The sequence below is a fragment of the Homalodisca vitripennis genome, chromosome 5 (assembly GCF_021130785.1).
Source record: "Homalodisca vitripennis isolate AUS2020 chromosome 5, UT_GWSS_2.1, whole genome shotgun sequence".
Classification (NCBI taxonomy): Eukaryota; Metazoa; Arthropoda; class Insecta; order Hemiptera; family Cicadellidae; genus Homalodisca; species Homalodisca vitripennis.
This window is the reverse complement of record NC_060211.1, coordinates 22,257,964-22,330,052: the sequence shown is the minus strand read 5'-3', so window position 1 is coordinate 22,330,052 and position 72,089 is coordinate 22,257,964. Positions and strand designations below refer to the sequence as shown.

Below are 72,089 nucleotides of genomic sequence, written 5' to 3'. Positions count from 1 at the left end.
AAAGAAGTTGATGATGGTGTAAAAAAATTATTTACCAATTTAATGGTCTCATATCGAAAAAGCTGATAAAATTACTGAAGCGATCAAAGTTGAAAAGAATTATGTTTAGTTTGGCTAATAAAAAAATAATTGTCGGTGTTCGACCTGGTATTGACAAACATGATGTTGTTGTTAAAGAACAAATTTTAAAACCTCTAAAATTATCAGAAAACATCGATATTGTTGATTTACATGATCCGAATGTTAAAAATGCCTTAGATTTTAAAGGAAAAAGGAATTAGCGGTGTTAGTAAAGGAATTAATCCATTTGATGTTGTTGTAATGATTCAATTAGAAGATCCTATTAAAATGTTTAATGGACTAAAACAAAATTATGAGAATCATAAACAGCATGTTAAAGATTTTACAACAGAAGTCTATGAAAAACTTGATGAAAGAAGTAAAAGATCAGTAGACGATGTTGGTGAATTACTTGATAAAGTAAATAAACTAGAAGAGAACTTTAATACATATAAAAATGATGTTAATGTATTAGTTGGTGAAGTAATTAACAAAATTCTGGAAGATTTTGATACACATTTCAATGAGAAAGTAAAACTTTTTTTGAAAATTTTGGTACACGTTTCAATGAGAAAGTAACACATAATAATGAATTACTTAAAAGAATAGATGATCGATACTCTTTATATCTCGATAAAGTAAATAAACTAGAAGAAAACTTTAATAAATTTAAAGAAGATGTTAATAAAAACTTTTGAAAATATTGATAACAGATTTAATGGATTAGGCGGCTATGATGACTAATTTTCCTTATATAAATGGCGCTCATATATTGTGTGAGATGTAAAGAAAAAACTGCAACAAATGATATAAAATACTATGCAAACATCAATGGAGTTAAGAGAATTTCTGGAAAATGTGCTGAATGTAACGCTAAAAAGAGCCAATTTATAAAAAACTTGATTGAAATTTTTTCCTAATAAATAGAGATGGCGGGACATTACAGTGCTTTCGATCTTTTTATCATGCAACACGAAAGAGATTTGAAAAAAGAACATTGGGATGACATTTCTCAAAAATATGAATTATCCGAAGATATGATGAGATTATACGTAAACAAATTGAATTGGTATAACATTGCTAAATATCAAACTTTATCATCAGAGTTCATTCAAGAAAATATACATTATCAATTAAAAGATCATATGTCTGTTCTTTGTCTCTATCAACACTTGAGTATAAGGTTTTTGGATGAAAATAAAGATACAGTTGATTGGAACAATATTATAGATAGCGGTTACTATCCTGTGCAGATTTTATTGAAATATGTGACCGAGATCGCAAAATTTAAGGAAGAGAATCCTGAATATGACGAAGTAGATCATTAAAAATGACTCTAATCTTTTTAATTATTTTACTAAAATTTATATCTTTTCTTATAAAAACGTACATTAGATCGATGAAAAAATGATACACGATGTTTAAAATTTCTAAATTTTCTCTTATTAAATGGCGGACTACAGAAAATATGCTAGTGATATTGAAAGGGCGGAGTTTAAAAATTTCTATCCAATTAGTGAACAACATTTGAATGAACCGAATAAAAGAACTGAGTTTAATATTGATTTTGGAGATAACTTTTGCTCGTCTAACTTCCAGTTTTATATTTCTGGAACTTTAACAAAACAAGATGGTCAAGCATATCTTGGAACTGATAATGTTAGATTAATCGATAATTTTATACCGTTTTTATTTTCTAAGATTGAAGTAAGAAAACACAATAAATTGATAGAAGAAGTCGAAAACTGTGGCCAATTAAGCACAATTAAAGGAACTATTTCGTATTCAAAAAGTGATGTTATTTCTCAAACTTCTAATGGCTTTGAATCAGATTTTAAATTTGGTGTTTTTTGAAGCAGCTGGAAATTTATCTCATTTTGGATTAGGATTTTTTGAAAATGTTACTATTCCGATCTATAAAGGAGGATTTTATCTAAGTTTTATAAGAGCAGAAGACGATGATGTGATTCTGAAGACTGCAACTGGAAATGTTATGCCTGTTGATGGAAAAATAACAATTACAGATTTTTTTATTAGAGTTCCAATGATTGATTATAAAACCACGAGTAAAATTAGGTTTGATTGATGAAATTACAAAAAGTCAAAACATTATGTTTAATTTTCTAGATTGGCAATGTATTGAACAAAAAGGTATTTCCGGAACAACTTATTCGTTCGATATTACAAACATTTATAGAAATATCTTCAATCCCAAGTTCGTTATTATAGGTTTTCAAACAGATAGACAGAATAATCAAGAAAAAAATCCTTCAAAGTTTGATAGTTTGGATGTAAAAAATATCAGAGTAAAATTGAACGGTTCTTATTATCCAGATGAATTACAAAAATTTAAACATTTCAGGAGGTCTTTTCAGAATCATGTATCAGATGTATCAAGATTTTAAGAAAGTTTACTGTAATAATAAGGAAATGTATTACAATCCTAAAGAATTTTTAGCGAATAGACCTATTTATGTCATTGATACAACAAAGAGTATGACAAATATTTCTGGTTCAAAGAACGATATAATTATCAATATGGATTTTCAAAAAGCTGTTACAAACGCGATTTGTTATGTGGTTGTGGTTTTCTGAGAAATTTTTAGCCTATGATGTGATTAAGAACGATATTAGAGAAATTCAGTAAAAATCATCGTATTTTCTATATTATTCATCGGCACTAACTATGACGTAGGCGTTACCACTAGGAACGCGGTGACCTCGACTGTTTGTTTCACTAACTATGACGTAGGCGTTACCACTAGGAACGCGGTGACCTCGACTGTTTGTTTCACTAACTATGACGTAGGCGTTACCACTAGGAACGCGGTGACCTCGACTAACTTCATAATAATTTCATGACGTATGCGTTACCACTAGGAACGCTGAGACCTCGTGTCAATTTCCTAAATTTTTACTTCTCGATTGGATGACTGAGAAATGGTTTTGCACTTTTTTGACTTTGAAAAGCCAGCTTCAATAATTGATTAAATTCATGTTATTCTCTTTCATTCCTTCTAATACTTCAAAAATATACTCTTTCGCCACTGAAAAATCTCGATTTCTTCCGTAATAATCTTTGTAATCATAGACAAAATATCCTAAATAGTTGTACAATAGAATGAAATTATTTCTATTTATCTCTGTTGTAGAAATGTAAACATAAACATTTGTGCTGAAAAATTTATATCTTGGTAGACTTAGTTCCATAATCTCCATTTATAAAAAAATCTTTTTTGTTTAAATGGAAGAGTACAATGCCAACTGTTACAAGTGTTATAATAGAGGAGAAATTATTCATAAAAGATATTTAGTTTGTAGAGATTGTAATTTAATTTTGTATGAAAGACCTAAACCAAAGAAATTTCGAAATAAACTAACACATTTGAATAATCTGCTTACAAAATTGCAATATGGAGGTAAAAAAACAAACAAAATTTGTTACAGAGTTTAGGAAAATAGAATAAAAATTTTTACTTATCTCTTAGAACCGTTGAAAAAATTATTTTCCTTTTCAAAGAATACATTAGGTTTGTAGGTATCGATACACACGTTTATTATGAAAAGATATTACCTGTATTTTTTAATTATCTGGATGTTGAATTTGTCTACGATTTTAAGCCAGAAATCCTCGATGATTTTATAGTACATTTGGAGAAAGTAAATGAAGAACCTCGTCAAACAATGAAGATGTTGGCAATTCCCTCGACTTCTCGAGTGATTGTTAGCAAATTTCATTTTTTCCGTCTTTAAATTTTTTTCTATTTAAATGGAGTTCTTGAAAGAGTTAAATGATATTGGAGAATGTAAGTTCAAAGAGTATAAGAAGTTAAATGAATTGGAAGAAAATAAGAAATACAAAATTTTGAATTTGGAGAAAATGAAGGATAAATTCGGGTTTACAATAATTGCCGAGTTGGAAGATTATAAAGTACACTTACCGAACAGACTTTTTGACTGTTTTGGATGAAAAAAAGATTAAAGAATTGAATAAACATGATAAATTACACTTGGTTGTTACTGGAAAGAAGACTATTAAAGATAAAGAAATTATAACAATTAACTTTGTAGAATAAAGTCTTAACTCTAAAACTTGCAGTCCCTCCCCACGTCATAGTACTGTTTTGATAACCATAGTTGGTGTCTTTCTTCATAGGAATCACATGGAATATTATCTACAGTAATACCTTTTGTTTCACACAAAAATGTGGCTATATTCTATAAGAAAAATTCTATAATGCTCTTTAATGGAATTGTGTTGATAAATCTTGATACTTACAAAAATTCCTAAGAAATTCATCAATTAAGTCTTGATTATCTTGAAAGGACGTATAATATGGGAAAAATTTCATAAAAAAACGATGAAAACTCTCTGTTTGTTTATTTTTTTACTTTCTTTTCAATATCTTTCGTAATTATATTAAATATATAATCCCTTATTTTTTTCGTTTTTTGTGTGTACACGTGTGCAGTTTTCGTTCTTTCTGCAAAAGACTCTACAAGTTCTTTTAATTCTGTTTCATTTAAGGAAAGTATCGAAGACGGTTATCAACTGTTGTTGAAAATAAACCGGCAATTCACTGAATTCATCTTTGTTGCACTGTTTTAATGCTAGAAATTGTAGAGACTTTGGTGAGTTCATGTTGTTTGGTGACTATTTAGTAGAAAAGTTTTTTATTTAAGAAATATCTGTTCATTAAAATTTGTAGAATATAAAGCACTGAACTTGTCACTACGGATTAATTTCACTAAGTCTTGTTCCAAATAGAGCTGAAGATGAAGAGAATGCGATATTAAACCAGTAAACAGTGAACTTTTTAACATTCCTGGATCAAAAGTATAGAGTAAAATTTAAATATGACTGACTAGTGTGAGGTCTGGACGGGAAAGGCTGTTCTCCTGTGTGCCGCGCAGTGCTACCAACATTTCTCGCTCAACGGTAATGCCAACATATTCTAAATTCAACATTCGAGTATTATAAATTCCACAATTTATGTTGTCATACTGTCATGAAAAATTGCTTGAATACAGTTTACCATAGTTTATTTAAGTAAATTGTATTGTGAATTGTTTTTACATATTTATGGTGTATTGAAACAGTATTTGTATTGATTTTTGGGCTGTCCCAAAAGTGGTCCAGAAACCGCCATATTATTATCTTGTTTTTACATATTTATGGTGTATTGAACAGTATTTGTATTGATTTTTGGGCTGTCCCAAAAGTGGTCCAGAACCGCCATATTATTATCTTGTTTTTACAGATTCGTTTATTGTGTATTGAACAGTATTTGTATTGATTTTTGGGCTGTCCCAAAAGTGGTCCAGAACCGCCTTGCTGTTTGATTTTGCAGATTCGTTTATTGTCCTTTGAAACGGTATTTTTCCCTTGATTTTCTGTCTGTCCCAAAAGTGAGCTAGAACCCCTTACTGTTTGATTTTACAGATTCGTTTATTGTCCTTTAAACAGTATTTTCCCTTGATTTTCTGTCTGTCCCAAAAGTGGTCTAGAATCGGCATATTCATATCTACTTATATATATATATATATATATATATATATATATATATATATATATATTATATATATATATATATAGATTTATTTATTATTATTAATATAATAAAGTTATGAGACAAAATCTTTTCAGTAATTACTAAATCTTAGTTCTATCCTCAAAACACTAAATATTCATTAAACAAACAATACTTATTCATTTTTTAGAGCAGGTTGGTCTCGAATTGCTGTAACAACGCCATAAAAAGAACAGGGTTGTTGTTTTTATAATGATTTTTTCAGCAATTTAATAATTTTTGAGTACAACTTTACACGTTAGTTCAAACAAAAGTTCATTTTTCATTTATGCTCTAAGAGACAACAGTTCTAAATAAATAGAAAATTGTGATGAAGCGAAAGCCATTACATATATGTTTTCCAAACCCCAACTCCAATAAAGGACTTTCATAAAAGTTTCTAACAACTTTACTCTGGGAACTCTAGATGATACTGTAAACGGCAAACTTTGAAGTCACGTTTTCATAACTTGAGTTTGTAGCACTGTAAAGATAAACGATTCCTCAAGTGTCAATCTTGATTACACCACACTTCAAAGTACATAATGGCGTCATTATTGTAATAGTTTAAATGTAATAATATGAAAAAGGTTTTAAATTTAAATATAATTCGGCGGTTTCGCCTACCGTAAACCATTAATTTCTCGTACCCTTGGCGAAAACAATAAAACAACCCACTTAGGTTGAGAATCCAAATTAAAAACCAACGCATTTACTTAGATTTACGAGTTTTAACATGGAATTAGTTTCTCATTACTTCAGGTTGTAACAACCTCAAATTTCGTAATTATTTCAAGCTGCTTTGTAACATGAAAACCAGAACATTTACCAATTACTTGGAATAACTTGGGGCATTCACCCAATTTAAATGAATAATGTTTAACATTTTAATATATGTTATTATTTTCTTATTCCTGGGAACTAAGTTAACCAATATTACGCCGTACCGTTAAGAGCAGAATCATTTGAATCCAAATATATGAACAAATCTATATTAAAGTTAATTCTTAATCAGACTTTTGTCACCATAAAATTTCGTAATTCATTTCTTAGACATGTTAGTAATCTATTGTTTAGTGAAAAGTAAATAATATGATTTAATTTTTAATCTATGACAGGAGAAATTATTGGCAACGGCGGATTGTAAATAAGAACACGATTTTTTAAATTATTATATACAATATTATTCCAACTTTAGAACAACAAAGAGCAATTTATACACTTTACACCAATTCGGATTCAAGCAACTAATTTACATTGCATATACGTATATATGATATAAAAAGTAAACACATTGATACGTTAACCTATATGTATGTATATGGAGGGAGCGCACTTTTTGTAAATTTACAGATTTCAATGCCTTCACGTCTAAGAATCCCCAAGTACGGAATAAGGCAAAGGATATTTTGCATCGTCTATTTATAATATTTTTTTATAAGTTAAAATATATTAGTTTCCGTTATTAATTTATTGTGTTAATTGGATTAGCGTTAGCGAAGCATATCACTCGAGGGGTTGGAAAACTTGCATTTATGCTGTCTGCCCGGATGTCTAACCGTCTGACAGTCGTTTTGACAGGTATTTGGTCTTCCGAAACATATGTCAGTTTAGTTATTTAAACGCATATGTTACAGATACGGCCAAATACAAAATAATTGGAATTGTTAAAAAGTAAGGGATCTGTCGTGTAATATATTTATATATATGTAATATGTGATATGTAATATATATAAAGGCATCACTGAGTTAGATTCAGCTCTTGAGCTTTGTCTCCAATAAAACCTTAATAGGTGTCTTGTCATTGTTCCAATACCTCCATTTTTCTAATAATGTTTGATATTCGTATTTATAAAAAAGTCTAGGATACTACGGATGGTAGGTAATTAGAAGTATCCAGTGAATATGTAGACAATTTATTGCTTTTTTAATAAGTTTTTGGAAATTTTTATGGCTAAGCGGTTCTAAATGTTAGAATTTCGGATGAAACATATTGAAAGTTGAAAACCTGTTTGAAAACGAATAATATATTTTTCATTTAAAGTCGAATATTCAATTAATCGACTGTCCTTCTTCGTTTGTTTGATAAGATTCTCGCACAGGCAGCAGCTCAAAAGAATGGACAGGATAAGGCTTAACTTAAAAGGATATTAACCTACCCTTCAAATCATATACAACCTAGACAACTGTGAATAATAATTTTTCTATATTTCCGTTATCACGAAGCGTATTCATCTAGAAATTTCTCTATGGTAACAATTCGATTGATGTCTCTTCCTTCCCTAACCACGAAAATAACAACCATAAAATGAACAGGAAGATACTTCCATGTCGTCGCCGTGGTAGACTAATTAAATGTTAAAATTTTTCCAATCGGAATTGGTTTTAATATAATGTGTAAATTTGGGTGTTTTCATCATTAATTTTACAAGATTTTCGGAGACTCTTATTTTTCCCCGAATACAGTTAATAAACCTGATTATTTAATGCTCTTTGGTAAGACTTGGTATCAAATTTATTCTATCTATTCATGTAGACATTTCTCCATCATGTCAATGCGAGGTGTGTTTTTTTACCCTCCCTATCCTAGACAATAACTTAGCTCCAAAATGAAAATGAAGATGCTTAATATAGACTTCTGTGGTAGTGATATTAGTTAAAGTTATCAGTACATGAAGACAATTCTGTAAAAGTAGGTATACACTTATATAATTTTCTTTTTATTTCGTTTCAGCAAAAAAGAAAACAAAAGTAAACGTCACAATGTTTTTCATTATTTATTTTATTATCTAGGAATCGTTGAATCGCTCTAAAATCTAACAATCTCAATCCAATGGATACTTAGAACCTAAAAGGAAGTCAACCGCCCTGGGGACATGTCTTGCCTGACAATGACGTGTCAGAAACTACGCTTCGACTGCTGAACATCCTTTAAAGATCCTGTATAAGGTACGTTCGTGTTGACAAATGTATTGTTGCAAAGATATACGCGGTAAAAACACTTTCAGAAACATGTAAGACTCTCGCTGTCTGATTGATGTAATATTTATGACACCTGTTCGTACATTTAAGAATCATTTATAACCTTGGCCTATACTGTTCAGGCTGCCTACGTTACTGCAATAAATATATTTTGGCGTACTCATGGGATTCAATATCTACAAAATTAAATGCATAGTAATTAATGGTTTTTATTGAGTTTGTGAATTACCAGTGAACAAATACCAGTGGAGTTTGTTTAAATTATTGTGCAAAAACATAAAAAATTAGTATTTTACTATGCAGTAGTATTTTTCATATCGGAAACATACATTTCTAAATGTAAAAATGCAGTCTTTAAACATGAATAAATTGACTGTTTTTGAGGACACACTAGGCACTCTTTTGTTATATTTACAGTATATTAGGTTAAATTTTTTAAATTATCTATCAGTTATTTGAGTCAAAATCATATATTTCAATAATGCAAGATGCAAAAAATACACATGTCAGTAAAATAATACGAATTTAATATGTAAGAACTATGAAAAATAACTACTGGGTTTTAATCTGACAGACATCACATTTTACTATTCAATTTTACATGATCCAACTCTTTTAAAGTTATTTTAATGTTTTCGTAATGTTTTTATTAATTTGTAATTAAATTGTTTACACATTTTAATTAACACATTTGGCTGCTCATAGTACATATTTCCCGACTTCTGTTATTTTAGTATCATTTAAGTATATTTAAAAATGGAAAAAAAAATGCTCTATTTATACTACATGTATTATTACATAAAACAGTTTATAACTGAAATGTTCCCAAAATGTGAACGAATACTTAAACGTTAAGGCATTGTATGAATTGACTGATTCTTTTAATACTGGTGCTAATTTCTGACCTACGAGAAAATAATGATAGCAATAAATTTATTATGAACTCCATTATAATAATATTATTAGGATTTTCACCTAAATTGTCAATGAATACTAGATGTTTATAAAAACTGTATAAAATAATAATCTAATGTATAGTTTTTTAAAATAATTCAGACAAGCCGTTGATGTATAAGGTTTTGTAGTAAATAGTCCATGAATATTTACAAAGTTGTAAATAATATATAAGAAATAGTCCACTAAACTACTTCAATTGGGATCATGAATGTTCTTCGTGCTAATCACATGATCAGTTATGTAAAGTTAATTATCTACACAGTATAAGGGTACTCAGTGAATGAAATACCTCTCTGCGTTATTAATATTCAGATAAAAAAACGTTGGTTTGGTGTAAATTTAAGCCACTTATTGATGACAGTGACTATGTTAAATACTCCTACAAGAGACTTTGCGATATTAAGCCAGAGAGCGTCAATCCCTTACGTGTAAAACTTGTAGTTTTTTAGGCCAAGTACCGATCATGGCTACTATGTTAATTACTCCCGTATGAGGTTTTGGCATGAATATTTTTTGCTTAATGTAATGTAAATATTGACCAATTTTATTTAATGGTATTATTTTTATATACAATAAATAAATGTTTTCATAATCATAGTTTTATAAATATATATATATATATAACTTACAAATTCTAAAAAAATAGTCAATAAAGTAATTTTTTGTATATTTATATATAAAAGGCTCCACACTAAAAAGGATATCACACATATATATGAGATATCGTATATCTCATTCTTATAAATGTATGTATGGTACATATATATTGATAATGGTAATGGTAGCACATTCACCCGGCTAGAGAGATCCGGGTTCGAGTCCAGGCGGAGCACAAGTACTTTTTGTGATTCAATGTTTATTGAAATTATATATATGTGGATGTGTGGTGTGTGTGTGAGTGTGCGCGTGTGTGTGTGTGTGTGTGTTTGTGTGGTGTGTGTGTGTGTGTGTGTGTGTGTGTGTGTGTGTGTGTGTGTGTGTGTGTGTGTGTGTGTGTGTGTGTGTGTGTGTGTGTGTGTGTGTGTGTGTGTGTGTGTGTGTGTGTGTGTGGTGTGTGTGTGTGTGTGTGTGTGTGTGTGTGTGTGTGTGTGTTATATTCTATATACTTTATTATTAGAGTGTAAAACAAATATGTGCAAAAGTTAATCTGAAGTCGCAATCACTTTATTTTCATTATGAACCATGTATCAGTTGTTCATAGAAATGTTAGAAATAAAACTTCTGTATAAATCTTTCATAGCTAGGTTGATGGTGTAGAAGGTGTATAACATCAAACTTAAGTGATATTGTTACATGTAGACTATTTTATCAAAATTCAAAGGGCTTAAAATGAGTAAAGTGTATATACAACCTACTTTATAGACCAATTGTGGCCCTTCTATGATTTATTAATATTGACCCGATATTCAAAATATGTACATCGCAATCTGTAAGTACTTACCTGTAGTTTGAGTAAACAGATGTTGAACTCTCTTACTGAAACTGGGAAAGCCTCCCGTTATTGTTACAGATCTGTATCATAATTAGGGGAACATTGATGTTTTTATTTCAAGGAGTACAAAGCAAAATGTGGCTCACAATGTTCCGCTTTTTTGTACTTTAACTTTTTGTATTATTGTCTATAAGTTTGAACTCCTGTTGTAAAAATTAAATTTATAACCTAGTTATGATTATACAGATATCAGCGACAAAAGACCATTCGCAATATGCAGTTATGTAAAATTTATATTAAAAATACACTCGTATAATATAATTAAGTTTGACAATAATGGAATTAGTAACTTCCAGTAATGTTTTCAATTTCTTAATACTATATTTAATTGGTGGCAGAAACCTACATCAAAAATAGTATTAAATCCTGAGTACTTAAAGTGGCTGATACACCATTATCCATTACTGCTTTATAACCTCGTAACTATTTATAGTCTCAAATTATGGCTCTTTCAAGCCCTATGGACTTTTTTGGTATTAAAAAATGCCCTGTTATAAAGTATATCTGATTCTTTAGTAATCACGGAACTGCAAAGAGAGCAAACAATGTAAAGAAAAAATACGACTCCGCCGGAGGTAAGTAATTAGTTTTAACTAACGAAAAATATAATAGAAAGTTGCAGTTGCTTAAAAACAATGTTGCTTGTACACTGTAGTTTTCCCCTTTTTATACTAGTGTAATACTCATGGCGAGCAGTAGTCAAATCCATGACATATTTATTCATAACTTTTAATGTTTTCTAAAGCCAAGAAATTTTATATATTAGGGTATGGAGGGATAGAAATTTATTAAACATAAAATGAGTTTATAACATGACACCTCAATAGCATATAAACTTAAAATCTCGAAAAGGCATAATGGGTTTAAATATACAGCTATTATGTGTCTTTAACTGTAGCGAACTATGATAAAAACATCATCAGAAATCATAGAATAAACAAATTTGTAAACAGCTTCAGTACATTATATTGAAATCTTAACATTTCATATTGGTGGGATGGATGGTTTAGACTTTCGTTATATTCTAAGGAGTTTTTTGGTAGTCCACATTATAAGTTTATTTGTAGGTACACAGGGTTGTTTCTGCCTGATTGTCTGTCCACAGAACATCTCAAAAAAATGAAATATCAATTTTTGCATCCAAACTCTGCTGGACTTGTTGCGTGATACGAGTTATAGTGTAGTCCTCTCTTATAAATATAATTAGGTTTTACGTACCGGGTGGTTTAATATATGAAGAGAAAGTGTAATGAAACTAAGCAGAATTAATAATAATCAATTTTTCGAATTTGCATGTGCAGAGATGAAGCTTGAAGCAAAATTTCAAGTTTATAGGTTAGTTCATTTTTGAATTATCGTACGAACAGATCAACAGAAGACGGAAGTATTTATTTAGGTTTTCAAGTGCGCTTAGCCAATGAAGGTGCTATTATGAAATAATTATTTGTGTAAATTTCCTCTGCTGTTGTGTAAGATAAATGTCACTATTCTTTGCAATTGGGTCTATTGTACCATATCTTCTTTTTGAAAACTTTCCAAACCTATAATAATGAGCAATATGTACTTCTCTTTTAGTCCGCTTCTAAGAAAAACTACTATGCACTGCAAAATATTTTATTACAATGTTAGTATGCCTGTGGTGAAGAAAACATAAACGAGAATAGAAGACATAGATAACCATTTAATTTGAGGTTAAAGGCAACATATAAATTATAAAATAACTAAACAATATAGTCTAATGCTACTCAGTAAGGTTTATACAAATCTACTTCACAATACTATACAGAGTCTATATAGCTATCTTCTTTTTAAATGTTCTGAATAATAATTCCAAGAGTAGATGATAATTGGAAGATAATTTTCATGTCTAAGGTTACGATACTTCCCTAAAATTAGGCCTCTACATGATTTGCCGGGCCATCTCAACATTTATACACGGTTATATCCTCGGCTTTAGCGTTTGAAAACTTGCAATGTTCCCTCTGTAAACTACAACTCCAATGCACGATGTAAATGTTGAGTTCAGCTCCAGTTCACCTTTCGTCTGAAATCTGACGTTGTCACAGACACTGAATCAACTCTTCCCACCGTCGCTACGTTATGTCTGAAAACTCAAATGCGCCACCATGTTTTGTGGTCGTATGTAAATCACCTTAGTACACTATAAATTGTTGCATCTTATGATGCAGTAATAATCCTATAGCCATTATTTAAACAGTGGAAGAGTCTCTTAAAACGAATTATTTTTGAAAAAAAAAGACAAAATTGAACATAGTTTTAATATATTGAAACTGTTAATTGATTAATAAATTTGAATATTAAAAATATAACTACAGAAATACTTATAGTTCATATCAGTATAGAAGTTTCCTCTTTAAACAAAACTAGATGTATTTACCCTTATCTATGAAAAACTTTGAATAGTCTGTTTTATATGTTTAATGATTTATGTAGATTTAATTGACTGAGCGTTTAGCGAAAAGCTATATAGCTGTAAGTGAGAACCATGAGGGCCACGATAAAATACTGCATAAATAAATGTGTAAGCATAGTGAGTACAATTATATGACATTTTAACATGAATCAAATTTAGACAATACGCAGTCTAAACATATTACTGAACTATAGACTTGAAATTTTTCAAACAAAACTCATCGAAGCCTGTTACAAGAAATATTGTAATGTGGTTGTACTACTGTCTTATAATCTTAAAGCGGAAAATTAATTTGGCCTAGGGTTATACAGGGCGATTTGTTGGCGTACGATTATTTTTTAACTCTCAGTATTAATAAAGATGTCTATGTACTGGAATAGGAGGTGTTTAAAAAATGTTTACTCTTTAGAAGTATTTATATATTAATAGAAAAATGGCATTGTTCTTTTATTGATTTAACGAAAGAATTTTTTGGATTTTGTTACATTAATGAGACTTGGAACAGTATGACTTTATTAATACGATTGCTTATATAATTTTTAGCAGATATGGAAACAGTCTACTTGTACTTCAATAAGGTGCGGTATTTGTACTATTTGAATAAACGATGTTTAGGACCTCCTGCTAAATTAGTCTAATTTACTAATTGTATTTTAAATTACTGTGCTCGGAATTAAATACAACGATTATAGAATTTTAGAACAAACAAATCTTTTTAAAAATAATATGAATTAAGGTGAACAGTATCGGATTGTAATGAAACTCGCAATATCTTAACTGATGATGAATTTTCTTAACTTAAGAAACATATATTTATGGCCTGGCCTTCAAATCTTTTTTGGTTTTAAGCCTGTTAAGGCAGAAAAATATTATTTTTGGCATCATCATTATACAATATTTTTGTACAGTTCTTTTTCGACCTTTTTCGACCTCCACGAAAACCAATTCTACTAATGATGATTTTATGTTTTACGGAAAAACTTCCTCTATCGATTTGAATAAACCAGGTAGTGTGCTTAAAATTACGCAAATTTCCTATTGGTGACTCTGAGATTAATAAACTACAAGCAGTTATATTGTACAGCATTCTAACACGATTACCTGTGGTGACTACTTGTGGTGTAGAATGAAATTGAAAGTGTAAGATAATCACTCAGTCTACTAACAGTGAAGATCTTAAAGGTGTGGTTTTTGTGTTGAGCAATTACCGCTCTGTTTTAAAGATAGCAGTGAGCACAACTTGAGTTGCTTCCTAATGTACATAATTTTCATTAGTAATTAATGTGAAAATGGTCAATTTGAGTTGAAGGTGAACTGAAGCTAAACTCAAAATTCAATTGATCAACCCTTCGACCATAGCTACGAGTACGTTGGTTCCTAGTGCTTAGAGATCGTGTCTATCACAGTGTAGAGCACTCAGTTGTGCACCTGATGAGACAACGAGACTGCCAATTTAACTATTTATAGGTGTCTCTGATGTCGAAATGATGTAAATTGTAATTTTGATGTAATTTTTAAACTTCTTCGTCATCGACTTTCTTTGGATAATTAAAAAAATGTATTTAAAATGTATTTCTTTGACCACTGTTTTCTTTGTACAATTCGAAGTATTTCACCTAGATATAACTTTAAAATATTGTTTTTTTATGAAGCAGGTATAAAGGTTATGTTTCAAAGAAAGTACTTCTAGAAAGTGATATCTCTAAGCGACGAAGACTCATTAAGCTGTGAAATGTGATCACGTTTTCATTGGAAAGGATTTTGAATTTCTCTCAGAGTAAATAATGTTGAAATCCGTACTTCTAAAATACAACTGCAACCATTGGAGCTTTTTCAATTATAATTTATTTTCTTGGCAAATTTTATTATAGGCTATTGGAATTATTTTTGGCTAAGCGTTACCAAAGCAGGTGCTTGAAAGATTTAATTTATGAATGTAGGTCCAAACGATATCTCGAGAACAAACTATAGGGTATATATTTGAAATTTGAATAAAGCTTCATTTCTATAAAGGCATCACCTAATATGTTACTGTGCTCAACACTTTATGAGAATGGGCTGAGCGTTAGCAAACATTTTAACATAGCTGTTATGGTTAACCCCGATGACAACGAAAAAGTTGCAGAACAAATGAATATGGAAATAAACTGATTACAACCATATAATATGTTACTTAAGACATATTACCACATGTGGCTTAATCAAATCTTTATATAGCATTAAATACTTTGAATTTTACAAATGAAACGACGATCAAATAAATAAATTTAAAATACCAAAATTCTTTAACAGAGATAAAAGATGATCTAAAAATATCAATCGTTTACAATTATATATTTTTACAATTCATATGGAATTTTTGTTCTAAATACTCTGCCTTGATATGTATTTCAAATAGTATTGTATAAATGATTCCGATTTATTATTCTAATTGGCGAACCAACTAACAGAAAAATTACAACATCCTTCACGTTTTATAGGTAGCAGCTTATAAGAAACATTTGACATTACAAAATTCTAAATTAAAGTAAGAATTAATAAACAAGCTATTAATTATGCATGGTAAATCTGGCTTTTGTACGAAATTATGATATTATTTGCTTTTTGAACCTACGATGTTATCACATATTTCGTAATGTTGAAAAAAGTTGTTGCAAATTGGAATTTTTTCAAAAATACATTACATTAATTATTTGTCGAAACATTAATTATTAGAAAATACAGTTATTCCAATACAAAGTTTGTAGTGTATTCCAATAAGAAGAGGTCCTCCTTCAATGAAATAAATGTATGTTTGATAGACGAGATCAAACGACTTCTCCTACGAAACAGCTGTTTTATGTGCAAACTGTAAGTTACTTATGTTTATAAGGATAGTTTCGTTTCTAAAATGTTTTAAAATTTTAAATAAGATCTATCCAATATTTTAAAAGGAAATCAGGTACGGTTAACACATTTCAGGAATTTAATTTTGAAAGAACGTATCCTACAAACTATACCATTGCCAAATATTAGATTACTTACTTTGGCAAAGATTACATGGTCTGGCAGAAACTAACTAGTCAAGCCTAGTCGGCTGTTCATTATTATAGATTGTTGGTTGTTAATCATAGTATCTTTGAGTGATAGAACAGTCAAATAGAAGTTACTAACACGAGTTACATTGAGATAGTAGAATACAACATTTTGATTGGAATTTTCACTAAATTTACATGCAGACTGGACAGGTTATAATTATTCTATTTAATTAGGATGATTTTGGTCTGATAATAAGTCTTGGTTAAAGCATCATATTATTTGCCTCACCCTCTTAATTCTTTTTAGGTTATAAGAGTAACGAAAAAACTCGTATTGCAGTAAATTGTATTAATATTGTTTTATTTTTAACAATACTAAAAGCTATAGCAGAGTGTCTCGTAACTCTCTGGACAAAAGTATACCACGTTATTTCTGAGGTCAAGACTAACATATTTCACCTTATGGTCTCTGTTGCTTAGTTATCCATCTGTCTGTATGTGTTTTTTTTTTTGTAAAACAATTATATCTTAAAAAATAATAAGTTTAATTATACCAATTTTGGTTGTCATGTTTATGATAACAAGGCTAGCTAATAAAAAGAATATCATTAAATTATATTTAGTATTTTCAAAATTGCGGCCATAAGGATTATTCAACTTTGAATATATTAAAACCAACAGCTTTTATTTTTGAGGATATTATCACAAACCTAATGACCCGAAAACTATTTAAAATAGAATAATAAATAATTTATTTGGAGCAGATTTACAAGTCACATGACATATACCGCATATTGAGAGCTGCCATTTATGAAGATTTTCTATTGTTGCTTATCGCTGAGAACCTCAATAACCTCGTGTATTTTGATACCTTCGTGATTAATACAATCCCAGAATAAACATGTGTCATTTAATGTTGAACGATCCCAACGATTCATCGATAATAATCAAGAGGGAATAATTTTTACAGACTGAAAAGTATTAGTAATTGAAATAGGTTGAAACATTTCTTAGCTAAATATATAAACGTCTTTTGACGTTGACTCTCACGACACACTTGCTACTCAACAATATGAAATAAATTAGCGCTCATGATTATCATATTCCATAATCGGTTTTATATTATATTCATATAAACATGGATCTCATTTAGAGTAGTAAATTAATGAGAAAAGAATGATATAGGCCATACTAATTGTTCAAATACATTGTTGAATAATAATTATCAATTTAAAGAATTTAGTCACCTTTTAATAATTAAATTAAATCAACTCAATACCTCTAGAGGGATGTTAAAGTAAGTAATATTAATCTTTACTTTATATTGGTCTCAACGTTGACGTTATTGCGGCCAAGGAAGTGAACGGAGGCCGGGAGCGTTAAGGGCGTGACGTCATCGACGCTCTCTGTAATTTAGGTTCTCTCCACAATATCGTCTGATTGAGTCCACCTCATACTTACCTTTCTAATATTTCAACCTCTTAAATTTCATAAAATAATCACAGTCTTCTTTTGTTTGATTGTGATAAAAAGTCATAAAAAATGTCACAAAAATATAACTGCCCATGTGTGTATGAGGTGTAAAGACATGTAGGTTTCTTGAACATCGTAAATTTCTATTTTCTTAATTAATTTTTATAATATGAGATTTACTCTCCATTAACTTTAAGTCTCAAAAACTTATTGACACATTACACGTGTATTAATTACTTTTAAACTAGTTAGAAATTGAGGATAGAAAACAGGCAGTAGAGCGAAAATGTACTTGCCTCGAAAATATATTTGTTTTTACAATTTTCTAAATAATAACATAATCTTATTATCGTTACTAGTAATACGTGCACTATTAATAAAAATCTACAAACCTAATCAAATTACAAAATAATTGATATAATATTGATATATTTATTATCCATCCTAAAAAATCATACAATTTTCACCAGTTTTCAAATTATGGGAAAAATTACAAAGCCTTCCTTAGCCACTTATTGAAGGCTAGCACATACAGAACAAAAATGTTTACATATGATGTTATCGGTTGGCTTATTTAAATGAATGTTGGAAAGGGCAATCATATGTTCGAAAGAGTTAATCGGGAAGGGGGGGGGGATGGTTTCAATGTTATATGTATACCTAAACGTAGGAGGTTCTTTGCATTTTAGATGCAACAAACGTTCGCGGTACACCAATGTTCAAACGGCCTTATTCTAAAAGTGAACCAACCGCTCAACTTCTGGTCGCTTTGTAATGTGACTATCGGATTACCTTCCATTTAGTAATCGAGCTACTTTTTTTACTCTTGAAGTGTAAAATTAATTACATTAGCTGCCTATTTTGTTTAAGGTTTATTCATTCATTGTTTTACTTTACCTTCCACTTGAAAAGTATTATGACTCGAAATCTGTGGTTAAATTTGTAGTGCAGACTACAATTCAAAAACTATTTGGTGTAGCACATTTCGCACGATTTTGTAATCACTACATTGTCATGAATGTGGAATTTTTGTGTAATATAATTTAATATAATACTAAAATTTGATTTTAACATACCGTACATCGACAATACTTGTTAATTCTGTAGGGAAATTTAATAGTTTTTCCTTATCATTTATAAGTTGACTAAGATAAGTATTATACACGTGTATATGCAATACTGTTTTGTACCTCAAAAAATTATGAGATGGATATCCACAATGGAAAACGTTAATATAAAATTGAAAATTAAGAAAGGCAAAGAAAGATAAAAATCTTAGTATTTCTGTTTTGTTGAGACTTGTTATACTCTGTTAAAATAAATATTACATGTCGCACATATAACCATGAAAGGAAAAGTATTTTAGTTTATACTCTGTCTTAGATATTTCCGCAATTTTCAATTCTCAGAATAAGTGTCTTGAAAAGATATAAAAATATTGTTAAACAAGAAAATGACTTTTATAGTTTATATTTTTATTTGATTACGTTTTATTTTAAAAGAGATTGCAGACGAGTTTGGTCTTTTATTATATGTGTACTATATTTTTTATCCCTAACTCAGAAAAATCCGAAATTTTAGGAGCACTGTTCAACTAAGTAGTGTTTTTCATATGTATATATAATATATACTATATATATATATAATATTATTATATACTTATATATATTATTAGATCGGAACCCAGATCTCTCACCTTGCGGGGGTGAATATTGCATACCATTACACACACTCAGAGCGCTTCTACTTTTACTTATGGCGCAGTATTCTGTCTACATATGCCGGTTTGTAGAAATAAGCAACACTAACATATGATCGGAAGACCTAAAATAATCCTGTCAATACGACTTTTATTTAGATTAAATTGTATAAATGGCAATAGCCTTATTTAAATTTTGGGGGGTGGGGGGGGGGGGGGGTGGGGGGGGGGGGGGGTGGGGGGGGGGGGGGGTGGGGGGGGGGGGGGGTGGGGGGGGGGGGGGGTGGGGGGGGGGGGAAGGCCATACTCTGGATCAGGTGATTGGATTGCGTCGGTATGAGTGTGATCGTCTTCCCTCCAGAGTTGACAACACGTCAGGTGAGAAACTGCTCGCGGATGTTCGAGTAGAAACATTTAAGCGCTTAAAATAATCTGACTCGATTATGGAACTGTTTTAGATATAACATAGGACATCTCGTGGAGCTTGAAAGAATTTATTCAAATATAGGACGCTAAACACTTTCTATTAACTGCCAACGTGTTTTTTAAATAAAAATAGAGAGATAATTATAAAAGAGGTTGCCGAAAAAAAAAATAATAAAAATTATTTTTATGATTATTCCACGAAAGCAAAGGCCCTAAATAAAAAGTTGTTTTATTTTATTTTAGAGAAATAATTTATTTATATTTTGTTTGTATAATAAGCAAACAGAAATAGAGTACAGTGATCCAATTAAATAGCTCATAATTAGACGATTTCATCAAGGAAATAGAACACATAAATCAGGAATGCATTATAGAAATTAAAATGTGTTTAATAAATGAATAAATGACATTGTTTTTGCTGTTATGACTGGAGAGGTACAATGCAAACGATGAATTCATTGCAAAATTTGATTAGGTATGCCCAAACGCTCAACACGTAAATAAGTTGTTTGAACACTTTTATCCCAAGAATTTTAAAGTGCTGACGAGTTTATCACATACCACTCGGTTGATGGAATATTGGCGCTAATGAGTAAGTTATAAGAGATGTTTGACTGGTGCCTCAATGTTCTGAGTTTGTTATAATCTGAAACAAACATTATGACGATTGTTACACATTATGTATTGTATAAGAGATAAGGCAATAAAGAAATTTTAATTAGAAATTTTTGTGTATGAAAAATAAAGTAAACTCTGTTGTAATATGTCTGTTATTAGGGAAAAGGAGTTATCTGTTGTTGGCGGTGGAATGCCAGTAACAGAGGACAAGTGTTCTGAAAAGCAATTTTACTTACTTTTTGCGTTCGTTCCATAACTTTTATTGTGTCTGGCGAGCAGTGTAAAAATTCACACTAATATCTGTCACAGAAGTGATGTGCCCCAGGGAGTTCGACGGCTGGACCTGCATAATAAACGCCACTTCAGCCGGAGATGTTGCATATTTCCCATGTCCTTTTTTTCATCTTGGGCTTCGACCCTAAAAGTGAGTTATACAACTTATGTATTAATGTTTATTTTAACACTTCAGAGCTTTGAAATGTGTCTTGAAACGGATTCAGATCTAAACATAATTTGAAGAAAAGGTGAAAAATCGTTAGATTTAATTGATTGTGTAAATATTGAATGAAACACAAGTCACAAATTTATTCTTGTTTTCGGTCTAGGTAGACTTAGAAGGAATGGATTAAACTTTCTTCATATATAATACAAATATATGAAGTTTAAGATATGAAGGTGTAAACATGAAATGTTTTAATTATCACTATTGCAAACAAAGCTGCTATACTTCAAATTAAATCAGACCAGTTTGAAAAGAGTTTTTTTAGTTGAAATTATATTATCCTCCTGAGTCCTAAGTACCTTGTCCGAGGTACTATTTTTGTACTCATTGAGTCCTGAGAATATTTGTCACAAGTTGGAGGTAAGACCTAAATGCCTTGTACAAGGCACATCATGTTGACCACCCTTGAGTCCTGAGAAAAAAAGTGCTAATTTAGAATTTTTGAACTTGTAATGAGTGTTCTAAATACCCAATGGTTAACCCAAAAAAATAGTTTTAAAAATATTGACACACCTGTTTTTAACCCGTTTCTAGATGTCCTTGTACAAGGCACTTCGGTCTCTACTCAGGTAAATGTCAATAATTATAAGACTCCACAAAAGAACACTTTCTTTTATTTATATAAATTAGATACGTTAAGATGTAAGAATACAGTATTAATAATAGAGCAGACACAATAGTTTTTGAATTCTTAGTTCTAAAATTACTAAGCAGAATGATATTTTCTAAAACAATTTCTACCTTCAATGAGACATAAGAAAAACATTGCACTTAATACAGTACACACGTGACTTCATTTTGCAGTTTTTTCTGAGCACACATCGTTTCTGTACACTTGCCACCTCTGGGAGATGATCAGCTCCTTGAGTTCGACGCCGAAGAGATGGATCTTCAACGGTTCTACGATCAGCTTAAAATGACAGAAAGTTAAGGGATTGCTTTCTCCATTCCCTCCATGGTTTTCGATTTTGAACTCCAGCCTTAGTACAAGTACCATCGTTATTTTTCAATCAGTGTCTGTCCGAATTCAAGTTTAAAAGTTCGGTACTGTGGAATTAACCTAGTAGGAGTATTGAGCATCTGTTTCGTTTGACGCATTTGAAAGCCAAGCATTAGACAGTGATAAATCAAAAAAATGTAAAAATACATCGAACTGTCCACTTTTTGGTCCTAGCTCGAGAGGGGCAGTATGCCATCACACGGTCAGCTAGATCGACTCCTCCCATATTCCGATTGTATGAATGTATAGCCTTGGGCTGATCAATATTTATAAACTGCTTTTGGCTTTTCGACCATCTCCGTACTTCAAAAATTGGATCTTTGGCCTCTTCAGTGGACAGCATTGTTACAGTATTGTTATCCAACCATTTAGTTATAGCCATGATTCCGTCTTTGTCTCACAGTCACTACGCTTTTCACCTCTAGAATTGTTCTTCTTAAAAAGAATTATCATCAGGGAGATCTGTGGTTGGGGGAATCCTGTCTTTTCGTATTGTTCCTGAGCACCTAATGCCCACGTTTGTAAAGTTCATCAGCCAGTCTGACTGTAGTAGAAAAATCTATCAATGTACACCACATGTCCTGGAACGAGTGATCTAGTCAGGTGTAGCACTGCATTTTCACACTGCAAAAATTCGTTCAATGATTCATCAGTGGTATATGTCTTAGGCCCTGCATATACTGTAAAGTCACATACAATTCCATTAGGATTTGCTAAAACATATACTTTTAGACCAACAGGGGTAGGCTTGTTCGGTACGTATTGCTTTGAAAGGCAAAAAACCTGTAAAAGGTACCATCATTTCATTAACACAAACTTCTCGTTCCCTTTTTTGTTTCATACATCCTTCAAGAATTCTATCAAGGAAAGGTCTCACCTTCCAAAACCTGTCACCTTTTTTTTGTTCCTCAGAAATATCATTATCAAAAACCACTTTTAATGAGCATCGAATTAAAAAAAATCTATCTCTGGTCCATGGCATCAGCAACTAGAGGCACTCTCCATATTTTTTCCCAATACATTCTAATCTTAGGCAACTGGAGAGCTGACATCACAAAATTAATCCGCTAACCATACTTTAAGCTCTGAAAGTTTCAATTTCAATTCTTTGCCTGTTTTTAATAGGTAGTTTTGGTTACTTTTCCTCAACAATGATGGACAGTATTTCATCATCATAGTATTGCTGTACATACTTCTCTGCATCCCAATCTGTAGAATCTTATGGGTAAGTACGCAGGCTGGACAAGCGTGGATGTTTTCAGGAGCGAACACTTGTATTGTCCAAGGTAAACCTGGCTGAACATCTTTCTTCTGTTTCTTTGGCAGTATCTTCTTACGTGAGTCGGTTTTAGATTTCTTCTTTGCCTAAAAAAAAATCACATTTAGCATATTTAATCACCCAATAAAAACATTTTAGGAGTTTTTAAATATATTTTGATTCTAATTTAATTTTCAATCTTTTTATGAAGTAAAAATAAGCTATGAATCATCAATAAAATATCTGCCCTTTATTTCTTGTTTGACAGTTTTCATTAATAATTTGTACAGTCAGTCTAATTTAAAGAACACTGGGTTTTACTAAACTTATTCAGACCATTAAGTGTAAAAAATATACCTACCAACTTCCCTTGTTGTTGAGGTTGAGGGAACAGCTACCAGCTCATGCTCGTCGTCGTCGTCATCATCACTTCCTTCGGATGGTACGTAGGGCGGATCTACGTCTGAGTCATCGCCAAACAGATCATCAAAAATTGTAGTAGTCGGACTCTGGATTTAACAGTGATTCTTCCCCATCATCGTCTCTTAGATAGTCATCTATATCAGAATCATCTAGGTTGAAGTCTTCAAACCTCTTTCTCTTCACTGAAAAAAAGAGCAAAATATAAAATTTGTGCTGTAATTAAGATAGATAAATATTTGTACCTGATTATTTTCTTAAATTTAAGGTCAAATTTTTATTTTATTTATCTAAAAATAAATCAAAATATCAAATTTCTTGCTTTAAGTATGCAACAGTTTGTAGTTATTGACAGGAGTAAGTAAGACCCAAGTGGCTTGGTCAAGCCACTGAAGAAAATGGTGATTTTAGTTTGTAGACCTAAGTGCCTCAGTCAAGGTACTCTAAGAATGCCTCACTCTAGCCATGTCAAACATAAAGCTTAACACCATTATAATAACTTTAATAGATAGATTGGTCCTTAAACATGTAATTTGTGAAGAAATTCAATTAAATAATTATGAATACTGTCTTACCTGAGCGTGTAACACGAGCAGTTTTTTCTGGAGGGGTGTCCATCTTTGAGAGTGCATGGACAAGAAACAAGTAGTGCCATCTTATCTCAACTTTAGCAAACTATTAGGGTAGTTTGAAACACAGTCCATCCAGTGCTGCTATCTTGTGTTGAGTAAATGAACTATTAGAGTGACAAGGTTATTTTTTGTTTTCGTGACTTGTACAAGGCACTCCGGTCTTGGCCACTATAGGAGGACAAAACTGTTCAGGTCTCAAGGCTAATGCATACATGTACTTTGTACAAGGCACTTCGGTCTTAGCTATCAAATTCACCCAGGACTCAGGAGGTTAATAGTGGTATAGATTTCTGCTGTTTGTGTGTACAAGCTTTTGAAACTTTTTTGACTTTTATTAAAGAAGAGTTAAAAATAATATGCATCAAGTTTATAATTATACAACTTTGCTATAGATGTTTGAAGAAAATACCACCTTGGACAAGCCAAGCAAAGTAGAGAATTAGACTTGTAAGAGATATATGTAAAAGTACGTGTAAATGTTGTAGGCACACATCTTACCAAATTTGGGATTCAATTCGAATTTATTGGTTAATAGCTGATATACAGTTACAAATTTCAAACATTTACCAAAATAAGGAAACAGACAGCTAAAGTACTATGCAAGAAATACGTTACTATGTTGAACCACACATGAAAATCTATTATGATACAAATATTATGAAAGCATTCTAAAATATCGTCTTTTAGTAGCTAAATTAAAACGAATGCGTGGTAAGACTATAGATTGTATAAAAAACAAAGAAATGTACAATATATTTGAGAAACCTACGTTTTCTCTAATATACTATCCAGAATACTTAGGTATAAAGGAAATATTTTTTACGATTGCCTGCCAGGGTACGGACTGAGAGTGTGTCTAGAAGATGGATCATGGTTCAAGCATCCGGAGAGCAACAAGACCTGGTCCAACTACACAACTTGTGTTGACATGGAGGACTTACAGGTCAGTAGGAATGGTGTTGTTGTTGTTGTGGACTCACTATGTGTGTCCATTAGGGGTAGCTGTACATTTATTCAGGTTGAAGATTGGAAGTGCAATGCTTTGGCAAATTTTAAAATCTTCATATCTGATAAATGTGCAAGGATTAGGCGAAAAGGCCCGTAACATTGAAGTAGTCCTTTAAGTAACAAACTTTAGAAATCAAAGTTTTACTGTTTAAAGCACTGTATTCATTCGCATTTTTCGTGGTTTACTTTCTGATGGCGGTTTTAGAGTTATTTCTGTTAAAAAAGAACCCATTTTTCGTAACGGATATATAATGTACTTAATGACAGAAAAGTTTCTTCTGAAACTTTTTTATTAAATCATTATTGACAGGTATTAAAGTTTTGGAATCCAAATAATCAAACTAATAAAGTGATTAGTATGAAAGTACTGTAAAATTTTCTGTAAAATACGAATTTATAAAATAATATGAGTTTTCATGAAAAATATATGTGACGCCATAAACCTATGCGGCAAGAATCATGTAATATTAAGTGATATAAGTTACTAAATCTTAAAAATTACATTAAAAACTGCTGGTTTTACAACTTTTTGACTGAAAATATAAAAAGCAACATGACTGTGTTTCACTTTGTTATTTTTTTAGAAACAGTTAAGGTTGCTAAATAAATCAGACAAATCATATTACATTTTATGTATAGCATGGATTAGTGGCGATTGATGGGATTTCCAAAAAAACAAAACTGGCTCCATTAAACACCATAAGAAAAATTCATAACATAGGGATATTGATAATGTACAACCTTATAATTACAAGTTTTTTTCTAATGCTCGTTCTTGAAGAAATATTCGAATGTTATGCAATTTTTGTTTGCGTGTGTGTTTTGTGTAAGCTTAGTTTCAAAATAGCAACATAAAACATGAAGGAAAAATATATTTTTCCAGAAAAGGATCGCTAAGGACACTCATTCTCGATGTGAATTATATTCTACCTGGCCGTTACACAATCGCAGGACTATCTTCGGCCTTTTACCATTTCAATTTCCAGTAGAAGCATCGCCCAATTCCACTGCGGAAGCGGCTAATGAAAGACAATTCCCATCTGCGGAGGTTCATTTCATATTCTTCTCTGATATCTTTCATCTACTGCATCAAAAAGTTTCTGATTTATACAGATTTGTTTGATTCTACGCAAACTATCGTTTTTAGTAGTATTGTGAAAATATTTTTCCTATGAAGATTGTGTAAAAGTTTGCAAAAAGTTTACCATTATTACTTGTAAAACTTTGCTTCACATATCCTTGTTTTAATATAATGCAGCGCATACTTATAAAAACTTTGCTCTTGAAGGTGTCTTTTTTCAAATTTTACACGATTTAATATCAATGATCTGTTGAAAATGTTCTGGCTCTCTAGCAACATGAAATAGTGAAAAAAATAGAACGGCCATGATTATTACAGATTAAATCAGAGGAATAATAAAACACACGATAAGTATGTTCAAATTATAAGAAGTAGTACATTAAAAAATCTATGTGGGTTTCAAATTTCTGTTACAGTTAAAATAATGTAATTACATTTACATAAAAAAATGCAATTAATATAAATTTTTAGCGTAACTCTCTAAAAGTCCTGGAGGTAAAAATTACCTTCATGAAAGTACAAAGCTAGAGAAGTAATTTCAGTGTGAAAGTGAAATACCTTGAACATTAGAACTTTTTCAAACAAGGAGGTAGTCAGCAAAGTTAAGTTGTCTGGATCTGTCTGTCTGTTTCAGTTAAGGACTCAAGTTAACTTCATTTACAAGACTGGCTACACGGTGTCACTGGCAGCCCTTATCATCTCAATTATAATATTCTTTTACTTCAAGTAAGTGATTCCACTTTCGTTTTAGTTTCTGAGTTAGCCTTTCTGTTGAGAACATTCTTTTGATCTGAAAACCCTTTGAATTAACAAAGGTAATATTACGTTGTCAAAAATACTCATCCTTAAATTGAAATAAAAAGTATATATCTTGCTTTTCTAAAACAATTCACTGGTTCAAAATTTTATCTTTTGTGGGGTTACATTAAAATAATGTTTTAAAATAATTCAAGTTTCTATTTCTGCTTTGTTTTTCTTTGTAAAATTTATATTTTGTAATACTATGTATAAAAAGAGTGTTTTTAGCTTAATTTCTAACGAACACGCTCTTGTATTTGTCCTTGATTGGTGCTTCTTAACCTGTAAAATAGGGCATATAACATAAAAAATAACGAGCAATGGGAAATTGGTTACTGAAACTGGAAATGTAAATGTTGCCAATGTTTTTGATGATTTCTCATTCAGAAGTCTCAGAATTTTGAAAATAGTGCAACACGGTGTTGCAGCAGCCCTTATCCTCTCAATTACAGTATCAATTTAAGTCAAGTAAGTGATTCGATTTTCGTTTAAGTTTGTGAGTTAGCTTTTCTGTTGATTACGTTATTTTGATCTGAAAACCCTTTGAATTAAAAAAGAGTGGAAGTAATGACACCCCCGATTAATTCCAAAATTTCATAGCGTAGGATGTAATGCAATTAAAACATCCTAATTTAAAATGTAAGTAGATTATTTTATTACATACGAATAGTTGTGCTCAACACTGTCATTACTAATAAATGAAATCAGCATGTATAGAGATTACAGGTAGTTTAAAACTTATCAGGGAGAGAGGGCACGATGCTTTTAATTAGAAAGATTAGACATAATTTTACCATTTGACAAAGGTGGTAGTATTAATCTACATTATTACTAATCTACAAATAAAAGTACACCACTACCACATTGTGGGCATTAAAAGGCTTCACCTTGAATTATATCATGTGACACATTCCAATTTCAAAATATACTGTGTTTAGATAGGCAATCAAGAAACTACACAGAAAAGTAATTTTTAGACTCGAATCAGTAAAAAGAATGCTTTTCAGCCTTCCGAGTGATAGACTTCAATGATACTTAGCGAAAGTCCATGTGTGAACATGCTCCATCATAGAACTTATTCTTGTCTATTTATAAATGAAGTTTCATGCAAAAAATAAAGTCAGTTCATTTTTTAAATCTTTGCGGGCAGACAGAAATGTAAGTTTTCCAACCCTTCCAGTGATAGGCTTCGCTACAGCTGAACCAACGATATACAATACAATATAATGTCCTATTACATAAAACTCTAGAACATTCCAGGGTTTACTAAATTTGCGAGAATTATATGGGAAAAAATATAAATTTGTAAAAGCTACATGATTAGGCAAAAGAGGGTCAATTTGACGTTTGTTTTAAATCTAGGTTCTCATTATATGATATTTACCAGGTCTCTGACGTGCACTAGGATCCAGATCCACAAGAACCTCTTCATCTCCTTGGCACTCAACAACTGCTTGTGGCTCATCTGGTACGAGGCGGTCGTTGACAATCTGCCCGTCCTTATGGAGAACAGGGTCAGTTTCTTGTACAGTATGGTAGTGCTAGTAATAGATAGTTGTAACTGTGTAAAATAGTTCAATGACGTTTAACATAGAGTTAGTTAGCTTTTAGGTATGAACTAGCATGAACTCCTCTTCAGGAAGTTTCAGTGTTTCTAATAGGTTCTTTTTTCGATGGTTGAAACTAACTTAAGTAGTAAAGAAAGTGAAGTCCACATAACATTATTAATGAAATTGGTACGAAATTTGCTGTTGCATTTCTAGCCCCATTTTCACACAAGTTTTTAATATTTATTTCTTGAATGTATGTGTTATTTAAATTTTGAGATATGCTTACTGAATGTACTGAAGGATTATTTCCAGTCCATCTACTGAAGTATGTCAAGGTTGTATAAAGGACATAACGTAGTTTTATGGCAAGTCATACACCCGTACTAAATTCGACATTCTTTCTTTATTGGATTTTTTGATATTGCACAAATAGATAGACTCACAGACGGTCTGTTTCATCCACATAGGTTCATAAATATTTAATGGCGCTTATAAATATTAACTTAGTAATACTAAAACTACTAGTATAATTTTTGTTGGTATTATTTTATCAACGTGATTTATTGTTTCAATAAAATACATCAGTGATTAAAATACATAAGTGATACTATTTTAACGAATTTAAATAGGTATTGCTTGGAAATAATAAGAGTAATTTACAATAAAAATATATTATTATTCTAGTACTAAACACTAACCTACTTTACGTGTATACACCAACATATGTGCTTGGAATTTAGCTCATCATGTCTAAAAATGTGAACGATGAGTAAAGTTCCAGTTCACTTTGTGTCAACCCTTCCCACCATAGCTACGTTATGTTTGAATTGTATTTATTTTAAGTCAAAAGAGCGTAAAATACTCCCAAAGTTTACAAAACTATGTTTTTCTTAATTTTATCCTATGGTTTATTTAAAAATTGACTCAAACCATACACCTCCAACTTGCTGATCTTAAAGTTTTTTTAATTATAATATATAAACACTTTTTTTCAATATGCGTACTCATAAAAGACCTGAGATAGTTTGGTTTTTTTTATCAAAATCAGTTTTCTGAGCGCAGCGAGTGAATGAAGCAACCAATAATCCACTTAACTACGGTACATTAATTTGTTTGTCTTGTTATTACACGTGACTTTGTCTATTTAATATTTGCTGTATCTCTTATAAGTTATAGTGTCCACGATCCCTGAAGTGTGCATAAAAATTGGAACACACTGTATATCTCATTCCAGTAGATTGCTGACACTCTTGACCTTTTTGAAATTAAGGGAGTAAGTTATGTTCTTAACATTGATTTTTTTTTAATTAGTAACCACGTAAATTCACATACTACGTTAAATGTCAGAAGCATCATATTAGCTACTGTACTAACTCTGACTTCAAATTCTTGAAAATTTCGAGTAGATAAAAAGTTTTTGATAACACGGCAGTAAATATAATTACCTGAGATAATTTTAATTACCTGAGTTTTTATAACACAGCCTACAGCTGTACCTGTTTTAGCACTAAAGTAAGCCTTTTCTATGATTGATTTTAATACATTCCGTTAAGCCAATATAATAGCAGTGATATATCATTCTTGTCTGTAATAAATATTTAAATTAAACTCAACTCTTTTATTCCAACTCTGTTTTCTGTCCATAATATTACACGTGTTCTGTTTTCTTAAATTTTAAGAAAATGGAAATGTCTTACAGAATCATACAAATGTAGGTCATTTTAATATAGAAAGCTATATTTGTATAACCTTCATTTTAATTTTACTTAACGTGAAGTTTCAATATAAACTATTTAAATCGTTCTGTTGCTAACAGTTAATAACTTTACTAAGTGTCAAAGTCAACAACTACGTGATATATTATGATGGCAGAATAATTAACAGTTGAATAAGGTAGTTTTTAAAGGAGGTAAATTTTTGTAAGTTTTTAAAGGGGGTCTTAAGTTCATCATTATTATATAGAATTTCATATCACTACAACTATATAAGTTTTATGGATCAGATTCATATTAGGATTAGCTCAAAAATTGTACGTAAAAGCTACGTCACGGTTAAGTCAAATAAAAAACTTTTACACTTTATTGTGTACACATAAAAGAAATGTTTAATATTGCACAGGTCACCGCTTTAATTAAACAAATTAAAATGTTTAATACGTTTTATACATGTATGAATATATGTTCAATTTCAAATTAATATGTTCTGTTCTTTATTATAAGTTATTTTCTAATATTTAAATTTTGTTTTCTTTTTTTTTATTCATGTTACCAACGAAGTAAAATCTAGCATGTATTTATTTGGGTATAACCATGACAATCGCTACATTACTAGGAACAATGTACTGTAAGAGTACGCCACACCACGTGTCGCGTAATAAGCTGATCTGAAGTTGCAAGAACATTTCAAGAGAGATGTCCTCTAGACAGACAGACAGACAATCGCTACATTACTAGGAACAATGTACTGTAAGAGTACGCCACACCACGTGTCGCGTAATAAGCTGATCTGAAGTTGCAAGAACATTTCAAGAGAGATGTCCTCTAGACAGACAGACAGACAATCGCTACATTACTAGGAACAATGTACTGTAAGAGTACGCCACACCACGTGTCGCGTAATAAGCTGATCTGAAGTTGCAAGAACATTTCAAGAGAGATGTCCTCTAGACAGACAGACAGACAATCGCTACATTACTAGGAACAATGTACTGTAAGAGTACGCCACACCACGTTTCGCGTAATAAGCTCATCTGAAGTTGCAAGAACATTTCAAGAGAGATGTCCTCCAGACAGACAGACAGACAATCGCTACATTACTAGGAACAATGTACTGTAAGAGTACGCCACACCACGTGTCGCGTAATAAGCTCATCTGAAGTTGCAAGAACATTTCAAGAGAGATGTCCTCCAGACAGACAGACAGACAATCGCTACATTACTAGGAACAATGTACTGTAAGAGTACGCCACACCACGTGTCGCGTAATAAGCTGATCTGAAGTTGCAAGAACATTTCAAGAGAGATGTCCTCTAGACAGACAGACAGACAATCGCTACATTACTAGGAACAATGTACTGTAAGAGTACGCCACACCACGTGTCGCGTAATAAGCTGATCTGAAGTTGCAAGAACATTTCAAGAGAGATGTCCTCTAGACAGACAGACAGACAATCGCTACATTACTAGGAACAATGTACTGTAAGAGTACGCCACACCACGTGTCGCGTAATAAGCTGATCTGAAGTTGCAAGAACATTTCAAGAGAGATGTCCTCCAGACAGACAGACAGACAATCGCTACATTACTAGGAACAATGTACTGTAAGAGTACGCCACACCACGTTTCGCGTAATAAGCTCATCTGAAGTTGCAAGAACATTTCAAGAGAGATGTCCTCTAGACAGACAGACAGACAATCGCTACATTACTAGGAACAATGTACTGTAAGAGTACGCCACACCACGTTTCGCGTAATAAGCTCATCTGAAGTTGCAAGAACATTTCAAGAGAGATGTCCTCTAGACAGACAGACAGACAATCGCTACATTACTAGGAACAATGTACTGTAAGAGTACGCCACACCACGTGTCGCGTAATAAGCTGATCTGAAGTTGCAAGAACATTTCAAGAGAGATGTCCTCCAGACAGACAGACAGACAATCGCTACATTACTAGGAACAATGTACTGTAAGAGTACGCCACACCACGTGTCGCGTAATAAGCTGATCTGAAGTTGCAAGAACATTTCAAGAGAGATGTCCTCCAGAAAGACAGACATCGGTGGACAGAAATTTTTACAGCCTACAGATAGTAATTCTTCCAGCTTAAAGAGTGATAGACTTCAATGACGCTTATTCCAATCCCATAGATTTTATGAACCTTCATAAAACTCATTCCTTCCAATGTAGAAGTTTCATGCAAAATTATAAAAATATAATCTAAAAATAGACTCTTCTTGAGATATTTTGCAGATAGTTAGGCTTCGAAATAAACTCAGCCAAATTCCATAGAGGGTAATGCTCATTATCAAACATGACGTTGCCTGAGTAAAAATTATTTTACAACATTTTAATACAACGTTTGAAAGTACTTTGTTGTTAGAGCTAATGGAAACAGTTAGCTAAATAACTTTGAAGATTGCTATAACTGTTTCTTATGTTTTATGCAATAAATAATTTATTTATAATTTCATAGTTCAGTTCATTCTTACAATATTCAGAGGAAAACTGAAACACGGGCAATATACAGACAGATAAGTAAAAGCGGAATTTAGGCAAATTAATTACTTTCCTAACACTCATACAATGAATTAAGTTATTATGAAACTACCTCTTTATTATTAAATATAAAACACAGTGACATAATAGGTACCGGCATGATCGTGACTATGAACAGCACAATAACCATAAACATTTTACAACAGTATAAAATCAAAATGGCTCCTCACGGCTAAATTATTAGGCTACGGAGCTAATGAACGGAAACTGTATTGTTTGTTTGGCTTAAAGGCAGCAGAGTTTGGTTGACACAATTTACCAAATACAAACGGTAACTGCGGACCTCGAACTTAGATTAACTGCCTTCTAATATATGAAGTAAAAAAGCGAGAAACCTTTTATCAAGCTGAAAGTTGATACTTAGTAGGTTCCTTTAGATTACGAGATTCATATTTTTTGTTATTTTCATTTAATTTGTTTCGTTTATATATTTGAGTTCTTAACTTGCTTTATAACTATGCTTAAAGAATAATCTCATTTGATGTGACGTAAACCAGAAATTATTTGTGATTATTAATAAAAGCAAACATGCAATACTATTATTATTAAGGCATTGTAATTAAATAAATTTTTGGTATATTAAGAAACAATAAACATTGTGATCATAAATTAAAATTTAGTAATAGTAGTTTGCACATTTACCATCATTTTATGTAAAAAAATAAAACACTGCGTTTCGTGGATTGAAATCTACCCTCTTTTTCAGGACGGGTCAAAATCTCTAATACATTAGGTTATAAAAATCAAGAAAAAATATAGCTACGTAATAGTCACACTTTTTAATGACAAGATTTTAACACAATTAATTTTTCAGTTTTATATGTTTGAATATATGTTCAATTTCAAATTAATATGTTCTGTTCTTTATTATAAGTTATTTTCTAATTAAAATTTTTTTGTTTTTTTTTATTGATGTTACCAAAGAAGTAAAATCTAGCATGTATTTATTTGGGTATAGCCAAGAAACGATTGGTTAAGTGCTTTTGAAACAAATATCCCCGTACTCCTTTAATTTCCTTGAACTTTATATGCAAATATATGATGTGACGTAAGCGAAAACTAAATGAAATTTGATATCAAATTATTTTTATTTACTTATAAAATAGTACACAATGTTTGACAGACATTTACACAGATTTGTATTATAGTGCTTTATTGGAAGCAAAACACATATTGTTTATAAAATAAAATTGATACATTTTTTAATGTAAGATTAAGTCAAATCCTTGTTTTCGTTTTGCAACGAAGGTGACACATATTTACTTGTATAGTATTTGAATATATAATCAAGTAGCATTGAAAAAAAGTAAAACAATATTCCCTTTATAACAAGCACAGTTTTGTAACTACTGTAAGATGTTTCTGAAGCATGAAACAAACCGAGTTGACTAAACATTGTGATGTTAAAGATAGAGTGTCAGCTGCTGCACATCCTAGTGCAGTATTTCCTGGTCGCTACGTACTTCTGGATGTTCTGCGAGGGACTGTACCTCCATACTCTGCTGGTGGTGACATTCGTCACGGAAACCAAGGTGATGCCCTTCCTCTACCCTATCGGCTGGGGGGTGCCTGCTCTCCTGGTGGCTCTGTACGCTGTCCTGAGGTCCTCCAGGCGGGAGGAGAAGCTCCAGTAGGTATTACTGTGTGTAAAGTAAAGTAAGAGTTAAGTACAGATGTATTATTTTATCAGGTGAAGTTAGGGCTATGAAGCTATCTCTAACACTTACGGACCAACAGCTTAATGGTGTATTCCGAATCACCACCAACGGCCAGGCAGGAGGGCTGCTTGCAAGGACAGGATCGCTCAGCAGTCACCCATCCAAGCAGCAGCCACGCTCGACGTTGTTTGATCCGGTTATCTTGCGTTAACCGTTGTACCCGCTACACAGCGCCATTGGCAATGTGTGTCGGTGAACCGTGACAATGGTAGTTCATTTGATAGTCAAATGGGAACAATCGGTTCTCTTGAGGTTCGAAATGCTATTGAGCTGTCGGTCAGTTTGCTGCTTGATGGAATTACATAAAATGGAATTTCAATTACCAATGTTACTGACAACAGACGTTTTTGACAGTTAATTGGATATGTGTTTTCACAGCTAAAAACGACACGGTGGATTTACCAGTGCCAATGCGTGATGATGCATACTAATTGCTTCACTGGAATTGCTGATGAAGTTTATTTTACCACTTTATTTGAATAATCGTGAGATCAACTCAAATACAGTTTTTTCTGGAAACGGATATGATTAAAACTTTGCATCCAAAATGAACGTAAATATTGACTGAATAATTCTGGAAAGTCAATTAACCAGAATATTTTAAATCTAAGCTAATCTAAAGTAATACATTTGGGCGGAAATAAGTTTAAAGTCAAAACGATTTTGAAATGAACATGTGTTCTTTATGTGTTTTTTTAGTGAAAAAGAGTTACGGTATTTTACTGCAGAACGAAAAAAATTAGAGGCTACGATATAGTTTAACATTTAATTATACTAAAAGTTAAAATAACAAAACTTCACTAGATCTTCATTGTTTCACTACTATACTCAAAGGATAAATACATGATTCAATGAAGCTGATTTTATATTTAGCTGATAGGCCAGAGAAAATTCACTTTGGTTCAATTTTGTCTTTAAAAATTTTTTCATATTCATTTCAGAGAACCTGTAAAATGCCACTTAGGCCTAAATTAAAACTAATTTTCATACTACAAGCATTAAAAGAGATTAGTAACAGGTATCATGATTTCACACTCTCTTAGCTTGTGGGGTACAATTTTACCAATTCCGTGAAATTACACAGCACGTTACGTAATACCTTTTTATCGTTATACGTATATTAGGATGAAACTTGCTTTATAACTACCAAACAATTCCCGTGACGTTTAAAGAGAATTGTAGTTGCAATTTTTTTCATTCTGAGACGGATTTTTATCGTGATCTACTAGATTTTGTACATTAAGTGCCAGTTGGATGTTTTTGCCCGCTTTAATAATAATATAATAATAAGAACGCAATACAGAATTATTCAATGTAATATACTGTATCTTTGTAAAAGTATAATGATTGAAGAAAATGTATTACGCAGCTGCTGGATTCACGAGTCACTATACTCTTGGACACTGTCTGGGCCCGTGTGTGTGTCTATGCTGGCGAACCTCGTGTTCCTGATTAACATCGTGAGGCTCCTGCTCACCAAGCTACACACCGGCCTCTCCAGCCCCAAGCAGTCGTTCAGGGAGTCTCTCAAACACGCATCCTTCAGGTCAAGAAGGTCAGTCTGTTCCTCATGCGTATAGCCTATAGCCACTGGAAATGGTTTGTTCAGTCTGCTTGAACATCCAGGGGTGATAGTGATAGTGAGAGTGTGATAGTGTCAAAAGATTTTATTTTATTTTTACATGTACTCCACGATCTCTTCGAATAATCCTAATGAAACCAAACTCCCGTTCAATATTGTAAGCACTTCATGTTATGGAAAATACTAGTCCATTTATAAATACATACAGTTTAAATGTTGAGGGATGTAGCAAAATAAAATACAAGTTTGTTAGTTAAAACCTCTTCATATAAGCAAAAATAACGTGTTTGTCAAAAGTATACACTAAAACATGCATTCTTGCACTCGCAAAATACTAATACATATGCTAAATTAGTTACGTTCTAATTTAATATTGAAATCATATTGATTATGAAAAACAAAATTTTTGACACAAATTAGACCTCTATATCTATAATACTGCGGGATCCACAGAACGTTTGTCTTTTTTTCTAATTTGTTATAATATATCTTATCTTGCATTTCTTCATGGTACATGACACCATGTGTAGTGTGTATTCTTACGTCTTCCCTTCGAATAGTCCTAATTAAACAGAATCCCTGTTAAATATTTCATAAACTTCAAGTTATATTAACTACCTTCATTAAAGGAAGGCTCTTTAATAATGCGCTTCAACGTCAAAGTATACAAAAAAATTAGATCCATACTTTTTATATATACGTATACAGATGGACAGACTAACAGATAGACAAAAAGGAAATGGTCTTCAGCCCCTCAAGTGAAAGGCTTCGCTAACGCTTAGCCAATTAGGGTTATCAGTCTGAATCTTATTGGAGATTGAAAGGGATCAAATATGCTGGTACAAAAGAAGTGTTAACTAAAAAAGTATGGATCTAGTTTTTTTTGTATACTTCCAATTTTTTTTGTATCCGCACGATATTTCAACAGCGAATTGACCTGTAGACTTGAAATTTTGTATGGAGCTTTATTTATATATAAGCAACATCGAGCTTAGTTCGATGATGGCGCATGTCACTGCATATGAATTGTCTGAGTGTCAGTGAACTAGTAAAAAATTTATGTGTAGTCACATTTGCAACGGTAAAATTGCACATTGAACATGTTTGTACACATACTAAATACAACTATGTGACATTTTTAGCATTTGCCCTAGCATTCTTACAAAGCCTCTTCGAATTTTCCTAATTAAATATTTAATACAGGTTTAAAAACCAACTCTAAACTCTAGTAATTCACCACGATAATTTATTTCTCACACAAAGTTGTGAAACACATATACTCTAATGAAATATAGCCCTTAATATATTAAAAAGTGATAAATATATCAAAAAAGATTTACTGAAAGTATTAGACACACTTAAGATAGATCAACACAGGCAACAATGATAAGTAACATAATTAATTACACGTCTAGAATATTCTAAAGTATATTATTCCTGGAGAACTGGCACAGCTGGCCACTCTAACTCTATTATCTGGTCTTTATTTAAAGTTTCTTAGTGACGATGGAAGGTTTGAAAGGATTTCGGACATTGCCCTCTTTATATGTTACAATAACATTACAATAAAATATGTTTTTGTAACGTATAACGATGGTAAATGTCCGAAATCCTGTTATCTATTATCTGGCTATTCTGAATCAGCTACTAGCACCATGGTACATGGAAATTACTGATTTATTTTGTTACGGATTGAAATATCCTTAAAAAATTTGTTACCTTTAAGAATAACAAAAATTATTTAAACTTAGCACAAGTTTGGCATTTTAAAACATTAGAATGGCGATTTCTTAGACATTATTATAAATTGCCTTTTTTATAAATTAGCATCGTACATGTGGTACGTAGTAGGAACGTTATATATTAGCAAGTTCCCTTTATTTTGCCATAAAAATTGCGTGTATAATAAAATTGGATAAATTTAGAATAAGAATGAATAAAACTGATCAATTATTAGGAGCAGAGTCAATGATGGTCGATGCCGCCTATTAAGGCTGTGGGTGGGCTTGCGAGAGCTCTTGCGCCGGCTAAGGTCCATAATCCTTTAAGTATGAAGGCTCTCTGGACAAGGTGTATTAGCCTACTAGTGTAACAACTACTGCAGTGAGGGTAATGTTTGATTGTTTACTGCTGCTATTTCGATTCAGGACAGTTTAGTTTCTGACATGTTTGATTTCTTATACCTTACAAGAACAGCACAGAGAAAGTTAAAAGTTTTCTTCATTTTGGAATCATTTCATTGTGCAATTTTGAAAACATTCTATTCCCCGCTGTCCTGCATTCTGTTGCCCTTCTCCATTTTCAATTCATTAACATTATTTATTAAATACATTTTACAAAGTTCTTTGTGCATTAGTTAAAATTTTAAATATTATCCCATTTATAGAAATAATGTCAATAGCTTATATCAATATTAAATCTTATACATTGCTTTTATTTGCTATTTTCCATATAGTTTATTGGGATTTATTTATTTGGTAATTTATTTAAAATTAATTATCTATTTAAAATAACATTAAATCAAAGTTGTAATATTCTGAAATCAAATTACTTGTGCCCAAATATAAAAGTAAATAAAATACAGTTATTGTGAAATGTTTTTCACTTTTGGCTAATAATCTCTTTAGATATTTAAATACAGATAAATAGATTTATGCATAGTACTATATAGAAAAAATATTTTAATCCTTAATAGATCAAAGATCTTTTTCTAATTTTTGTGGTTAAAAATAGTCTTTTCATGATAGGTTTCTCTAAGTAACTTATTTTACTCTTATTCAAAGCAAATATTACTGTTCCAGTTCCTATATTGAATTTTCAGTTTTTGTCTGAAGCTCTTGTTGCCAGGGATTTTACTACATATGTGAAGATAAATTTCCTTATATTGTTGATTAGTTTTCTATTGTAAAGGTCATTCAAATACATGAAGGAAACAGGATTTTTTCCGGACATTTGCCATCGTTCAGTGAAAATGTCCGGAAAAATCCTGTTTCCTTCACAATCCTTCCATCGTCAAAAATAACTTTCAAACAAACAAATACATGAATTCAAATTTCTTTATAGAGGTGTTATATGCACTCTTCGAATAACCTCGTAATCAGTTTGTATTTGTTTGTTTATTGTATCACTGCACAGCCACAACTATTTACTTTTTTACGTTGCAATAATGGCATGTCAGTTAATTTCACACTTTCCATATTTTTAGTGGGACAATAGGATTAGAGTGCAAGATTTGTAAATTTAGCTTAAAGATTGAAATAAAATAAACCAAGTTCTGGACTCCACCCGTTGCGGGACAATGTGTTTGGGGAAACCGAACTTTCTTATTTTGTAATTCATGTTTATTTGTTCAATATCGTTGGGCACCATCTGTTGTAATATCTGCGCGTTTTAACTTTTATTCATGTAATTTTAAAATATTTCTGTTCCATATTGTTAGCTACTATATGTGTCAGTGTTTAATGAAAATAATATTTTATATAATTCACTTAACTGGAAGATTAAGTAATTAATTAATTTTAGAGACTTCTTTAATCAATAATTCATCATTTACTTACCATATTCCAAAGTCTTAGTTTGAATAGAATGATACATGTTGCCTTATCGATTTCACTTTTTCTAATGAATTCGTTACTTCTTATGTTCCAGTATTTATATAAATCCAATATACTGTATGTTATTTAAAATAAAATCTGAGTCCAAATCGACTTATCTTTGTTTTATCAACAGCATGTAAACTTAAGGTAATTATGCAATAATTAGTTAAAGCAAACAATGTAATTAGTTAAAGTTTACAATAACTGCATTTTGTTTACAGTTACATATGAGACAAAGTGAATTAATTTCATAGTAATATACATTATTATGTTGAAATAAACTTTATCGAAGAATGACTGCAGTTAACGTAATGAGAATTACATTTTGTTGTTGTTGGATTAGTTTAGATGTAAAATCCAATTATCATTGACCAACTTACGCTATACACTTAAATATTATCAGTAACGATTTATAATATCATCTGGGTATTTTAAAAGTTTATTCCACTATTTATAAAATGTTTGAGGATCATGTAATAAATAATAAAGAAATAATTATATTCTTGGTGTTTTATGGTCATATTGGCCTTGAATGTAATACAATTTATGTTTTTTATCCATACAAGTTTTATTAATAAAAAGTTTTGTAAGTTTTAAATAAAACATTGTTGTTTATTTTAACAGTGAATTGTAATTGAGCATTTATAAATCAGTTTGTTTTTGTCGATACAGTACAAGGTCGATAGAACTGATAAAAATACTATAGTCATAGGCAGGATTTGAACATGCGCTATCTCTGTACAAAACAAAATATGGAAGAGATAAAAAAATCTGCTGTAGCCAAGCACTGCATTGAATCAGGACACAGATGATCAATTAAAATTAAAATTAAATAAAAGAAGTAACAAAACCAATGAACTTAAATGTTTGGGAACCACTACACATAAACATAAATAAAGAAAAAACTCATAAACAATAAACAAGGCCCTAGTGAATATTCCAGTCTTCTTTCTTCTCAATTTATTCACAAATTAAACTGCAGTCATATCTAACATGTTATACTGGCTGAAATATTTCCAAAATGTTTGTATTTGCATATTTACACCATATGGTATTTTAATATGAGTTGTAATAAAAATAATGTAAATGTTTATTTGTACCTGATGATAAAACCTTTGGTTTCGAAAGGCCTCGTCCAAAAAATAAACTAAATTGGAAAAATATCGTTTTATTAACGTTTACTACTATTTTAAAATGTTTTGTAATTACACCAGGAGACTTCAACAGTTATTGAGTTAGATATTTTACTAAAAATAAATTAAAATATGAAAATTGTATTGTTAATCTATATATTGTAATGTTTGGAAACACAGTCGATACACAAAAATACTATTTTAAAAAATAATATTAACGTATAAGCAGCTCTGTGAGATGTGACTGTCTGGTTTAATTATCCTTTCATCTGCAACGTTTGCATTGAAATTCCTTGTAATATTATAATACTGACTAACAATTCGTTATATATAACGATTACGCTATGAGTTCTAACTGATAATATGGACGATGAGATTTGTCTCATTTTATGTACAGTAAATTGTGAGCACGGGTCGAGAGGGTTACACTGGACTCCATTGTGCTAATTAACAAGTACTTAACTAACAGTGTGGCCATCTTTAGTTCTCCAACTGTGTTTCATTTCTAGAGCTTAGCAAAACTATATTAGGATTTATTACTACATTGAAAGTACATAATTTAATTTACATTCTTTTACAACCAGCTCATGTCGCAAGAGGTTTTCATGTCCGTATTGTGTGTTGAACGACATAATACAAACGAGAGACTACTCGTTGTGTAACTCTACATTAGGTAACTGTTATGTAAAATTGCCGAAAATTTGAATCATAAATATTATTTATTAAGGACTCTACATGACTCCTTGATATTATGTCATTGTCCATCTGACTATCTGTATGTTCATTTGTGTGATATAACGCATTGGTGCTATAGAAAGTACATATATTTGAAACTTGGTACATAGATTCTTCTTGCTCCAAGAAAGAGAGCTCTACTAATTTTGGCGTAAACAAGTCAAATTAAGAGTAATAATAAAAAGCTAAAAATGTTTACATAGGTCTTATGGTTAACCATGATATTGATTCGAGAAAATCGTAGATCAAACAAATTTGTAAACAAACTGAGTACAAGATTGTATCAAGTCGATCGCTCGTAACTATCCTTATTGCTTTCGTTTCTAAGCATCATTTTGTATTCTTCCTTCTTATCGCTTTAACAAGTTTGTTTCTATGTTTATTTCTAAAACTATCACAAAATATACTAACAATACAAAATACAATGTTTATTTAGCAATGTTATATGTGGTTTATTGGTTAAGCGTTAGGAAGCTTATCACTCCAGGGGCTGGACGAACTTTTATTTCTGTCTGTCTATCCACAAGATATCACGAAAACGATATGAAAAATAACTTGAAATTTTGCATGAAGCTTTATTTCTGCATAACCGAAATTGAGTTCAATGTCGGTGCATGTCACTCTATGAGATTTAGCTTAGCGTTTATGAATAAACACTTTTAAATTAGTCTTATAGGTAGCCTATATCTATTGTATAAAGCGTAAAATTCCACTTAAAGTTAATAAACCTTTTTAATTTTATTAGTAAGGATTGCAACGTAGTTGTTATGATAGGGTCTAGAAAATTGGAGAATGAACAACTTTTTTAAACAAACAGTGCAATCTTGATGCATGTCATGATGTTTATGTAATAACACGTTTGAGTAATTTACATGGTTGGATTCATTGGTAACAACTTTGGTCACGTACTGTTGTGGGCTTCTATACTTCTTGTATTCGTTTGTGTGTTTTTTTTTAAGTTTAGCTTAGCTCATTTTAAAATAATTGTACAAATTCAAAAAAATCAGGTTTTAGAGAAATCGAATCCTTTAGATATATATTGCAGCTTTATATTGCAAAAATAGTATGATTTCGGATATTTCCGATAGTTATATTCATTTCATGTATTACAAAATGTACATAACACATCGGTTTGAGGATTGAAATCATTTTCATCAGGTTAAAAAATAGTTAGTCTATTACAAAAGAAAGATAAAATGAAGAGAAAGAAAGCTTTCTATTTCAGATGATAAAAAAATTGATTTTTTATGCATTATCCTAATAAAAATAACGAGTTAGGGACTTATCGCCCTCTATTCCAAACCTTACCCAAACACATAAGGTTTGGGATTGTGGCCTTTTTTTGTTTAGGAGTCCTCTATTCCAAACCCTATCCAAACACAAAAGGTTTGGGATTGTGGTCATTTTTTGTGTAGGAGTATCTAAAATTTTCCGTTTTTACAATAAAACAAAATAACTATGTATTCGAACCATTAATACAATTAAGTATGGTATATAGAATCTAACCTTATCTATAATAACCGGAGGTAACGAAGTTATTGGGTTAGCAGGAAAGCGTCATCGACAAGTCAGACGCCGGGGCCACCCTCCGGCCGAACTAAGAAGGCAGTGCGCGCCACTCTGATTCTCATCCCCCTACTGGGACTGCAGTACATCGTTATGCCTTTCCGGCCCGAGCAGGGTGCTTCCTGGGAGGCCATCTACCAGATAGCCTCGGCAGTCATCGCCTCCTGTCAGGTGGGTCGATTTATCGGTTTCCAGAGCTACTTCCCTGTACTATCAAAGAAGAAAGCTGGATACTATCAAGATGTCATATCTCCGTTATTAAGAGAAATATATAAAAAAACAGCAAGAATGAAAAATTAATAAAATTAAAATATATAATAATAAAATACAGGTGGCTCACAAATAATAATACAGATTTAAGGTTAATAAAAAAAAAACAGAGTTTGCTGCTATATTGGATAACTGCGGTAGTTATTAAAAGTTTAATTTGCCCATTCAGGTAATTATGTAATTATAAAAATGTTCCAAATCCGTCTCACTTTGTAAGTTAATTATATTCAAATTCTCAACTTGCAGTAAGAAAATTACTTAAGGTAATGTGCATTGTTCTACTCCTTGGAGGTGACTAAGATTTGACACCCGTGTAACTCTTAAGTTACAACCATTTTTTCAGGTTCAAACCTGAATTCTAAAGCCATACATTCTGAGGTAATATTGCTTATCTCTTTGAGAATTAGAAAATCATTAACTCAAGGATGACTGAGTTTGTAAATGGTCTAAGGCTCGTATCGTCTACTATCGCATTCGTGATTGTCAGTAATGAAAATACATCACGTGATACTCACATTCTGGTTCGAGAGTATGAGAATGTTAAAATAAAAATATGGCACATTGATAATTGGCAAATAAATATATCATCAAAATGAGAGGTAAGATGATGAGTAAATACTCCTTAACAATTTTAAAAAGTGAAAACTGTAAAATGAGCACGGTAAAAACACCTAACTGTAATTATAACTGAATTGCCCCAAGTCTCCAACCCAATTAAGTGTGATATTTTATTTCCAATTTTCGTGGGGTTTTCTCATTTTATAGCTTTCAAAATAAGCTACATTTGACAGAAGAATTTGTAAATAAAACAAATAAATTTACCGTTCCTTTTTGAAATAGAAAACATTTAGCTTTCACACATTTTTACGTTTACTTTTAGTAGCTAATCACAATGGGGACTTAATTTATCAAATATTGAACAGATTGCAATAAACAAATGAAAAGAGATATCGTGATAAAACAAAGCGTTAAAAGTGTAAGACATTATTGATGTTGGTAAATGGTTTGCATTTATTTGTATTAAAATGGACGTGTAGCAATCCGAGGTTATCTAAAATTGGTTTGAAACCGAAATGTATATTGGAAACATCTAAAGATTAGTATGGAGAAGAGGTTTTAAAGTTTAAACCAAGCCATGTAGAAAAATATTTATTACAGTTATAAAATATTAATTATTTAACGTTGTTAGTTTTTCTGCTATATAAGAATTTCTAACAACAAAAGTACAGACGTCGGACTGATGGAATGTTTCAAATTTTGGATTATAAGCAAAGGTTATAATACAGCTTTAACAAGATTCATTAACTTGGTATTCAACATTTTTCAAACTATATCCTGTTTAGTTTTAGTTAAGAGCAAGTAGAGGGTTAGCTTACGACAAAAAAAGGAATATTGATGATACAAAATTAATATGTTGACTATCCAAAATATTGTTGTTTATATAAAAATATTATACTGAGCCCTTTTTATTCGAATATTTTACAGACTCACCATGAACCAATGATCTCGCTCTCAAATACTGAGTTGTTCTGTAGACATTGGTAAAGTTGAATATTGAACAGATTAGGTGTATATGTTTTTTATAGGTTGGAAAAATGCTGATGCACAGTTCATGCTCAGAAAAGAGCGGCGTTAAATGGGGTCCTTACTTCATCGTAAAAGATTCACTGGCCCAGATATCGCTCCCTCTAGGGACCACTTTCCTCATTACTTTAACAACGTGCGTACCGACTTCAGAAATCGACTAATCTGTCAGGCTGGACATGCCTAGGACGCATTACTTACCCTTTGCATTACTAGATTTCAACATTTAATATTTATATGCAATTCACGTCATCTGATTAAAAACTACATTCAGGCCAGGAGTTGGAATAAAGGTGGTTATTGACTTCAAGCCCAGGCTATAATTCTGATTTTCATTTATATTATATATATTAAAATATATACCGAGTCCGAGTCATTAAGAATTCCCTCCCAATGTTTCATATGAATTGGTTAGCACCGATGCCTTATCTGATGCCACGACTCACTCTAAGCTATGTTCATTAACTACATTTATTTACGCTGTAAACAGACCTGAAGATACCTAAATTTTTAACCCCTTATTCACTATAATTTTTAAACACTAGCTTGCGTTCATTATGGATTTAATACTATATTATCTTAAGAGTTGTTTTTCACCATTAAACTGTGGTACGATTAAGATATTGGATTTCAGCCACGTATAAAGAGTTAAATTTCTTAAGCTGAAACATAGAATGATGAGTTGTCTGTCTGGAAATCGTCTAGTTTCATTCTCTGCAGGGCCCTGAACAGAGTAGGTACAGTACGCTATCGTACTAAAAAATTGCTGTTGCATAATTCTGTCAAGTACAACATTTTATAATATTAATACTCCTCTTCGGCCATGCATATAAACCTTCTCTGGATCTTTCAAAACACAATTAATACTCCCAAGTACATATGTAGAATCTTTAACAAAATGGAATTAGGGTAAGATGGAAAAAAGTACGTAACTTTAAAATTAAAGTTTTGAGAAAAATATTTGGTACTATCAGATATGAGTAATATGGACGATAAGGCACAAATGAGAACAAGAGAACTGTTCAAATATCCAGACATAGGGTAAGTAGAATGAGCAGTTTGAAGATTAATGAACACGTGCCCTGTCGCACAATCCTGATATTGACGAGTATTTCCTGTAGGTCTTCTTGTCTTCACATGTAATGTCGCCTTTCTGGGAATCCTTACTTTCATTTCCTTGATATATCATTTATCAGTGCTTTAATGTTAAAAGCAAATGTCCAAGGCTTCACAAAATCTAAGGTCTTGATTACCCATAAAAGCATTCAAGCATTCGTTTTATTAATTAGACCTACATGGGAATGATCAAGAAGAAATCATCCAGAAATTCAATTTGTTAAGATTAACTTATTTTGGTGTATAAAGTAAGACTATCTATTCCTTGGTGGATCTCCAAGGATATTTAAGGTAAAATGATTTTTTGCTTAAAACTGGTTATTGGCTACAACATTTATAATCGTGTGAAATTTTACCTTTGCAACACATACAGATGGCAAGTGCTTGAAATAATATTTTATTTTAACATAGTTATTTTATTTTGTTATAAGAAAATGTTTACGGTATGTAATTTAAGCGATAAAAAAACTTCAGCTTCATTTTACAGTCAAATGTCAAGGAAATGTTCAGCCTACGCTTAGGTTAAATATTTTTGTCATTGCCTTTTATAAATATTCATATTTTAAGCTGCTATTCAGTGCAATATCACCCAAATCTGTAGTAATGGGATGTTAGCTGTAACCAGGGCTACAGCTAACTGTGTCCAGCTGTGGCGGTCCCCGGGAGAGATATTCGGCCGAGCCCCATAATGTCCCCCGACATGACCCGTCGTTACGGCCCCTTCAAATAGAGGTGTTGCGAGATAAATTGTCCGAAAATATCGGTCTTACTACGGGCCTGACTGTAACACTGTTGGATACTATGTTTTCTAGATAGAACCTGACATATTGATAATATTAGGTATATATATATCCAAGAAACCATTTTATTCTTCAACATTTAAAACAGTGCAATGAACACGATCGAAACGTACAATGAACAAGTCAGAGTAATAAACTTACGAAATTTACGATACCAATTTAGAGTTATTTGTATAAAAGTTCGCGTAAAAGTTGATAAACTGTACCTTAAAGAAAATATTTGTTCATAAAGAACACAATTAATTAAAATCTGTTGAGATTCACTTGCATAACATTTTAATAAAAGGTTGATGAAAAATTTCTCAGAGAAAATATGTATACGTAAAAAACAAAACCTAATCAAAATCTGTTTAGAGAAGGTTGTTTCATCGTTAGGTACAGCTGTACAAACAACAACCCCAGCGCCCTCTGGCTATACTGGAGTTGATGAAGTAAGTAAATAACAAGCCAAGCTGCCTGTGATGCTTTTGTATTAGAAACAATTTCTGGGATTAGTTTCGAGGGAAAAAGGATTTTAATTACTAAATTACATCCTGAGAGTGTAAATATCGCAAAATTTCAGGGAATATGCTATATAATATTTTATGTATTATACATCATATTTATAATATATACAGTATGTATGTATATTTTATCAAAATATATATATATATATCCTTTTTAATTATCAATAATATAATATAACCCTATCCATTTTAAAAACTGTAATGCTTTTGACGGCAAAAAAACAACTAATACTTTTAAAATTGTACATCTATATATCAATTGGTGACGTAAATTATATATATATATATATATATATATATATATATATAATAAACAATAAAAATTTCATAACAATTTTCTTATTTATTGCTAAAACTTTTATGTCATCACTTTCTAATCATTTATACACACTGTATATTTGGAAATCATGACTTACTTAAATGTTTATCCTGTATAGTTTAAATTAAAAATATTAATTTAATTCATTTTTTTGTCTGATTATTGGGATATTAAATGAAAAATAGAATGAGTATAAAGCTTTAAATTATATAGGGTTTGTATCTTAACTGAGTTCCGATGTTATCTGGAAAGTGACTAAATGTAGGGGAGTGGTTAATGGGGGAACTTCGCCTACTACTTGTTTAGCTATATGATACCTATTTACAGAGATGCAATAATTTGTTTTCACATCTTAAGAGATGTCGAAAAATGTCCAAGAACAGCAGTTGTCTAAAAAATGGCTACTAAATGTCTCTTTTCCTGTTTTGAAAATAGTTGAGAAATAAGAATGTTTAAGCAATTTTAAACGGCTGCCATTATGACAGATTTTATTGATTGATACTAGTAAAGAAACTCATTAAAACTATGTGCACTGACTTCCTTCTATGTACATACAGTACATATGGAGCAAGCAGTTATCGTGACTCAATCTCTATTTAAAATATATGTAACTTCCCCACCTCCCATCTGCGTCTATAAACAGTTGATTGAAAATTTGAATGACATAAATGTAATTGCGTTGGGCAACATGATATAACATTTAAATAATAAAATATATAAGAATTATACACATGAAATTATTTTTCAAGACAGATTAATATTCCAGCAATGTTTAAATAACGAAAATAAAGATGTTAGGCTTTCATCAGTCCTCAACTAGAACTCGCAGATACACATAAAAACGTTTTGCAGACTGAATTGTATCATATTCATACCATATTGTTTATTTTAGCCTCTCAATACGAGTTAGAATCTTATAGATCTTATTAAAAACGTTGATAAAGAAGTTCCCTACAGTTTACAAAACCTGTCAGTTAAGTGTAGGAGGGCAGAATGTTTAATATTCTCAGGAGAGAAGGTCTCTTTAACGAATAGATAAGTATTAAAGTGCTAGAAATGTCTTGTATTTTATCACGAAATTTCAAATTATGTTCTCCTGTTTTGTTCCCTTGCAGTATGAGAAACCGGTTTTTATTTCAATTTGTCAATTACCAACACTATTGTTTAACATTTCGATACTCATATTATGCAAACTATATATCTATACTGTTAAAATGTCTAAAAAATCTAGACTTGTAAACGATTTGCACAAATATTCCAATAAAAGTTTTTATTTTTGTGAGGCCTCTAAAAATCAAAGATTATATGTCAAGTGACTCCACAAATAAATAATTTTTAAAATGTTTCTAAACAATAAATATTGTGAACTATTTGGAAATATGGCTAGCCAGTGTAAAATATATGTAATTACATTTTAATGTTCTTACAAATTGATATTGGGAGTACAATTTAATTTTTTATTATGTCCGTCTTCATTATTTATAAGTTGTACTTAATTTTTGTTTATTTAATAAAATGTTTGCCAAGCGTGCAAGTTTGTGGGTTTGTAAATTTTTTTAATAATCGTAAATTTGTATCAGGTATAATGTGTACAAATTCAACACAGTGTTTCACACCAGCATATATTTCCGTTCTTTCATATTTAATGTGTGCAAAATGTTCTTTGAATCATGTTTTGATGTTTATTTTTGTTTGGAAAATATGCACTTTATTACAGTTGTTGCATTTAATTTAATTTTATTACATATTTTTATTTTATTAAGTTCCTGATTTGTTTTCGAATGAGTTTTTGTCTTTGGGATTTCCCAATGTTTGTGACAATTTTATGATATATTTCTTTCTATACTTTTTAAAAGTTTGCTGTAAATTGAAACTATTAATATCACTTTTAAGAGTCTTATTATGCTAGCTGTATATCGTACTGTATAGCTGTAACATCGACTTTCATTTGCTTTCAGGGGTTGTGCGTGGCGTTACTGTTCTGCTTCTGCAATGGGGAAGTAAGTATTTTGCATGTTGCATTTGTACGACATACGCTATATTATACTGTAAAAGAAAATAAATAAAATAGGTTAATATTGGGATCCAGAGAGAGGAATTTACCAAAATTTGGTTAATAAAGTTGACATTTAAAGATCATTAAATGTTTTAATTTTGATTGTAAAATATAAGAAACTTACATAAAATATAAAACATTAAATCCAAAAGTGCTATTTTATATTGTATGATACACAATAAGTGTTTAGTTGGATGTGAAAATATTTAATAAAGACTTATTAATTATCAATTTATATTGTCCTTGGATTTTAAAACACTTAATGTAATAATTTTTAAATATTTCCGTCATTTAAACTTTATGTTATTTTATAAACATTTATAAATTACACTTATCGTACTTAAAATTTTTTAATTTAAATATTTTACCATATATTATATAAAATGCATTTTTAAAAGGTGATAGCTGCAGTTACCAAGCGTTGGAAGCAATGTCGGTTCAAGAAACGTCCCTGTCACTCCTGCACAGGCATCACTTCAGTTTCGGTAAGTTCCTATGAATCACAAACGGTAACAGTACATTGTTAAATAATTGCTATCGTGTTAACTGAACAGATTCGTGGTGTAATTAAACTTTAGGAGTTGTGTTGTTGGCAGTTCAGTCGGTCTTCGTACGCCCAGGAGATGGTGCCGGCCGGGCCCTACCAGGAGGGACAGGACTGTCTGGCACTACAGAATGTCCAGCTCTGAGACCCGGTGAGGCTGATCCTGTGCCATCAGCGCGGCAGCAGTACACAGCTGTGAGATCTGCAGTTCACTGTCTAAGGCTGCAGAGGGAGCGCCTTGAGACTTACACAGCCACGGAGACTAGTTTCAGACCATTGAAGGATACTGCATACATCACAGGAGAGCCAAACCTGATTACCAGTCTAGAGAGATCAACGTACGGTTTCGTATGGTTTATGAGAGCAAAAGCACCCGAATTAGAGTCCTTTGAGATGTTCAAAACATTACTATAAGGCTAAGACTATCAAGATATACAGACAAGAAAATATAGTTTTGTTCACACGGACACCAGTTCATCGCAAAATAATGTTCAAAATACTTCCAGTTGGCAAGAACTTATAAACATTATCGAACTAGTATCAATGTACGACTAGTTTAGAAAAGACGATAAGGAGAGCAGGGATTCTAAACTGAGGAATTCTTTTAAGACTAGTTTTGAAGTCAACATAACTACAGAATCTTAAAGAGATCTTTAAAATCTATCAGAACTATATAGACTGTAGAACGAGAATTTCGGAAACGTGTATGACTAACACAGTTATGGGCATCGATACAGCGTCTCATTGTGATAAAAAAGCTATTAGGAGAGTAAGGGCTCTTAAAGACTTACATAACTTTGAAAGACTAATCCAGACAACAACACTGTGTTACCGTCGAAATCAGATATTCAAATTCCTACTAGGAGAGCAGATACTCTAGAAGACACATATCAAAACTTCTATGCTCTTTTACGACTAGTTTATACGTCAGCATTACTATAGCTTCTTCAAGGAAGTACCAGGAAGGTAGGAAGGCTAGAAGATAATATCACCAAGGCTTTATCATCCTAAAGAGATTTTCGACAAAATGCCAGGAGGAAGATTCCCTAGAAGAAGGAGCAGCTGGGTGACCGGCTTCGGATCATCAGCTCCTATCCCATTCCTTTTTATCCTAACGAGATCTTCAACCAGTATCAGGTTGACAGAAATCCTTAATAGAACACACTGATTAAGTAAGTCTGTGACCCTGATTGGAAAATTCAGACATCAGCCTTGCAACTTAATTCCGGGAAGATTTTCACTACATTACTAAGGCAACCAAAATGTTCGATTATCTAACATTACTTTTTCAATTGCAGAGAGAAGTACCAGAAGAACCAGCTCCAACCAAATCTTTGTTACATATTACTATTTAAAATATCTGTATTTGACGGTGAGGGAACGTTTTGGTCCTTTGAACCTGATATAAATCTTATCACAGACATCTTACTATTTTAACAATTTGAACAGAAACAAGAGCTATAATAGATTCATAAAGTGATGAAAATAACCTTTTGACAATTTTTGGCATTCAGATTATACAAGGAACAAATATTTCCTTCAAAGTTTGAATGTAAAAATAAAAATTTTTGATGAAAGATAGTATACAAAGTTAGTCTGCGCTGTATTTATTGTAGAGATGGTTAAGTTGTAAACTGTAAGAAGATAAACGTTCATATGGAAAGAGATGTGAACCAAAATGTGTAAATAGTTTGTAGATTGACGAATGAGATTGAAATATTATCCATTTGTTGTAAATTAAGTTGATATAATTTCACAATCTACTTTATACTATGCCTATTTCTATGCTACTTTAGTTTTATAATGTAGATAATACTTATTTTGCATAAAAAATAACATCACTTAGTTTAATTGAGTAATTTTCTGGAATGAATATGTCATATCAAGGGTTGGAAAAGTTATAGAAAGGCAAGGTATTGCAATCTGATATTGTAGATTTATCATCTTAGGTTATGATCTAGAATAATTCGAATAATTCTATTAGTTTTTCACCTGAAAATGATCTACGAAGAGTCGAGATAGTTTTAAATTATAGTTTTAAACTTGAGTTTTAAAGTGAGACCAAAAATTGTTATGGAGTAAATAAATTTTAGAAACTTTTAAAATATTGCTAACATTCAATGTTTTTTCATATTGGACCTTTAATAAACTACGTCAGTTTCTAAATATCATTCACGGAAAATTGGGCCCAATACTGAATTTATTACAGACATACATTAAATAATCAGTTTAATTAGCTTTTATAAAATAATTTTTCATAGTGTCTAAGGGGATTAAAAACTAATTTTTCAATAAACTCTGATAACAGCACATAATGATATATTCACGATTATATAAATATATTTTAGCCCAATAAATGATGAACCACATATAAGTATGGAATATTTTATGTTGTCAGATGAAATACATTTTATCTACGAAAATCATGACGTTTACATTCAGAACGAATTGTTCTGTGATGTAACAATTCAATATTACTCCTAGTATGGCTCTAATAACTCGTACTTTATCTATATATTGCTCATTTGATAACCATTTTTAGAAGGTAAATATACGATAAAACGTGAAAAGAATGTGTTTGGCTGTATGTTTAAGTTGAATGTATTATGCAGAGATTCACTTAGATTATAAAATATTGCTAAGGTGGTTTTTGTACCCTGTATTTTGTCAATTTTCATTAATCTTTCAACTTGAGTTAAGAATTCAGTAGCTATTTGATTATATTTCCGTAGTTTATATTAGGATTGGTTAGCGTAAATAATTCTTTGGTATTAGAAGATGAAAATGTACTTGTCTTTGGAAAAAAGTTTTAAAATAAACAGTATCTTTTAAAACTTGAGTAGTTTTTTGAACACAATTGTTACAATATGTTACTAAATAACTGTTTAATGTTTAAAATATTATTTAAAAAAGCTAATTGTCAGTGATGTAGAAAACAAAACTACTGTATCCAACGTTAGCATAATACTCCAAAAGAAGATAGTACTGACATTCTAACTAGATCGATAAACACTTAAAAATATCACATTTTGAAACATCACAGTCTATTATATAACTTTTAGTTACTTTTCCATCCAGTTCACCAGATCATTAGTCTTGTGCTGCCGTTGTCCATCACAAGGCACATTGGATGTTTCCAGGCCGGGTCTGCATCTTTTTTCCTGGTTGATCTCGCTGGCCAGATCCAGGATTAAAGTGCTTGCAAGTCTGTTTCAGGCTTGTTATGGCTTTCCAGGTAAGGGATAAAATACTTCCATAAGGTTTTGAATATGAAAGCACGTTTTCACCATATGATAAAGTGTTATTAATTCAAATGAATATATTTTATTATTTATGTCGCATTTAATTTAACTGCGAACAGTAATTTGAACAAAGGTTTGTATATTTTATAAACTATATGTACAAAGATATGCAAAAAGTAATTTTTTAAGAATTCCAACATAAATTGGTTACGATTACTGTGTATGAATGTGGAGTTTGTCTCTTAGTGCAGCGTCTGGAACTGATGCTGTTACAGACTTGACTTCTGGAATCTAGAGCCATCAGAGTTCGTCTGAAGAGATCGAAAAAAAGTCGACGACAAAAAACTCAAATCTGACGCTGTAACAGCATCAGATACCACACAATGCAATAAGTGGAAGGTGAACTGGGTTAAACTCAACATTCTTATTAAATCAATCCTTTCCATGACGTCGGTGATTTAGCATAAATATTAACCCCTTTCTGTAACTAATATCTTCCATAATAATTTTTCACTTCAAAACATTAAAAGTTTTAGCAAAGTCAATATCTGTCTCTCTTATTTTAATTCTCGAGTATCAAAGTATTCAATTACCACGTTTATTACCTAATATTTATAATTTATCGTTTTAAATGGAAATGTCCGTAGTAATTACACACAATTCGTAAAATCTGAAGGAAGCCCTTTGGAAATAACAAGAATAAAATTTTAAAAAGTTTTATATTTTTACTGTATATCAATATTTTAAACTATCGTATGTATAAATATTTTGATCGTTATGTTTTAAACTAGCTTAACCAGTTCTAGAGATATATATTTTTAATAAAAAATACTAAATGGTGGAAAGCGGATGAACGACACATTTCTCGACCTATGTTTGTGGTTATAGTTTGTGATACCCTCTTTTGTGAACACTCTTATTCATACTACGTAATGTAATATCACTCCTATGCTGTGAACACTGTCGCAAAGATAAATTTCCTGGACAGTGTTCACAGCACAAGGACTTACATCTAACACTCTCTTGTGTGTCGCAGACAAACCAGAGGAAATGAAATGTCTATGGAATGAGACCAGAGTAACACTGTACCTCTGTAATTGTATTGTACAAACAATAACTTGGGGTAGGGAAGTGGGTGGTGGGGGGGGGGGGGGGGGGGGGTGGTGACCTGACACTGCCTTATCTCACGTGTTCCACACAATAGTGAATGTGCTGTGTTTGGTACACGAGGGAGGATGTACCTAATCCCCCCCAACTTGTACTTATATACAAAAGCCATTTACAAACTTAGGGTCTCCAGACCATAATTTTACACTACTACTAAAATTAGACACAACAAGAGTGGAATAATAAGCTATTTTTAATACTGTAATAAAAATTAGGCTCTTATAATTGTCTTGCGTTCCAATGCAATAATGGTCATAGTTCGATTCTTAAAAATATCATATATTTTTAAGTTATGTATATAATTATTTTAAAGATCTTAATGTCTAGAAAAATGTAATATAACACGTTAATTTTAATCATACTCTTCAAAATGGTAAAAAAACTACACGATTGGAACTGTACTGGTGTTGAGCATATTGTTATGACAAATTTCTCTGAAAATTTCACTAAAGCAATTTTAAACCTATCTTCACATTACCGATATTTTAAATATGCCATATGAATAAAATTAAAGATTTTATCAGCATAAAAATCCCAACTACTCAATAAACGTGACGTCTACTTTTGTCCTGCACAATAAGACCAAAGTCTATAAAATGATTTTATTTCATACTAATACAAATTGTTGCCGCAATATGTTAAGGTGTTCAGATGAATGATTTATAGAAAATGTTGTCGTTTCAACATAAATGCAGTTCCAAAGTATTTTCTAGCTTTCTTTTCAGCTATTATTTCTGATTTAAAGACGAACTAAAACGTCATAATACAATTTTAAAAAACACGATATTGCCAGAACAACTAAATTTGTTTAAATATCAGCATAATGAAGGAAACAGGATTTTTCCGGATATTTGCCATCGTTCAGTGAAACAAGAAATCAGTAACACCCAGTAACACCAGTGTTACACTGAACGATGGAAAATGTCCGGAAAATTCTGTTTCCTTCACAATCCTTCCATCGTCAAAAATAACCTTCAAACAAAGGAATGAGCATAATATCATTACCAATTGAGGGATATATAGTTATTTCGATTAAAACAAAAGTAAATATAGATAAACTACAAAAATGCTCCTTTGTTTATTGTTACTTATTGACGATAAATGATTAGAATCCAATCTTTGCCTTACGCCATTACCCACACCCTTGTGATCTACCACTTCACGCACATATGAACTCTTCATAGGGTCTCTTCTTGTTATGCGGCTCTCCTATAGCTGTACAGTCGCAACGGCAATGAGACCTCTACTATGAAACATATTAGTGACATGTAACGAAATAATGTGTGTGTAAACTGTATTATTCCACTTTCGGAAGGCACTTTAAGGATCATATGCAAATGCCTACCGACAAGTGATATGATTCCAATGGATTCAAAGTCTTCTAAAGAATACTAGATTGGGAGTATTTCCAATGACTGTTATGGCTATTTAAGTTCTCAAAGTGGAGGAAACGATATAATTGTAGTACTATTCAACCAATTGGGAAGAATTTGACAAGGTTACTTTGGTTATTTTGTGTACTTAGACTGTCAGGACAGGTATCGCAAACACAGCTTTTATATTCCTGTGACCTATAGCATATACAAACCTACAATGCTTCTTGCGCTACTCTAGATATTCTCCTTGGTAATGTCTTATGATATGAGCATAACTATTTATATGTAGTGCACATTGGTGATACTTTCATATTTACCTTTGTTCCATGGGCATAATTATTATTGTTAAAGGAAGATGACTTTGGCAAATGCCTTACATGCTGGCTGCAGGTTGTGTTCATTATTAATGTTCATAGAGCCGCAGTGAAGGTGTTACAGTGTTAAAAGTTCTAAACTAACCCCTTATTGCTAACTTTATGTCTATGGTGGCTCTGATTGGGAGATTTAATCACCTATCGTTGACAAATCTAGTTATAAATGATGTTTTTTGGCGTTAAATTGGAATAATCTGAAGAAAATATTTACGGACACGAATACAATTTCTCAAAAAAAGACGTAAAACATACTACATTGTACTCAATTTTTACTTTTTCTAAATATTTATACGTATAGCCAAAGAATAATGACAATAGAATGATAACTTATAAAATATTGTAACACTGTACTAGAAACGAAAAGACAGGATGAATAATTTTAAGTGAGTATTGTTTAAAGTATGGTCTTAAAATATGTTATGGGATGGCTTTATTAAAAATTATTGTAAAAATGTGGTCACTTACAATTTCTACTTTATTAACTGTGGGAATTAGTATTTCCTTAAAACTGCCTGTTATATCAAAGGTTCACGAATTACTGGACTAGATAAAAAGGTTATAACCAGTAATAAAATTCCAGAATAAGAAGTAATTGCTGCTATGATTCTTTACTGCTGATATTACTTTGTTGATGACCGTCGTGAATGTGCCGCACGAAATCTCTCGGTCACAAAACTCTTTGTTCTCCTTCTGTAGAATATCTCAATATCTCTCTATTCATGTATCACCATTTAGTTAAATCGAATAAACACTACTTTGAAACCACAGTTTAAAACTTTCATACTGGTAGTTTCAGCATTTAAACAATAAATTAAAGTGACAGAAACCTATTCCAAATTTCTATTTCCTTTTTAACAATCGTATAAAACATAATTGGTGTACAAAAGTAAAACAAATGACTATTTCACAAATAAGTGCCCAAACAGTTTGCAAACGTTGAAGGATTAATGTGGAGACAACTTTCACAATCGAAAGACAGGAAAGTTTAGATCGTGATTCTTATAACAGGAAACTCACAATAAACTTATATTGTATGTTCTCAGTCAGAAATACCCTGTATGGTTTAGAAATTCAATATTCTCTTCGAGAAATGAAATATTAAAATAAAAATAATAAAACTATATTTAAATATGTTTTATTTAACATAAATATATAGTAAATAGTTCATTGTAGAAAAGTAAAGTTCATGTTTATATAATACATATGACAATTTTAGAGGCTTCATCAACTGAGGTTTAAAACCACACTCCTACGTAAAAAACAACGTTTTCAGCTTGTAAACGCAGGTATTTTTCTTCATCTTCAAAGAAATAATGATAATTCTTGAATGGCAAAAGAAACATTTAATTTATCATAAGGAATTCTGGTTATATGGTGAACATCAGGAAGAAAGTCCAGTATTTAAAATGGTTTACAGATACCATTTTTGGGTTTTCTTTAAAGAAAATATATGTTTTTAAAATCTTGTATAGGTAACTTAGAAATAAAATTTGTAAAGAAACCCATATAATCAATATTCATTATTATTTGCTTTAGTAATGAAAACGTTATGTGCGTATATGTGCTTGTTCTACGCACCAAAAAGACTTGAAGCCAATGAGGTTAATATAATTTTATGTTTTAAGGGAAATGGACCATATCATGTCGGCGCTTCTGATTTGAGAGACGAAGTATTTAGGCAACAGCCTGTCTCTGGTCTGCTGGTAAATGTTATTTTGGGTTAAAGACAACACTGGACTTTGATGCATGCTTTTAACTGGAACCTAACTTACTGCAAAGAGTGTGTATATGTGGGTATAAATTTATGATTACATATTGATAAAAAAGTGCTTGATATTTCGTGACTCGAACCCGGATCTTTCACTTGTCTGTGACCATATCAACCACTTCAATACAGACAGACATATAATTTTTCATTAAGCTTTTCCGTTCAAACGAGTGTTTGATTAAATACTAAAACGAACAGTTAATAGCAAAAACAAATACCTATAGAATAACTTCTAATATTCAGTCAATTTTCAAAAATGGCAATTCAATAGCAATAAATATTTACCAAAGTAAAGTATATAGGATATTTATGAGTTTTATGTAAGATATCTCAAATCGACTGTGAGAGAACTAGTTATCGTACAATAGTAGCATAACCGGGTTCCCTACAAAAACTACCTTTCAGAGCAATTTAATATTTCTGAATTTTTATTGAAATAATCAATACTCTTTATGAAAATATTTTCATCGTTGCAGTTTTAAGAACATGTGATTCTAATAAAATATATGATTCATGTTCATAGATGTATAACCATGAATTATGGAAATTATCTGTTTATTCATAATAGTAACAGCAACAAAACTCAATCTGTATTGTAATACAATAAACGTATATAGATATGTAAAAAATAGTTATATTGATTATGAACACTTTTAGGAAAACTTAATAATATTCCATTGCCTCAATATTTTACTATAGCATAAATATATGTTTTAGTGATGCAAAAAACACATTTTTTAATTGTAATTTGAATAATGTTACTCTGCTACAAAAATTTTAAAAACAAAAATAAAAAGTGTACAGTTTTATATTATATAAATAAAAAACTAAATATATATTGAAATTCACACAGAATACTGAAATGTATTAAATTTGGTTTTCAAATACGAGGAGAGGGATTTGAAAAAAATATGACGTACTTACCAAACCAAGTACTAACCATGAGTTTATTATAAAAGTAAATATGAAAATAAAAAAGATTTATCTTTTTAATTGCATACTTGGTGTTATATATCTATTGTTCAATTTTTCACTTTTTTCTGCCATTTTGAAATGATTAAAGGTAATTAAATTAAGTTTCGTTTTACCAAAGTGTTTGGTTTAATAAGATGAATAAATTGACAAATATTTTATCTAAAAACTTGACGAATCAAATTCCTGCGGTTATTTGTCACAACTTGATGTTAAAAAAATAATGAAATCACATTTTAACTCAAGAGTTTTCTGAAAATCCTGTTTAGTTCATCGTAATGCGATAATTCTTTTTCTCGCAATCGATTTTACAGTAAGTCGTGATGATTTCATAATTATGTTCATATGAAATATTAAATTTTTACTCCGTAATAGTACTATTGATTTTATACGGTTTCACAGTGAAAACAAAAATGAACTCAATTCCACAACAGACAGATTTCAATTAAGAGTTGTGACAGTTTGTAAAGATTACCTAAGGGACTTTTGTCCAACAAAAACTCTTCTATACCTCCCCGAGGACGATCTACCCGATATTTCTCCTCTAGTCTTTTACTTCAATTAAGTCTACATGTAGGCTTCAGTTTTTTTTCATTACTAGTCTAAAATAATAATGTATAATATAATGATAGAAATTTTTACAAGTATTATTTACCGATTGTTATGTTTTATTAGCTGAGCGTTATCAAAGCCTATTACTCGAGGGCCTGGAATAATTTCATTTCTGCTGTCTATCTGTCCACACGATGTCTCAAAATGAACGAAATTGTAGATTAGAATGTGCATGAAGCTTCATCTTTATATGCGCAACACTGAGGCCGATTATGATGCATGTCACTGGATAGTATTTGTCTAAGCATTATTGAATTTTTTTACATTGGTATTTTTGGTAACCGTTATGGAAAGGAGAAAATAGCAGAATTAATTAATTTGTAAATAAACTGAATACAACAATATTAGATTTCAACATGTGAAATTTTTATTTATTAATTGAGCATTAACAAAGCCTATCTATCACTCATAGAGGAAAATTTTACGTCTATCTGTCCACACGATATATCGAAAAAGAACTGACACATAGACTTGAAATTATACACGGATCTTAATTTCTAGTTGAGGAACACTAAGTTCAATTATGGTGCATTTAATTCCACGGACATTAGTTATAAAGGGAGACTAGGCGTTTGTCATCATTTTAAATTGTTCCTTATTTTTACACGGACAAGAATGTTTATAATTTTGGGCGTCTGTAAAACCTATCACTCAGCAGGGTGACACAGTTTCTTTTTTGTCTGCTGGAGATTTAACTTTTAAGAAATATTTCTTTTCCATATTATATTCGTCTGTCTATCTGTACGCAGGATATTTCGTTAATGGAATGAGCGGTATAGATTTTAAATTTGATTCGTGAGTTACTTGTACCTCGTTAAGAGGCTTTCTGAGTTTCGATTCTGATCAAAAAAGGAAAAATCAGAAATCTCTAATAACAATAGTTCAACGAAATACGAGACGGCGATTGTTTTTCATTGTTTACAATTTATTATATCCTTATAAACTATTAAAAAAAACAGGTTGCCTGAGAATTACTTTAACATTTTGTAACACAATGTGTAGTAATTGAAAAAGAAATACTAGTAATAATTCCAAATTTGATTGTGAAACATAATTTACGAAAGCATTATTAACGTTTTTTAATTATTTATCGTCCGATATCAACAAAAGAGCAGATTAAATGTTTTAGAAGGTGATTTTAAAAGTAAATGCTACTGTTTGGTTTGAACGAAAAGTGTAATTTGACATGTACATATTTAGTCAGCAACTATTTAAAAGGCAGATTGTTTCATATCTAATGCTGTGTTCGGTTTTCCAAAAAGAGATTGTATCACAAAAACTATAAGTAAATCCATTTTAAAGTTGCAAATAAAAAAATCTAACAGGTTTACGAAAAAGAAACCAAACTAATATTACAGAGCTATACAGGGTGTTTCAATAATATTTTAACACTGAAATAGATTATTAAATATTTATTTATACCATTCAGCAACTAATATTATACTGAAATGACCTGTATATAAAACAAAACTAAAAATAAATACAATTAATCATGTATTTAATTGAATTATCTGGTTATGTTTAGCAATAAATTATTTATATCCTTTTCAATAAACTAACTTACTCATCACTCACTCACTTTCGATTTATGTCTGAAATAAGTGAAAGAAGTACAAGGAGGGGTACATCCTTATTATCTATCCCAATTCATCAAACTACTACCTTTAGCAAATCGTTTACAGTTTCTGCCTGTCGATTGTGGAATGCTTTACCCGTGAACATCAGAGCCATCGATAAGCGCGCTCGCTTTGGGGCGGAGGTCAGGGCCTTGATGCTGGGGGCTCAGGGGGTATAGTGATTGGCGGCTTTGGTGTGCGGTACTTAGGGCAATTGCATGCAAGTTGAATGAATGCGAGTGTGTGTCTTGCGATATTATTGTAAATTTGTATATAATCACACTAATTATTGATGATTGTTTTTATTTTAAGATTCATTTAATATATAGTGTAAATAAATAGACTAAGTTTTAGTTATAAATGTATTCATATATATGTTAGTTTAATTTTTATGAGGTTAAGTGGTAGAGAGGACTTTATAGTCCTAACTTCGCCTCTAATAAAGTCATTTTTCATTTCATTTCATTTCATTTCATCGGTTTAGTTGAGTGTAAAAGTTGTTGTCCTGTTTAACTTAAGTTTTAAATGTAACTAGTTAGTTAATTATTAGCTAATTACAGATCAGTGGCTGTGAGACCAGCAGACTACACATAGTGATACGTAACACATCTAAATGCAGTGCACACCCGCATCTATACAAGTTTCACGCAGTGTCAGCAGCACTTGATGTCTCCTCTCAAACAGAATATTCTGGATGTGTCACTTGTGAATAGCTGTGAGACCAGCAGACTACACATAGTGATACGTAACACATCTAAATGCAGTGCACACCCGCATCTATACAAGTTTCACGCAGTGTCAGCAGCACTTGATGTCTCCTCTCAAACAGAATATTCTGGATGTGTCACTTGTGAATAGATAATGCTTGCGTTGGCCGAGCTCACTATATGAGTTATGAGTATAACTATTTTAAAATGGTACAGAAAATACTTTTAGCATGTTGTTAAACAGCAAATGTATTGGTGCATCGTCATTTATTGGTGGAAAATATCTTTAATCATCAGATTGCTTTGTAAAACCTTCCAAAAACGTTTGGAAATCTTAAGGGTTAAAAATCTCTTTCCGTCCTAATTTAAGCATTTGCTTATCTGAGAAAATTTTCCTCATATGGACTGAATTTATTGTAAATTCGCATAGAGTTAATACTCATATTAACGCTAAAATAAAGTTTTCTTTATTTACCAATTGAAAAATTAGATAGGAAAAATTATCACCGGAATTTCTGAATGACATTTTAAATTGAGTATAGGTTCATGGTTAAAATTTTTTTGGTTGCCAATGGGTAGAACACATGAGAAATTAACACTTTATGTATTATAAAAATATCTATAATCATCAAATCGATATTTTAGTACTATCTACATGTAATAGAAAAATTAGATTATATAAGTGTATATTGGCTTTTTATATGGGTTACACTGAAATTTCAGAAACCAAAACAATAAAACGACATGGATAGTTTTTAAAACGTTTATTTTATCTTATAGCATCTCTGTACATTTGTTTCACTTAGTAAATTCAGAGATCTCCCAAATTCAGGTATAAAATATCAGAAATAAAAAATGGAAATAACTAAATCTATATAAAATACAGAAATTAAATACCCAAATATTCCACATAACCTAGTTATTGATCCTTGGTATTTAATTTAAAATGATTATGCTCTCTAATTTCTGAGCTCTGTATCATCAGTGTTTAAAGTTTCATATTAAACATAGCAACTTCTATGACTATTTGTACAGAGATTCCTCAGGCAGAGACTATAAGACTTCTACTATCATATGTTCACTTCAATGGAGTCAACGTGTTTAATAACAAATATTAAAGTTTATAAAAATACGAAACTATGCATTTATTTCACACCACTTCATCACTTCATAAGCTCGCAAAGAAGCGTTATTTTATGACTTTAAGGACAGACATGAACACATTTGTAGTTTTGTAAAGTGTCATTTTAAATATTTCAGAAATGGTTGTAAAATAGGTAATATTTTCCAATGACCATAAACTCTTCTCTAGCTTACCATACTTCGGATGCCATTTTGAAGTGGTTATTTATGATGCTACAATTTAAGGGCGGGAAAGAGTGAGCCAACGTGCTGGAGCTATATATCAGCTATTTGTGTAGAGCTATATTCAATATTATATTATATCAGATATAATATGGTTATTAATTCCTTTAGCCTAGAAATCCACGCAGTAGTATATTACAAATTTTCTCATCCTTTAAGTAAGTAATAAAGTTTTATCACATTAGGTAACATTGAGAATTTTAACAAATAAATTTTAACACTCCGAGGACGAATATTTCAGAAATTTGTTTATGGTATCAAAATGAGAAAAACTTAAATTCCAAAAAAATTTTTGTTTTACAGAACAATATTTTAGTTGAAGAACTGGTTGATTTGAAATGATGAAATTGGGTAAAAAAAGCTATAGATATTACTAAGTACAATACTGAAAAGTAGAAGTTGTATATTATATCATTTGTCAAAATAGTGAAAATGTACTACTTTTAATACTGAATTTCATGGAACTGAAGCTTTTTTTACTTTTCATTTATACATATTAAAAATCTGTCGTCATTTTCCTTGCTGAATTACCCATGGAAAGCTACACCATTTTCAGGAAAATGAAAAATTATCACAGAAAACTTATTATTAAAGTAGACTACTGAATGATATGGAGAGATTTATGAACAGATTAAGTAGGTTTCATGGAGCCGCCTACGTATATATTTATTTCATCAGGGCAACCAAGTAAACTCAACGATGGTAACTCCTAAGGAAAATTCTGTTTACTTCGTTTAATGTTACACTACAATTATGCTTAAACGACTAAAAGTTTTTTAAATGTTTGAAAATATTAAATATTGTAGACAAATTTTAGCCCAAACTAAAAAAAGTCTCCTAACGGATAAGGAATCTTATTACAGTAGGGGAGACTCTTTTATAAGAATGAATACAAAAATAAGTTATGACTTCTATTATCGATTAGGCATAGCAAACTAGAGAATAATTAGTGATATGATGGGGTTCTGAGTAGCACAAGCCGACTACTGGCCACTAGCTGGGATCGACTCAAATAAGCTGATTAACCTTAATGACCCCGGGGGACCTTGTGGAGCTGAGCCCCTCATCTGTTAGTGATCATCGCATAGTATCTAATACTGCCTTGGCGTTCTTTTACGTTACATGAAGAGGTTGCGTGATTTATACACAGACAGACTAGGCACGTTGTCCTCAGCGTCATAAGGTGAGTCCATTAGTGATGGGAAAATTTTGCATATGTTAAGGAATTTGATTCATAAAAAATAAAACCTCATACCAAGAATCACAATCAAAAAGGTGAATCTAATATAGAGGTACTTTTTATATTTTCAAACTATTTAAAAGTATGCAAAGTTCTTTTGAAATGTGCTTTTACCTTTTTTACTGGATATTGTATGTCAAACAATTACGATTATAATATATATTTATCAAGTAAGGAAAATGTATTGGTGCCTTATGTTTCAAATTGCATTTTAATATTTAATATTGTACTATGATGTTCAAAATGAGAGAAACACTTTGCAGGCAAACTTTATATTCGAGATTCAAATATATTAAAATTTTATATAATATAGCTACTATCGGAATATTTAAAAATAATTTTAACTAATTAATATGTATTTTGTATATCAAAAAACAATAAATTCAAATGTAATATGACTATTTGATTTGAGAATTACATGTTAATTCTGCATTCTTCCGTAGATTAGTAACACGTAAGGTAGGCACGTAGTGTGTGACGTCACATATCACGTAATAGGCTTTGCTGAGGTTGCATATGAGATTTCAAGTTTGCAGATAATTTTATTTTTGAAATTAATAGATAGGCATAGAACCAATTCCCCATAAAGTAAATTTTTACATTCCCTGCAGACAAGAGAAAATTTGTGCCAGCCTACTGAGTAATGTGCTTCAACGACAATCAGCCAAATTTCACGAATGGAAATGCACCATAAAAGAAATAGTTCTTGTCTATTTTGAAGTGAAGACAAGTGTAAAATTGAATATAGATATCTCTATCGAGATATCTTTTCACGTGATATATTTACATTTTTCTTCCTTAAGTTGGGTTTCATAGTGGTTTTAGTTAGATTTTGTCTACAAAATAAGCCTATTGCTGATCACTTCTTCATTGAACTTAAACGATTTGACTTCATAATTTCTTAGTCTCAGCAAGAGACTCAGCAACTTATGATTACTTCATAAAAAATTTTCCCCAGAGTCCAAAATCACCGCCCATTCAAAATGTTACATGTAGCTATGTAACGTGACTTGTGGAAACGATATCCTATAAAAGCCATTCATTTTGACACCTGAGACAAAATTTGATCTTGTAAATATCTCGGCTAAAAGTTCATTGGTCAACTTGGTACGAGGCGATCAATCACGTTAAAGTAATAAGAACTACTGTATTTATGATGCTAAAGGAAAATATGTTCTGATATGCACAGAACAATTACTAGCTATTTTGGACTCGTAATTAACACCTCTTTGGTATATAAAGCAGTTTTTGAGATATCGTTATAAAACTCACAGGAATGAGGAAAAAAGTTCAAAATTGGTAAAAAAATGTATTTAATAAATGTCTTGATTATAGCCGTAGACCAGCTTCCTACGTAATTTCGTTCCATCATGGAGGCCGCTGAAATTAACAACTCAGCTATGAAACTATATAAAAAACGTGTTTTTGAATGTTTACACAGTTACTAAGCATTTCTTAATTAATAATTTATTTGTTTTGAACTTTTTTCGATATATTCAGTGCACGTAAATCCTGTTAGAATAAAAGAAAAACATAAACAATATTTATTAAAGCTGTACACGTAAAAAAGAAAATTATGCATATTTTGTAAGTTCTAAATTTACCTTTAGACACCATAAGAATAGTTGGTTACTCATTCGATTTATTAGATGTGCGGTAACACATTAGAAAACGATTTATATAGCTGGCTATAAAAGTAAATCAGCTAAGAACGCAGCTGAGCTGTTCTGCTGGAAAGGTGATTACAGGAACATTATAGCTTCCACAGCTGGTTCACCTATTCGCCCTTCAGCTAGGGTTGAAATAATTTATGATAATCGCAAAACATATCGCTTGTAATGATTAAAGTAATGAAACGTGCTGATATATAAACAGAGCGTTAAAGTACCGCACATTTAACAGCATAAATTGGACCGATCACATTATTCTGTAGTAAATTGTCCATTTTATCTCTAATAACTTTGTAAAGTCGTAAACGTTGAGAGATACTCTGTTTTATCCACGCAATAAATATTTTAAATATAACAAATTGATACATTATGGAAGGATTGAAGTGAAATAATATTTCTAAGATTTACAAAACGCTTTTCTATTTAAAATGAGTTTAACACTATCCTACAGTTAAACCCTATCGTTGTAATTGGTAAAAGTGAAATTGCACTTACAATTGTTATAATTTAATTGAGTGGAATATGATTGCTTGAGGTATTATGCCAGCTTAAGGGAACTATGCAAATAAACTGTATAGAAAATCCACAATATAAATATTTGCAAATTAAATTTATATTAAAAGGTATGTAAAATTTTTATTTGAGCGTACACACACACACACACACACACACACACACACACACACACACACACACACACACACACACACACACACACACACACACACACACACACACACACATATATATATATATATATATATATATATAATAACATATATAAGTTTTGATCATTATTTGCATTTTATTCAAAAAATTTTCTTAAAATTGACTTTGTCGTCTTTTATACATGAGAATGATTCGAGGATAATGTTTTTAGCGGTTAATTCTTTATAAATTATCCAACCATAATTCACAACTGAACCTTTTTCTATTCTTCCAATTTCTAGAACTTCCAGGTTTTGTTTTCATAATTGTTAGAATCGTGTTTAGTATTTTAACATTTGATTTTATTATAGACCTTTAAGTATTAAATAGCTTTTCATCCGCGTTCCAATGAATTTTTAAACTGCTCTAAAAATTGCAATTAGTTTGAATATTTCTAACTTCACTGTATAATTTTTAGTAATTACTATTTTGGATACATTTTTCTAAATTAATTTAATTTTTGTACCTAATGTACTGCAAATAACAGAAAATAGTACAAAAGTTTCGAAATACTTTGCTTAACGTAGTGTTAAAGTGGAAAGAAATGATGTTTTGATTTTCTTAGAGGTGATAACGTTTATTTTCATTATATAAATTTAATAAACATAAACTAAAATACAAATTTACTGAGCATTTATATAAATACTGTGCACTACTATAATAATCATAATAACAAATAAAACAATAAATTTTATATGGATCAATATAAGACCAATATAATAATAAACTTCCATGGATTAACTAAACGAGACTACATTGCTAATTAATTAACCCGGAAACATGAGTTCTAGAAATAAAAACTCTTATTTTATTCCTTTGGAATTTTCATTTGTTCTGTGATTACTATAACTAAGCCAGCCAAATGTAAAAAGAACTGCCGAGTTTGATCTTCGGTTTCCTTAATATCATTGCCACAAAAGATTTCTATAAAATACCGTGGTAAAAGTTGACCCTTATAAAAGGTGCTTGGTTTTTGGTTTTGGTTGCCAAGATCGTCGGAACTTTTGAGCGTAAAAATTAGTATTCAAGATAATTATTTTACCTATTACTACTGTACATTAACATTTTCGGATTTATATTTAACCAAAATTAGTATTAAAAATTTGTAAATTGGATGCAGCTAAAAATCAGTCGACTTCTAGTTCGTTCTTCTTGTTAAACTATAGTGAGTATAGTAAATATTTAAAATAATCAATATTAAAATTGATACATTTTTTTAAAGAGTACTTATATTTAGTAAAAATTTTAAAACATATAATTGAATGCTGATTTTAAAATAAAAATGAAGAATTACATTGATAATTTTATCTACACATTTTATTATACTTCTATTCGCATTATAATATGAAGAGACTCATACTTAACATGATTAAATTAAACTTGGAAGGTAATAAATTAACTAGCATTAATCGATTATAAACCATCAAGCCGAACCAGTTATATCAGTTGATGTTGGGTTTTTAACGTGCTAGTAAAACTACTACTCGCAGACTAAACCATGCAAATCTTTAAAAACCAAAATACAACATATATTCCCTTTTAAATTTTATCTACAACGTTTTGAAAGGACGCTCACAATAATGAACCTGTTGTAACATTTACATCCCAACATACAAACTCGAGGTTAATTTAGAACTATAACAACATTTAAGATCCCACGAAGAAGATCGAGCGGGCGAGACAAAGTAAATGAGAACAATAATTAACTTTCAGAGGAACGGTTTCTGATTGTTTAAAGATAAGAAAATAAAAGTTCAGTACCTCGGTCAATTTTCGGCTAGGGCTATATTGTTTTTAGGTGTGTATTATTTTATTGTCTTTAAGAATTCTCTATTTAAAAAATGTGTGTTTTTAATTCTTGCTACACCTAATGGGTTCCAACACAACATGTATTAAGCTAATTCCTACCCCTGTTAGGAAATATTCTCCAATTGCTACAAAAATGTTTGCAAAAGATAAAGAATGATCACACCTATTTATGCTAGGTTTTTGCATTTCTTTTACTTTATTCCTCTGTGTTATAAAAATACTCTGCCAGGAAGCAACCGACAACAGCTGTCCAATACATTGTCAAGGACTTTTAGCTGCTCAATATTAGTTTGTTTGCTGAATCGAAGGACGTGAATTGCGATCAAAATATGTTTGCTGTATGTATCTTAATAATATATAATTTTCAAGGTCTCTAGTTTTTTATAGTTTTAGAATACACAATTTTTTGACTTAATTGAAAGTACAGGGTTAGCCAGTGAAATGGGAAGATTGGAGATGGCCTTGACAGTTGGAATGTGAGTGGTGGGGGTTGGTACTAGTGGCCGGCTCCTTTCTACCTGTGTGTCCCGCCATTTAGTTGAGATGGATCGTTGGACGGGTAAACATCGCGGCTACGCAGTTAAAGCGTATTATACGAATGGTGAGAGTTTGGTGAAAACGCGACGTGTTTTCGGACGCCATTTCAACATACCGCGCAACAGGCCTGTTCCTTCGGATAACGCAATTCGTTGGTGGATAAACAACCTTGAACAAACTGGATCAACGTTTTAAAAAACGAGTTGGGAGTGCAAAAATCGTTCGAACCCCTCAAAAATACCGCTACTGTTTAACAGGCAGTGCTCAGAAGTCCACGCCGATCTGCCAAACAACATGCTCTACGCCTTGGAATAAGCAAAACTTCGGTGAGAAGGATTCTTCATCAAGATTTAAATTTTCACCCCATACAAAATACAAATTGTGTAATCTCTCAAACCAACTGACCATCAGTAACAATTACAATTTTGTAAGGAAATGGCCAGAAGACTTGAAGAAAATGTCGACCAAGTAAACAACTTGTGGATGAGCGTTGAGGGCGCATTTCCACCTCTCTGGTTTTGTTAATAAACAAAAAATTCAAATATTGGTCTGAGGAAAACCTGGCGTACTTCATGAAACGCCTCTTCATGCTGAAAAAGTGACGGTTTGGTGCGCAATGTCAGCAAGAGGAATCATAGGCCCATTTTTCTTTGAGGATAGCAATGGAAGTGCTGTGACTGTTAACTCTGTGCATTACGTTGCAATGATCCAGAACTTTCTTACGCCACAACTCTCCGTTTTCCAGTAAATGAACACACAATGTTCAACAAGATGGGGCAACAAGCCACACTGCAAGAGTTGCTATGAATGTTGTGAATGCTTTGTTTTGAAGTGGCGTCATTTCCCGAAACGGGGATATCCTTTGCCCCCCTGGCTCTCCAGATTTGACAGCCTGTGACGTTTTTTCTATATTGTTATTTAAAAACAAGAGTTTTTCAGAACGATCCACATAGAACTATCCCTGACCTAAAAAAACGAATTCGGGGACTAAACCGAAGGAATACCAGTCAACATACTGCAAAATGTCATAAGAAAACTTCCAGGCCCGGCTGCAGCAGTGCATAGATTACATTATGACAAGTGTTATATTTGAAAAATAATTTTTTCACTTATTGTACAGTAAATGGCTACCTTTTTTCTTTATATTTATGACAATTAAATAATAAAATTAATTTTCTTAAAGAAATAATTACTCATTTAAATCTTCCCGTTTCACTGGCTAACACTGTATATTAAAACTGAAGTTTTAAAACCTTTACATTTTCTATAAGAAATATAAAACTTGTTCCTTTATATATAATTTTGTGATGTGCAAAACCCCAAAAAGAAAATAAACTAGTACTAAGTAAAAATAAGCTAAGATGTAAATCATTAAAATTTTAAGGTTTTAAATACAACTAAAACGTATAATAGTTTGAGATTTTAATTTTCTCTATGTACATAATAAAAATTGTTGATAAAAATATAATTATTGTTATACACGTTGTAGATGTAGGCATGTTTTAGCAAAACTAGATGCTTATAAAAACCTTCATTTCCCATGGACCACTTTTTATGTAAAAAGTGCCCTTAAATGAAACAATTATTTAGATCTTCTCGTAGTTCCAGCTCATGTTCCACCGTCCTTTGTTTCAAATCCCACGTTTCCTCGCCACTGCTAGTTTATGTCAGTGAGTCAGTCAGTAAAATACTAACCTCACTTTATGTTATGATTTCCATTCTTCTCTCTACCTACTCTACCATGTTATTAACCGTCCGGAAAATTACTAACTCACGCTCCATTCCACTCAGATAGTTTTAAAATACACTCTAGCAATATTTTTCATGCTTGCTTGGATTGGAATTTTCCTGATATACAAATTAAATAAAAATATATATATCATAAGTTTAGAACTTTTTTTCTAATTGTGGCAACACATAATTATTGAGCTACTTCCATCTTCCGCCACATTCAAACGGATTCAAAAATGCTGTTCGTTTCTACAATTTTACCGAAAAACCTAAAAAAAAAACATGTTATAATTCAGCTAACTGAAACCTTATTTCGACATTTCGTTATTTCAATCAATCTACATATATTTATACATGTTTTTTAGTAGCTTTAGTTTCTGCATGGAGGTTGAGTGTTATGGAATTAAAAAAATTAGGA

The 72,089-nt window shown here is 31.2% G+C and overlaps 1 protein-coding gene across 1 annotated transcript; it reads left to right on the top strand.

Moving 5' to 3' along the window:
* Window positions 1-20,020: 20,020 nt before the first annotated feature.
* Window positions 20,021-51,049, top strand: LOC124363377 (calcitonin gene-related peptide type 1 receptor-like). The gene is given in 12 exon segments (XM_046818628.1): window positions 20,021-20,062; window positions 21,025-21,123; window positions 21,125-21,152; window positions 25,377-25,483; window positions 27,264-27,355; window positions 28,815-28,941; window positions 34,662-34,882; window positions 36,340-36,525; window positions 43,567-43,753; window positions 50,136-50,177; window positions 50,632-50,718; window positions 50,830-51,049. Coding segments are annotated over 12 exon segments (1,311 nt in total). The 3' UTR covers window positions 50,923-51,049.
* Window positions 51,050-72,089: the final 21,040 nt, after the last annotated feature.